Here is a 72,089-nt window from a genome sequence, read left to right as displayed (position 1 = left end):
GAGGCCATAATGCAAAATGATCCTGATAAGGTTAAGTTGGTCTTGGCTAAGCCTGCCTTTGCTAAGACTATCCCACCTGGTGACTATGTAATGCATAAGAAGTCAAAGTACACTGTGATGATGCCAGTGACAGGTGAGCCTTCCACTTCAAAAGGGAAAAGGAAAATTGAAGATGTCATTGACATTCAGGATTCCCCTAAAAGGCAAAGAGTGGGAAAGGAAGTTGAAACTAATGAACCTCAATATTCTCCATCTCAGTCTCCTATCCACATTGGAGATGAGCAAGCGGTGGCTGAACAATTATTATAGTTAGGGAGTCTTAGTGAGATTGCCTACACCTATGAAGAGACCCAAGAGGAAATGCCTAAAGAGCCATCTAGTGCTGAAATGAATTTGACTGAAGGTGAGCTAAAAGGCCAAGAATTGGACCTTACTGTTAAGCAAGCCGATGAAGAATTCTTGGCTGACAGTAACTTTGTCACAATAGGAGCTTTCATGTAATTTGTATTGAAGCAATAAATGGAGAAATTCAAGGTCAGATGTGAATAGAGGAAGAGTGAACAGCCTCTCAGAGATACAACTCAGGTGGAGGAAGACATAAAGCAAGAAATGATGGAAGAGTTTAAAACTATCACCCTTGAGAAAGGAAGAGAAATGGTAGAAAAGGCTGGTGTGTTAATTCTCCCAGAATGGGATATAGTTGATGCTCTAGTGCTTGAGCACTAAGGAAGGAAACAAAGCCTATGGAAGGAGTGACATTCACCAAGGATAATGTTGCTCTTGTCATGTGGTCATTAAAGAAGGATGAGAACAAAAGGAGGAAAAATGCATCAGATTCTAGCTTCTTAGGAGGCATGATTGTTAAGAGAGTCCAAGATACAGGGGTAGTGGAAGCTGAAAGCATAATTTTGGAAACTGAAAAGTTCAATGTGGCTGTAGTAGAGAAAGAGGCACAAGAAAGAGATAATCTCCAATTGAAGTTGGAGACTATCTTAAAGGCCTTCAATGAGGCTAAAGAAGGAATAGCCAACAGGGATAGCATCATTACTAGACTCCAGAATCAGTTGGCAGGTCAACACCATCCAAGTGATTCCTCTACACTCATGATAGCCTCCTCTCCAGCAAGACCCCCTCATACTAGTCCCATTGTAAAATACCCCCCTTCTCCTATGCCTTCAGGTTCCCAATCACCTGAAAGTGTCCAACATGAATTGGAAAGGTTGAAACAAGCTAAAGCCTTGTTTGCAAACAAATATGAAGAGAAGGTGAAAGCCACAATCTTGAAGTTTGCTGACTCAGTCAAGGCCCCCATTGTATACATAAATATGAAAAGGATTTTTGATGTTATGATCAAATTCAAAGAAGATGAGGCCACTTTAGAACCAATCCTTAATAAATGGATGCACAGAGGTAAGGAATTGGAGCTCATGTGCTCATCCAATCCAGATGCAGAGGAGAATGACACTCTAAGGTCTACCAGTGAGTTTATAAAAGAGATGAATATTCTCTCAGAGGAAAGGGTAGGTGTGAAAAGAAAAGCCCAGCTTTATAGAAAAGAATATTCGGATCATAAATTTGAATTATTTCTAGGAGGCTTTATTGGTCCAATTCAGTTGAAAGAAGAGAAGACCTGGTTGAAAGAGGTGGACCACATCATGTGCCTAAGGATCAATCAAATTATGAAAATAGATGACACCTCCCTATTTGTCCAAACAATTAAAGAAATTGAAAAGGTAAAATCTCATTACGGTTTCATAGAAACATAAATTGGACATTTAAGAGTCACTTGGAAAAGGATAGAGGACATGAAATAGAAGTTTGTTAGTTTTGCTTGGTCAAGTGATGATGTTTTTTAGGAATGGAAGGACAATTATGTGGGACAAAAAGAAGATGCTCCAAAGAAGTTAGAAGAGGTTGCAACAAAACAAAAGGTGCAAGAAGTTGTAGATGTTGAAAAGAACATGTAATTATTTCTTGGAGAGTAATTTGATTTGTAACAAACTTTCTCAAAAGGGTCCAAAGCTTGTATGCATCCATGCTTTTATAAATGGATACCAGGACAATGAAAAAGGCATCACAAGAATTTGTAAAGAAACTCTATAGAAATTTATCTGCGTTTTTTCTAAGTGTTTCACAAAAAATTATCTCAGTTTTGTAAGATTTTCCATATTGAATATAAATATATAGACCATTAACTTTGAGCCTAGAATTTGTGTTGTCTTCGGGTATGCTTTCGAATATTTTACTGGTCTCATTTGGGTAACTTAGGGTTATTTCAATTGAACAGGGATTGTAATGCAATCTTTATAGATATGTTTCTTAGCTTTCTTCTTCAGGAGGGGAATTAAATATGAGAGAAATATCTTTATCAGTAGGTTATTTGTTGGGAACTTTGAATTTGATGAGCATAGTTTAGTATAACATGGGAGGATTCTCATACATGTCAGGCATGTATGGAGTTGATAAAAGCCAAAATGATTGAGATGCATGGATATGTTTCATTCTAGAGTTGTTGTTTAAAATAGATGACTCTGTAGCCCGGATTAGGCACTGGTATCTGTTAATGTTTTCTTTTCTAAATCTCTTAAGGATCAACACTGAAAATGAGCCTAAGTTTTCCTATATTTTTTCAGTTTCTTGTTTAAGGCGATAAGATCCACTGGATTTTGGACAATAGTTACTATGGATTTTTTTTAAAAGTGTGAAAGTATTCACATAAGGTATACCCGCTTGAACATCGGATAAGTTCGAAGTGTAGAAGGTTATTAAAACCTTGCCATATGTTGCTCTAAGGTTCTTGTTCCTTGATTTCTCCATTCACATACAGAGTTATTCTTTCTCATCAAAGGGGATAAGAAGGGGATCAGAATTTGAGAACAAAAAAAGTGGTGACTCTGCCAGGGAGAGCCAAGGTGTGTCTATCTTGCAAATTGGTGCTTCAATGAACTATGAATGTTGTCTAGATATCTGTATTTAGAAATTTTCGCGATCTTTAATTAGTGTTCCCTCTTTCTCTGAAAATCTTAGTGATTTTGGTCTAAAGATTGGTAAATATTTTTGTGTGAAGCTTGTTTTCATTTTTCCCATAGTCTTTGTGGGTGGCAACTCTGTTAGTCTTAACCAGTCCTTTTGGAGATAAGTAAAATTCTGAAAAGAAAACAAGCACAATGCAAGGAGGAAAGAACACCAGATCTTTCATGAAAAAGAATCCTCGTGAGAGGTTGTAGGAGGGATTACTTGAATAGTCACGAAGAGGTCAGAAAAGGTCAGCACTACATGAGTCATCAAATGCTGCTTGGGTGCAAAAAAGCAACAATACTGGTAAGATATCTGAAAGACCTGTTTATGCAAAGTCAAATTCTTCTTCCCAAGAATTTGAACATGATGTTTTAGGTTTCCATTCTGGTTTATTTGGAAATATAGAAGATGTTCATGTTTTAAATTAAGATATATCTCATACTAGTTTTTTCTGGGAGAGATAGAAGTAGTTCAAATGTAGTCAGAAATTTTGTACCTAGAATAGTTGATGGGAATATCAACTTGATTGATATTGACGAAGTTAACATATCAGACTCTGAAGAAACCTTCCCTAATGAAGATAAAGTATCCCAGGAAATAGAGGACCTAAATAGAAGGGTTCATCATTTGATTGCATTAAGAGACCAATAGGAAGCAAATAGGGAGAAAGAAGTTAAGGCAAAATTGATGGACAGAGATAGGCTCTTGAGCTAGATTGTTGATCTTGAGTTGCTCGCCCAAGAAAAGGCAAAGAGTGATGATGAAGGTCTTGTGATTAGAGAAATTTTAGTCCCTAAGACCAGATCAGCATACAAGTCAGAAGTGCAACAAAATAGAGAAATTCTTAGTGACCCGCAGCCTTTTAGAAAAGATGTAGACAAAGGAAAGTAGAAATGCATGGAAGGTGGGTCAAGATCTAAGACTACAGTGGAAATCTCTCATATATTATTAGCACATGAAAGGGAGATGGAAAGGATGAGGAAAGAAAAAGATGATCTACAAATGGAGTTAGAGAAAGCTGAGTTAAAGGCAGCCAACCAAGAAGTTAAAAGAAAATTTGGCTACCTAAAAGCTCCCCCCAATCATCTTTCCATTAGAAGATCTAAATAAACTTGTTCCTCAGCAAGTTTCCCTCCCTCCTGTTAAAATTCAGCCAACTTTTCCTATTAATATAGCAATAGCTAGTCAAGCCCCTATTATTAACCAAAATAACCAGATCTCTCAAACTCAAATCCCCAATGTAAGAATGAACATGGGTAATAACCATGTTGTTAACCCATTCCAGAGAAGACCTATCAACTTAGAACTATATAGGCAGCTTGTTTTTGATGGAATCCTTGGGTATCCTAACCATGTTCCAACCAAGTTAAGAGATAGGCTTCATAAATTTGCTGGGAACAACACAATCAGTGCAGAAGAGTATTTGAAGTCTTTTGGTGATTTGATTAATGATAATGAGATCATAAATGAAGATGTCATAATGAAATTATTTGTTCAGTCCCTAATAGAAGATGCAAGAGACTAGTATAGGGGTCTTCGGAGGATTTTAAAAATTGCTTTCAAGAATAGTATGGTGACAAAACAAATGTGGAGCTTCATGCTCAATGAGTTCAAAAATATTAGAAAATCTGATAATGAAATGGTCACAGATTTTAATGCTAAATTTTAGAAAGCAATGCAGAGATTATTTCAGGTAATGAGATTAGATGATAACATGTGCCTGAATACTTACTACAATGCCTTTGATTCTAAAATGACATATATTTTAAGGGATAAAAATCCACATAGCCTACAAGATGCATTCAGAATTGCTATCAATGTAGAGAGAAACAAAAAGGAATCTAGAAAATTAGGCAGAAGAACTGATGGTAGGCTATGGCAGGAAACAAAACAACAACCAAACAAAGTTTCTAAGGAAGAAGATAAAATAAAAAAGTTGGTGACAGCCATGAAGGATCTCACTGCCAAGGTGAACAAAAATGACAAACCTCATTATAATTGGCAAGATAGACCTCCTAGATTGCATGATATACCTTACAACACCAATTGGAAGGATGGTAAGCCTTAGAATGATAAGCCTAAGAATTTTTAGAGCCAAGATACCCCTGATCCCTTAAAAGGAAAAAATGTTCATAACGTAGAAAATACTCCTTGGTACATAGCTTGTGATGGACCACACTCTCCTCATCAATGTGCAATAGCTCAAGCCCTTGAAGAATCCATGAGACAGGATGATGAGCCTGATATAAACATGTTTGAAACTATTATAGAAAGTGATGAGGAGTCTTTACAGAGTGAATTTAGTGAGTGTGATGTGTCAGATAGTAAAAGGTCTTTTCAAGGATAGCTAACACTTGATTGGCATCCTACTCTAAATGTGGTAACCATTGAGGATGAAGTTCATCTTAGAAGGCCTAGTGAGGAAGAAGTAAAAAATCTCACTAAGGCTGCTATAGCCAAAGTCAAACACAACTATAATCTGAGGAGTACAAAAAGGGATAGTGATCAAGGTGAACCTAGTTCTATGTTTATAAAAGAGGTATCCCAGAAGGAAGGAGCAAGTAGTGCTACTTTGCCTCAAGTTGGTCAAGAGAAGAAAGATCAAGTTAAAGAAGTACCCAAGGGTATAGATAGTGAAGCTACTAATGATACACAAGGAGCTGCCACAACAAATAAGGCAAGTCAGCCTCAGGTGGAAAGAGTTAAGGCCCATACTGAGTTGATTACTAATTCCACATTTGATATGACTTGGGCTCTTACCCAAATGAAAATTACCGTCCCATTGATAGAATTATTGAAAATAAAACAACATAGAGAAGCTGGTTTGTCTTTATTTTCTAACATATCTGATAGTAACACAGTTTTACCTACCAGTTCAATTAAAGATGAAAAGGATCAGGAGTTCCAAACCCCAGAGGTGTATGTTGGAACAACTATTAGTCAAGAACCCTCACAAGTAGATCCTTTTTATGTTACTCTATTAGTGAATAACTGGTTGATAAAGAATTGCATGATAGATTCTAGTGTAGCTACAAATATAATGCCTTATGGTGTTATGAAGGAACTAGGATTATCAGTGAATACAGTGTATGGGAAATGCTATGCTATGGATAACAGAGAAGTTCCTGTGATAGGTACAATGAAAGATGTTGAAGTTAAAATAGCAGCCTTCCTTGAGGCAACATATAAAATGGATGTCATTGTAACTGATACAAAACCCCATTATGGCATGTTGTTATCCAGGCAGTGGGTCGCAGCAATGGGTGGAAGTGTTTAGTTGGATTTATCATATGCTACCATCCCCATTAATGGAAATCCAGTAAAGTTATATAGAGAGCCACGTTCCCCTAGGGTAATTGAAAAAGTGGACCCTAGTATGCTAAATTGTATGATTGAAGAGGATCTTGATAACTTTAGACTACAACCAATTCTACCTCCATTGAAAAATACTAATAGTATTGTGACTGAATTGGAGTCTGAGCAACATGCTTTGTGGCACATGTACTTTGATGGAGCTTGTTCTAAAGAAGGATCTGGGGTAGGAGTTCTCTTTGTGTCCCCTTCAGGTATTACTTTCAAATACTCATTTTTGTTAGCTTTTCAATGTACCAACAATACTGTAGAATATGAAGCCTTGTTATTGGGGCTTGAGGTGGCAAAAAGGCATGGGATACAAATGTTAAGAGTGTTGGGAGATTTGGAGCTGGTTGTTTCTCAAGTTAGGGCTAAATATGCATCTAAGAATGAGAGACTAAAACAATATAAGCATGCAGTGTGGGATGTAATTGAATATTTTAGTGCATTCTCTATCAATTGGATAGAAAGTTCCAAGAATATCATAGCTGATTTTTTAGCAAATGTTGCATTGAAGAATGATGATGTAACACTAACAGGTATATCCATAATAGAGATAAAAGCTAGGCCCGCTATCCCTAACAATGTTTATAACTGGCAAGTGTTTGAGGATGATGAAGATATCCTTAGGTTTATACAATGCATAGATGATTATGACGGACAGAAAATTGATTGAAATGCATTGGTAGAAGTGGTTGATGACAGAGAAACAGTATTTGGAAATGACTTGGTCCTGCTAGAAACAAATGAGATACCTAAGGGATTAGTAGAACTTGAAGGTATGTTTAGCTACAATGACAAACATCTACACCAGCAGTCAACCACCAAGTTAGAAGAACTAGAGGAGGTAAACTTAAGGACTGAATCATCCCCCAAGTTGGTTTATATTTGAAATAACTCGCCTTCTCATGTCAGGATTAATCTTATTAACTTATTAAAGAAGTACAAGTAGGTTTTTTCTTGGTCTTATGAAGACCTAAAGGTGTATAGACAAGATTTGTTTCAGCATGAAGTTCCTTTGCTTCCAGATGCTAAGCCTTTCAGACAAAAGAAAAGACCTATTAATCCCCTACTAGAAACTAAGATGCATCAAGAATTGACCAAGCTGAGAGAAGGGTGGATCATAAAGCCTATAAGGCATTCTTCATGGGTCTCCAATTTGGTCCCAGTTAGAAAGAAAAATGGAGAGATAAGGCTCTATGCTGACTTCAGAAACTTGAATATTGCTTCCCTGAAAGATAATTATTCATCTCCAAATATGGAAGCTATGTTGCCAAGGGTGACTGGTTGTGATTTACTATCTATGATGGATGGATTCTTGGGATACAACCAGGTACTAGTGAAAGAATCAGAACAATTCAAAACTGCTTTCACCACCCCTTGGGGAACTTATGTTTATGTTAGAATGCCTTTTGGTTTAAAAAATGCAGGAGCTACCTTCCAGAGGGCAATGGATGTAGTGTTCAAAGAATTCATAAATATCATCATGGTAGTATGCCAAGATGATTTGACATGTTTCTCCAAAAGGGCAAATGACCACTGTGGGCATTTAGAAAAGGTTTTCAATAAGGATTTGGAATTTGGAGTATCTTTGAATCCTAAGAAGTGTCATTTTTCTATTACTGAAGGGAAGCTGCTAGGGCATATTGTCTCCAAAGAAGGAGTTAGGATAGATCCTGAAAGAATTAAAGCCATAGCAAATGTATCAAAACCCACAAGTGTTAAAGGTATTCAATCCTTCTTGGGTAAAGTGAATTTTATAAGAAGGATTATTGCAAATTTTGTAGAAATTGTCAAACCTATTGTTAGACTGTTCAAGAAGGATACCAAGTTCTGCTGGGATCAAGAAGCTTCAAAGGGTTTTGATGAGATAAAAAGGGCTATTCAGGAAGCACTAGTGTTGAAATCCTCTGATTATAGTAAGCCTTTCTCTCTGTTCTCTTTCGCATCATATCACATAGTGGTTGTTGTGCTTTTACAAAAGGATAATGAAGGATATGAGCATCCCATAGCTTTCTATAGTAAATCTTTGTAGGTTGTAGAGTTAAAGTATGAAATCATAGAAAAACAAGCATATGCTTTGGTCAAGGCTATCAAAGCTTTTAGGCCATATCTGGTAAATGCACAAATAGCTGCTTATGTTCCACATGTTGCAGTCAAAGACATTTTATCCCAATCTGAGGTCATGGGTAAAAGGTGTAGATTGATAAATAGAATTCAAGAGTTTGATTTAAAGATAAAGATTACTAAATTGGTAAGAGGCTTAGGCCTTGCAAATCTCATGATTGAATCAAATCTTCTTAATGTGGAAGTAAATAATGTTGAAGTTGCTAACACCCTGGTATTCAGAGATAGTCCATTTCTTAAGAGATGCAACATTTTTAGAAGGGATGACCCATAATCAGAAAAGAACATTAAAACTCAAGTCACAAAAATATGTTCTCAGTCAAGGTGATCTATTTTGGAGAAATAGAGATGGGGAACTGCTAATGTGTTTGGATGAATCCCAGGCTAAGAAAGTGCTGATTGAAATGTATGATGGAGTGTGTGGAGGTCATTACTCTGATAAGACAACTACTGGCAAGATAGTCCAAGCTGGGTATTACTGGCCTACTTTATTTAAAGATGCCCATGAACATGTTAGGAAATGTGACCCATGTCAGAAGTTTTCATCCAAATTGAAGTATGAAGGAGCTTTAACCCTAAATCTGGTCATAGGGGAAGCTCGTTTTGTCTAATGGGGCATTGATTTTATTGGAGAAATTGTTGAGAGATCAAGAAGAGGTCACAAGTGGATCATAGTAGCGACTGATTATTTTACCAAATGGATTCAAGCTATTCCCACAAGAAGAGCTACAAGTAAAATTGTCATTGATTTCCTAGTGGATAATGTTATAACTAGATTTGGAGTCCCTAAAAAATTAGTAATGGATAATGTCATGAGCTTTAGGTCAGAAGAGTTTGTTGAATTTTGCACTAGTCATGGAATAATCATGTCTTACTCTTCACCTTATCATCCTCAGGGAAATGGACAAGTTGAATCTAGTAATAAAAGCCTCTTGAACATTATCAAGAAAATCCTGGAAGAAAACAAGAGGTCTTGGGATCAAAAGTTGAAATTGGCTTTGTGGGCTGACAAAATTACTGTCAAGAAGGCTATTGGAGTTTCACCTTTTGAATTGGTTTATGGTACACAAGCCAGAGTGCCAGTAAATAATCTTCTTCCAGTATACACTTTCCTACAAGCTGAAGACATGGAGTTGTCTGAACCTATGGGGGACCGAATGATTCAGATAGTGGAAGTGGAAGAAATCAGAACTCTAGCTCACAAGAGAAATTTAAAGATCCAATTGCAGTCCAAATATCTTTTTGACAAAAGAACATTGCTGAGAAAATTCCAAATAAGGGATGTTGTTCTTCAATGGAATGCAAAAGGACAGGACAAGGGAAAGCATAAAAAATTTGAGTCATTATGGATTGGCCCCTCGGTGGTCTATGATCTGAATGGAAAGGACTCATATTTTTTGAAGAATATGAATGATGAAGTACAGGAATTTCCAGTGCATGGACAATTCTTGAAACATTATTTCTCCTGAAGTCCATGCATAGTAGGTCCTTGTTTGTATATACTTAGGTTTGTTTTAGTTGTTGTTTTTGGGCTTCTTTTTGGTCTGTTTCTCTAAAGTTTTTTGAGTTCTTGTGTTGATCTTGTGATCAACCATCTCTAGTCAAAGCCACTGTTATCACTGTTTAAAAAATGGGTATTCTTTTCCCATAACTGGCTAAGTTTATGAAAATTTTGAGTCTGGCATGGCCTTGTTACTTCTAATTGCTTTGGGTCCAAATAAGGGTTTAGGGTTTAAGTCTTAAATCGCTCCTATGTCTAAGAAAAACCCTTATAATTCTTTTTTCGTGTTACGTTATTCACTTGAAGGAGGGTCTGTTGGTCATGAAAAGTGTCCCCCCCCTTCTTTAATTTTTTCCTAGGCAGGTTTATCAACGCATTATCCTTCTATGTCTTTCCTAAAGTTTTAATTTCTTAATCAGGATCCTAAAAGGTGAGTAGGTTCCATTTGATCTAAAGGTGCGCATGGTTTCGTTAAGCTAATATGCTCATGAGTTACTAATCATGAAGTAGCGAAATGCATAGGTGGGCCCGACCAGATGGATTGACCATCGGGTACAAGGGTTGCATCTTGATTGTGATCCAATGGCTCATGTTGATTCGCTAGCTTGAGATGCACATGGTTTATGTTCTACGAAGCAGCGAAAACATGTGGTGGGTCCTAGAGACAAGCGGTCTTCCTTGGTTAAAGAGTGATCGGGTTGGAAAAGGATCAACAACTCGCATTGATTCATGGCCAGGAGATGCCCACATTCTACCTTTCACAAAGTAGTGAAAAGGTGGCGGGTCCTGCTAGAGGTGGCGGTAAAGGTGGTAGATCTAGTTGGCGATGACAGAGTAGTGATGGGGCGCTCAGTTGGCAGTCCATAGTGGGCCCAGGCAAGGTTGCCATAGAAAGAGTAAACAACACACAAGTTCTTGAGATCTAACGACTCGCGTGGATTCACGAAGGTAAGATGCTAGTAAGTTAGTCATCGCCAAGTGGCAAAAAGGCCGGTGGGACCAAGGGACAGGCAAGACACAAAGTTAAAAGCCGATTAGGTCTGTTTTGATCCAATGATCCTCGTGGTTTCATGGCCAAAAGCCAAACAAAGATTAATGTTCACAAAGTGGCAAAAGAGAGGTGGAAATCACATGAAGGCATCACGTGGCATGACAACTATTGCATTTCGTAGAGCTTGATAGTGATGTGTTGAATGCCATGTGCCTCTAAAGGGTAGTTGAGGGCCCGCCTAGGTGTAACCGACAGTTATGTGGGAATAGTAAAGAGAACACGTGGTGGATTCAGGGTGGAACCTAGAGGAGTTTCTAGAGCTAATGGCCCAATGCCATGTGGCATTTGTTAACCAGCAACTAAATAGAGTAAGTGATTTCCAAATAAAGGGCCCACCTAAAAGGTTTGAAGCTTGTTAAAAAGTATTCATCTCATGGTCGATCCAATGGTTCTCGTTGTTTCATGGCCCGAAGATGCCTGCGGCTTAACCTTTGTGAAATGGTGAAAACCGTTAGTCGTCAAGATGAGGCACGGTTAGTAAGTGAGATTGACGGTCCTGATTAGAGTTAAAAGTCGGGTGATTAGAGCTTGATCTAACGGCTAGCGTGGCTTCATGAAGGAAAAGTACATTAGTGTTAAAGCAAATGAAATAGCAAAAGAAGGTGGGGCCCAACATTAACAAAGAGACATCAGATGGAGGTAAAGGCGATGTAAGTTATTGTGATCCAACGGCTAGCGTTGTTTCGTGAAAGAAAGATGCAAAGGTTTTAAGCACTGCGAAATAGCGAAAGACCAAAACAAAGGAAAGACTCAAAGGAGTTATGACCCGTTGGAGCCAGTTTTGAATTCGATTTGGTGAATTCAATTCCAAAAAGAAAGTCGAAGCATGTAGAATTAATTTCTTAAAATTCAATGCCAACTTGTCCTTTTGAGTCCGCATCAACTTGATTGTTAGTATTGTTTCATTGAAGCTTGCTGTAGAGCAAATTGGTGGGGAGCTATTCTCTTTAGGCGAATAATCAGGTTTTTTGTGCTTTTCTTGATAATTTTGGTCTATTTCCAAATATTGTTGTGTGAATTATTTTATTAGAGGTCTGTGCTAGTTTATAGTGGTATAGTTTCTTGTTTGGAATGGCACCAAGAAGAGAGTTGACAGGAAAATTCAATTATTAGAACAAGAACATCTGTGATGATTTTTTAGAGCAATTAACCATGTCTACCAATACCGGGGCTAAAGCCAAAGAGCTAGTACCAAAAAACCCTCATCTGAAAATTGGGGATGGCCTATATGATAAAGGCAATTGGTTAAGGGACCCTGAAATAGGAATATCAGGTTTAGGATTGTTCAAAGTCAGTTTTGGGCAGAGACATTCCCCAGCTCCTTTGAATAGAATATGGGAACTGGATGTAGGAAAGCTTGTGGTCCCAGGTGTTTTCATGGATGTAGATCTATTGACCCTAATTGCACAAAATTATGACCCCATGGCAAGATGCATTAGGAATATAAAGGGATTAGTCTTGATTGAGATAAATGAAGATGAATTCAAGAAAGTGTTTATGTTGGCATACGCACACTCTAATGAGACATTGTATGTGATTGAAGGTTTTGTCATTGGTGGCAACCTTGCAATCCTATGGCACCAGCAAAGGCATTATACCCACATGAGCAGATCACACTCTACATCGGCACTCAGGACATCGACACCGGTACAGAAGAAAGGAAGTATACCGGCATAGAGGCCGATAGGATTATGTTTTATTATATTTTGTTTATTATTGAAAAACTTTGTAAGCCAACTTGGCAAATTGTAAAATGACTCTTATATATAAAAGAGATCATTGTAGACATCAAAAAAGGAGATATAAGCATAAGGAAACTATTAGGCATACCTATTGTGCGAAATATAGGTTAAGGGGTATATGTAAAGAATAGAGCAGGAACTGGTACTGAATCTGGCATTGAAGATGCTATTGCTAAGCAGTACAATTTATTGGATTTGTATAATCCTCATTGTTAGTTAGTGAGACTTCCCATTGAGTAGTGAGCTCTAGGTAGTTGGCCTTCCTACATGTGTAGACCCCTATTGTAAGTAATATTCTCTTATTGGCCAGTGAGTGAATATTGTGGGTCACAAATCCCACCGAGGTTTTTTCCACACTGGGTTTCCTTGTTAAAATCTTGTGTTATGGTGTGCTTTTCATGTGGATGTTCTTGATTCTATTTATTGCATTATTTCTTGCATATCGGTACACTGTTATATTATGTTCTGCATGTTTTAAGTTAAGAAATTCCTTAAACTGGCCAGATACTGATTCACCCCCCCCCCCCTCTCAGTATCTGTGGGATTCCTAACAATTGGTATTAGAGCTTGGTCCTCTATTTTCAGAAGCCTAATAGCTTGAGGAAGATGTTGACACTGGTAAAGATGGAAAATCTAATGAAGCAACTTGAAGGAGCTCTTATAGACTATGATGCAGAGAAATTGAAAAATATCAAACTATAAGATGACTTAAGGGTAGCTCAGGATATCATTCAGGCACTTCAAGAAAATTTTACTGTTGCAAGAAATAAGAGAAGAGAACTTTGTGAAAAATTGCAAAATGAGAATGATGAAAAGGAATCACTTAATGATATGATAAGAAAGTTGAAACAAGAGATCATGACAACAAAGAATGAGAACACAAGACTTAGCTATGAAAAAGACATGTTGAAGACAAACCTGATGCATACTCAGAATGACTCAAATGAATTGATGAGACAAAAGGAAGTCTTAGAAAGAGAACTAGAAACTACAAATCAACATAAAGAAAAATTCAAGAAAATCTCAGAGGAACTTGGTACCTTACTGAAGAATCAAAAACCTAAAGGTGACACTTTTGGAATTGGCTTTGAAATTGGTGAAAGCTTTGATACTGCAAATACTCAGGATCATAGCAAACCAGTAAGACAACCTAATGCTTTAACTGTAATAAGTATGGTAATAGAGAAAATGAATGTAGATCTAGGAATTATCAGAATATCAACACACCCACCGGTCAATGTTCTAAATGCAACAAAGTTGGTCACAACTCTGAAAACTGCAGAATGAATGTGAGATGTTATGTTTGTGGAAGATTTGGGCATTTATCTAATCAATGCAGAACACAAACTGACATAGGTTATGGAAAAGCTATTCAGAAGAATAATGTAACTTGTTATGCATGTAACAAGATTGGGCATATTGCTAAATTCTGTAGAAGTAAAGGAACACCAGTAGACAACAAAAGTTCTAGCTTGAAAGGTAAAGAAAAAGTTGAAGAGGTTAAGAAAGAATTCTCAAAACAATGAATTAGAAAAGCTAATCTAAATATTGGGAATACTCCTCCACCGGTAGAACAAACCAATGCTTCACCGGTAGGACAGAGTGATGCTCCACTAGCAGGAAGTTCTTCATCCAATTGAAGAAAGTTTCTTTGAGGGTTTGGGAATCTAATGACACATGTATTATTATTCCCTTGGTTAGAGATAAGAAGTTGAAAATTACTTATTACCGGCAAACAATGTTAAGTGAATACTTAACCAGAATGCAATTAATGTGGTAGATGGCGAATAGACACTATAAAATTAAGGTTTTGGCTCCATTTCAATTCACTGAGATTTCAAATTTACGAAGAGCGTGAATATTCCAAGCTAAGGCATTTCAAGCAAGAAGCAAGAACACTCCAAGAAATCATCCATCCTAAAGGCAGTAAAAGGTATTTAATCATGGCATCCACCTCTGCAATTGAATATATAGCAAACCCTACTATTGTTGAAGTGATAAAAAGGCCTAGGCCCATATTTTAGTTGGTTCCCGAGATAGTAAAGAAAGATAATACCTTAGGTGCTTTTTCTCAAATTCCTAAGGGAGTTGTTTATGCTGAAGACCCCAAAATGTACATCCATTGCAACATTGAGGAACTAGGAGATGAAGAAATTAAAACCATGTTTAAAATTGTGATATGTGATAAAAATGGCAATGTATAAGATGAACACAAAATCATTGAGACACTAGGATTTACAGAGATCCTTAGCATTCCTGAATTTACCAAGGATGTGATTAGGATAGTCTTAAGCAGGGTACATGGTGAGTTTTTCTGGTTAGATGCAGTCCACAAAATCACCAAGGAAGCTGTGAAAGCTGTCATAGGGTTACTGACCACCAGTAAAAGACTAGATAAAACCAAGAAGGTTTCCAATGACCTAGTTATAAACCTAACTGGTGTAACATTCGACAAGAGGTCCCTAAGAGTTAATGACGTAATAGACATTAATGTGAGATTCATCAGCATGATATTAGGGTATAAAGCTACTCATGCAAATAGACTCAATTCAGTTTCAAGTTTATTCATTAAGAGTGCTTATGATATGATCACAGATAATGCCAAAATTGATGTATGTGAGTGGTTAAAAGATGAATTAATTGACAACCTTGGAAAGATCAAGAAGGACAAGAAATGAACTTTCTAGTTTGGAAATCTATTAGTATGTCTGATGCTACATATAACAAAACAGGTTCTCGGTATAGGCTACAAAGAACTTGGATATGATATACCGGTAGGCAAACAATTAACAAAACTATTCAATAACATCAAAAAAGACAATGAAAGCAATATTCATGACCTTTTTCAAACATTAAAGGCCAAAATGAAGAAAAGAATAAGGTTATCACAAAAGATTGTTGACAAATACAAAGATGAAATATTCTTTGTAATCAAGAAAGATTAAATCTGGATGGAAGCAGTCATCCCTAGGACAGTCTGGGTAACTGAGATGTGCTATGAAATAGATGATCACATAGTTGAAACATATGCTAAAGCACTTTTGGAATCCCCCAGAGAACCTAAGGAAGAAATATTTGGTAGTGCAAAAACCATTGAAAGCCAAATACAATCAAAGAAAAGAGTGAAAAAGGTTGAGGCAAGTGTAAGAAAAGGTTTTAGACAAGCAAAAGCCATCTAAGAAGATGTATTGAAGAAAACCGATATAACAGAGGATGAGTTAGCAGCTCCACAACCTGAAACTCACCTATCACTGGTAGGTACTTCTTCGGAAGGTGACATGCCTGCAACTTTCAAAAGAGTTATAAGAAAAAGAGATCCCTCATCGGCAACCACACCCTCATCCAGGAGGACAAAGGTAAAAACAACAAGCAGTGAGATCTCCAGTAAGAAAGGCCACACCAAAGAAGAAACTGACACCCAAGAAGAAGAAGAGGACAAACAAAGACTTGGCCCCTCTTGATATATTGCTGAATGAAATCACAGAGGAAGGTAAATTGAAGAACATGGGGAAAATATATGACACCTTAATAGCTAATGAAAATGAGCAAGTTGAAAATAGTGTTATATTGCACATGGATATGTATAAGAAGTGTTTGATGGAAGTAGTCAATGAAATTCCAGATGAACTATTCAAAAGACTAGAAGCAAGAAGATAAGCAGTAATAGAACTAGATAAGAAAATAAAAATTGAAAAGCTACTTGTTGTATATCCGGTACTCTCCCAAAGAAATTGATGACCTAATTGATCAAGCCAACCTGACAGTATTCTCTAATGCACACTGGCACATTGCTTTAATGGTTGGAAGAGTAAATGAGGTGACTCAAGAGACTGAAAATAGATGGGACATATTCCTAGTTGAGAAAGAAAAACAAGAAGAATACAGGAACCCCAAACCCATAAAAGTTTATCAAAAAGATAGAGACAAGGGGAAAGGAAAAGTTGGTGGACCACCTAGTATCAAGGATAGAGACAACTTACCTCCACCTCCTTTTATTACTCCACCAGTAAAAATAACAACTACAGATGATCAACTGGCAGCTGAGAGTATGGATGTAGAGGATAATAATCCTAATCCAGAAGTCTTATATATTGTGGATGTTGATACTCAGAAGATCAACATAGTGGTAGACAAAGATACAACTGATAAGACTAATATGGATAGTGAGCCTCCGATAGCTGAGGAAACTGATAACACACAAGAGAAACTGGCAAAAGATAAAGAGAAAAAGGTAGAGACTCAGACACAGACTGAGACAAGACAAAAAATAGAGGAACAAACAGAGAAAAAGGCTCCGGAACAACAACAACAACAACAACAGGAACAACTACATAAGGAAACAGTGCCACCAGCAACTAGTGAAGCAGAAAAACCATTGCCTAAAGAAATGCAGACACAAACAGACCTACCAGAGGTCAATACAAGCTTGGTTACTTCCACTGGTACTCAGATTGTTGATTCATCATCAAGATACAAATCAACTAATGTGACTGAGGTACTATTAAATTCAATCAAGAAAATAACCGACTGCAACTCACAAGCTTACAAAGCAATTGATGATACCATACCAATTTTGAAGGTAATTGCTCCTAACTATAATATAGACAACAAAGACTCTTTAGGACAACTTGATACACTATTTAAATATATCATAGAAAACATTGAGAAAGTAAAGGAAGAGTCATCAAAGGATAAGGTGGAAATTGAAAAACAGAAATTTTTTGATGAGCAAATATAGAAGTGTAACAAAGATTTTGACACACTTCTACCAGAATTATGTAATTATGTATTTTGATACTTGTAAAACAAACTTTTTGACTATAGATATAGACAAGAAAGTGAACAAGGTACAGGATGAGATCAATAAACTTGCAGATAGTTTTGTCAACTCACCTGATACACTATCAGTTTTTGAGGAGAAGATAACAAATTTTGAGGAAGAACTACTTAATTTGGAAAGAGAGAAAGAAAGAATAGTAAATAAGGTAAAGCATTTGAGATCAAAGCTAAGTCCAAGATTGGACTATCTAGCATCTATACGGAAGGAAGTATCTGAGTCATTAATACAGGGAAAGAAAACACCGATAGAGCATTTGCAACATCTCACTGGTACAATGAAGAGAACAGAGACAACAATAAAGGATAGAAAAAAGTTTATGGATAGTATAAACTTGATTCTGGGAGATCTTTTTCAAATTGTAACCACCCAGTTACAAGGTTGAAACTACAAAATCTACTGACATCTTGACAACCTTTGTCATTGATGCCAAAGGGGGAGTAGCAGGATGAGAAAATTCAATATCACAGGATTCATATGCTCAGGGGGAGCACACACATTTTTGGTAACATTTTTGGACTACACATTTTTGGATCATTTTTTAAATTTCTCATGAGTGTTGCCATCAATGCCAAAGGGGGAGATTGTTGGCATATGCACACTCCAATGAGACATTGTACGTGATTGAAGGTTTTGTCATTGATGGCAACCTTGCAATCCTATGGCACCGGTAAAGGCATTATACCAGCATCAGCATTTCACACTCTACACCAACACTCAGGACACCGACACCAGCATAGAAGAAAGGAAGTATACCGGCACAGAGGCCAACAGGATTTAGTTTTATTATATTTTGTTTATTATTGAAAAAATTTGTAAGCCGACTTGGAAAATTGTAAAATGACTCATATATAAAAGAGATCATTGTAGACATCAAAAAAGGAGATATAAGCATAGGGAAAATATTAGGCAGACCTATTGTGCGAAATATAGGTTAAGTGGTATATGTAAAGAATAGAGTAGGAACTAGTACTGAATCTGGCATTGAAGATTCTATTGTAAAGCAGTACAATTTATTGGATTTATATAATCCTCATTGTAAGTCAGTGAGACTTCCCATTGAGCAGTGAGCTCTAGGCAGTTGGCCTTCCTGCATGTGCAGGCCCCTATTGTAAGTAATATTCTCTTATTGGCCAGGGAGTGAATATTGTGGGTCACAAATCCCAATGAGGTTTTTCCCACACCAGGTTTCCTCATTAAAATCTTGTGTTATGGTGTGCTTTTCATGCGGATGTTCTTGATTCTATTTATTACATTATTTCTTGCATACCGGTACACTGTTATATTATGTTCTACATGTTTTAAGTTAAGAAATTTCATAAACCAGTCAGATACTGATTCACCCCTCCCTCTTAGTATTTGTGGGATTCCTAACAGTTTAAACTCAGTGAGGCCTCCAATTTGTTAGAGCCTATTAACTTTGAGTCATTAGCCCAGGTTTACAATACACAGAGGGATCATCTTAGGAGTGGCCCATTGAAAGAATTCTTTGTTAAGATAGGGGCTTAACAGTTGTAGGCCCTAGCACAATGGAACCATTCTCCCTCAACTTATTCACTCTGAGAGCTAAGGGTATATATTGGGCATTATGTCAAATCTTTGGAGAGGATGCTGAAAAGAATATGCCAACCCATTACATGTTAATGATTGCACAAATTCTAAACCACTCCCTAGCAATAAAATTTGATTATGCCTTATACCTTGCTGATAGAATTCATAAAGGGCTAGTAGGGATCAAAAATGGTAAGGTGGATAGGCCATTTGGATGGTATTCCATGTTAAGTCACATGTTCTTGTTCAAAGGTGTTGATTACTTTGCAAAGGAAATGGACTTGATCAAGGTAAAAGATAAGGAAGAGATGCATGTTCCTCTTTGGAGCACTCTTTTATCCTAGGATAGAGAAGATGCTAGTTTTTTGAAGTTTGATAGATGCTTTGCATCTAAGATTAGAATCCTTTTATGCAGAGAAATCCCTAGAATTCCTAAGTCTGTTTTGGAATTCCTCAGACCTAAGGAGTTTGCAGAGGATATTAAGATTGTTCACAATTGGGGAGACATGTATTTATACCCTATTTCTACTATTTCCAGAGTGTATGGTTTTAGAGGTACCCCCTATTTACTACCCTATCATGTCCCATTAAAGATATTGATTGTAGAAGTATTGAGACAAATTGGAGGAGTGCAAGAGGCAGAGCTAACCAATAGAGGCAAAGGGACCATTTTCCCAACTATAACCATGGCCCACCATTTTGTAATCACTAAGGGTGGATGGAAATATTTTGAAGAATTATTTTAGCCATATAGGCTATCAATTGTAGTTTCTAGATGTGCAGACCCTGAGGACTTCTTCAATGGCATGTTCAGAAAGAGAGTAGTGTGTAGAGGTAGGCCTCACCAATTTCAGTTCCCCAAAGATTTAATTAGAAATGAATTCATCTTAGATGAGCAGGAGCTAAGGAAGGAGAAGTGGGTTGCATACAAGAAGGCACTTGATTTTATACATCAATTTGATAGTAGCTATGATCCACTTTCTAGCTTCAACCCCTTTGAGGAGAAAATCAAATTCTTGATTCTCTATTTTGAAGACCTCATGTAGACCTTAAAAGAAAAAAGGGAGGCCATAATGCAAAATGATCCTGATAAGGTTACATTGGTCTTGGCTAAGCCTGCCTTTGCTAAGACTATCCCACCTGGTGACTATGTAATGCATAAGAAGTCAAAGTACACTGTGATGATGCCAGTGATAGGTGAGCCTTCCACTTCAAAAGGGAAAAGGAAAATTGAAGATGTCATTGACATTCAGGATTCCCCTAAAAGGCAAAGAGTGGGAAAGGAAGTTGAAACTAATGAACCTCAATATTCTCCATCTCAGTCTCCTATCCACATTGGAGATGAGCAAGTAGTGGCTGAACAATTATTATAGTTAGGGAGTCTCGGTGAGATTGCCAATACCTATGAAGAGACCCAAGAGGGAATGCCTGAAGGGCCGCCTAGTGCAAAAGTGAATTTGACTGAAGGTGAGCTAAAAGGCCAAGAAATGGACCTTACTGTTAAGCAAGCCGGTGAAGAATTATTGGCTGACAGTAACTTTGTCACAACCGGAGCTTTCATGCAATTTGTATTGAAGAAAAACATGGAGAAATTAAAGGTTAGATGTGAACAGAGGAAGAGTGAACAACCTCTCAGAGATACAACTCAGGTGGATGAAGACATAAAGCAAGAAATGATGGAAGAGTTTAAAACTATCACCCCTAAGAAAGGAAGAGAAATGGTAGCAAAGGCTAGTGTGTTAATTCTCCCTGAATGGGATATAGCTGATGCTCTAGTGCTTGATGCACTAAAGAAGAAAAACAAAGCCTATGGAAGGAGTGACATTCAACTAGGATAATGTTGCTCTTTTCATGTGGTCATTAAAGAAGGATGAGAACAAAAGGAGGAAAAATACATTAGATTCTAGCTTCTCAGGAGGCATGACTGTTAAGAGAGTCCAAGATACAGGGGTAGTGGAAGCTGCAAATATAGTTTTGGAAATTGCAAAGTTCAATGTGGTAGTAGCAGAGAAAGAGGCACAAGAATAAGCTAATTTCCAATTGAAGTTGGAGACTATCTTAAAGGCCTACAATGAGGCTAAAGAAGGAATAGCCAACATGGATAGCATCATTACTAGACTCCAGAATCAGTTTGCAGGTTAGCACCATCTAGGTGAATCCTCTACACTCATGATAACCTCCTCTCCAGCAAGACCCCATTCTACTAGTCCCATTGTAGAATACCCCCCTTCTCTTATGCCTTCTAGTTCCCAATCACCTGAAAGTGTCCAACATGAGTTGGAAAGGTTGAAACAAGCTAAAGCCTTGTTTGCAAACAAATATGAAGAGAAGGTGAAAGCCACAATCTTGAAGTTTGCTGACTCAGTCAAGGCCCCCATTGTATACATAAATATGAAAAGAATTTTGGATGTTATGATCAAATTCAGAGAAGATGAGGCCACTTTGGAACCAATCCTTAATAAATGGATGCGCAAAGGTAAGGAATTGGAGCTCATGTGCTCATCCCATCTAGATGCAGAGGAGAATGACACTCTAAGGTCTACCAGTGAGTTTATAAAAGAGATGAATATTCTCTTAGAGGAAAGGGTAGTTGTGAAAAGAAAATCCCATCTTTATAGAAAATAATATTTGGATCATAAATTTGAATTGTTTCTAGGAGGCTTTATTGGTCCAATTCAGTTGAAAGAAGAGAAGACCTGGTTGAAAGAGGTGGACCACAATTTGTCCCTAAGGATCAATCAAATTATAGAAACTAATGACACCTCCCTATTTGTCCAAACAATTGAAGAAATTGAAAAGGTGAAATCTCATTATGGTTTCATAGAAACAAAAATTGGACATTTAAATCTCATTTTGCTTGGCCAAGTGATGATGTTTTTTAGGAATGGAAGGACAATTATGTGGGATAAAAAGAAGATGCTTTGAAGCAGTTAGAAGTGGTTGCGACAGAACAAAAGGTGCAAGAAGTTGTAGATGTTGAAAAGAATATGTAACCGTTTCTTGGAGAGTAATTCGGTTTGTAAAAAACTTTCTCAAAAGGGTCCGAAGCTTGTATGCATCCATTCTTATAAATGGTTACCAGGGCAATGAAAAAGGCATCACAAGAATTTGTAAAGAAACTCTGCCGAAATTTATTTGTGTTTTTTCTAAGTGTTTCACAGAAAATTATCTCAGTTTTGTAAGATTTTCTAGATTGAATATAAATATACAGACCATTAACTTTGAGCCTAGAATTTGTGTTGTCTTCTGGTATGCTTTTGAATATTTTACTGGTCTCATTTGGGTAACTTAGGGTTATTTCAATTGAACAGGGATTGTAATGCAATCTTTATAGATATGTTTCTTAGCTTTCTTCTTCAGGAGGGGAATTAAATACGAATATCTTTATTAGTAGGTTATTTGTTGGGAACTTTGAATTTCATGAACACAGTTTAGTATAATATGGGAGGATTCTCATACATGTCAGACATGTATGGAGTTGATAAAAGCCAAAGTGATTGAGATGTATGGATATGTTTCATTCTGGAGTTGTTGTTTAAAATAGATGACTCTGTAGCCCGGATAAGGCACTAGTATCTGTTAATGTTTTCTTTTCTAAATCTCTTGAGGATCAACACTGAAAATGACCCTAAGTTTTCCTATATTTTTTTAGTTTCTTGTTTAAGGTGATAAGATCCACTATTTTTTGGACAATGGTTACTGTGGATTTTGTTTAAAAGTGTGAAAGTATTCACATAAGGTATACCCACTTGAACTTTGGATAAGTTAGAAGTGTATAAGGTTATTAAAACCTTGTCATATGTTTCTCTAAGGTTCTTGTTCCTTAATTTCTCCATTCACATACAGAGTTATTATTTCTCATTAAAGGGGATAAGAAGGTGATCAGAATTTGAGAACAACAGATTGGACCATGTCATATTTTTAAGAAATGTGGGTAGAATGCTTATGAAATCCAACTTCCTCCTGATTTAGGATTGTCACCCTTTTTCAATGTGTGTGATCTTACACTTTTCAAAGGTGATAGCAATGAAGAAAACGAACCAATGTAGGTTGCAACAAGCAATGATATTGAGCAAGATTCTAGACACTAGAGTCACAAAGAGGACAAGGAACAAATATTACATCGATTATTTAGTGGCTTGGGAGGACAAACCACACTCTGAGGTAGTTTGGATGACAGATAAAAAAATTTCCAACCATGGTGCAAACCTCCAAACTTTGATCTCAAGTGGGCTTGAGATCTCTTCTCCCGGGGAGTATGGTGCAGGAGAACCTCTTCAACAAGAAAATAATGGCTCTAAGGATTAAGACTATGATCATAGTGTTTTTCTTAGTGTCTTGTGTTTATGTAAGTTTTATGTATTCAATAAAGACCCCACCATGTAAACCCATGTCACTAATTAGGCAATTTGATAAGCCAATTGGGATAATGTGGTCAATAGGGGTAGTAGAATGTTTGGTTTTGTGTTTGATAAGTTTTTTAGGATTTTTTTGGGGTGTTTGGTTGATCCAAGTGTGTGGATCCCATCCTTAGAGAGTTTGACAACTTTCTATGCAAAAATGCAACTTTTGAAAGTGCAACTTTTGAGTGCAAAAGTGCAACTTTTAAAAATGTGGTTGATGTAAGCCTCTCAACGGCTCCCACCTCTTCCAAATTTGGTTAGAAACCATTGGAGAGTTATATAAGCCTTGTGGACATTATTCCTAAGGGAGGTGATGTTGTGATTTGAAGTTGGAAACAAATAAGATTGAGTTTTCCCAGAAATTATGAGTTTGCAGAAGTTGTACAATCTTGTACAGAGTCAATTGAGTCACACCATTCATGGAGTAGATGGAGGAATGAACTAGATTTTATTTTGTGGTGTTATAGGGCTTTGATTGTTTCTGTGTAGTGAGAACCCTCCATTTTTTTGACTGTAGCCCGGAAAGTAAGGGTTTGGCTAGGGTTTTAGCCAAAAATGGTCATATCTTGCATTCTAGTCAACTAGAAGTTTCTTCCTCTGGTGGAGTACATGATTGGCCTATATATTTTATGATTTTCATGGGTTTTTGCAAGGGATACTTGGTTGTGAGGAGAAAGAAGCAAAACTAGGTAGGTATCTCCATGTGACTACCTTAAGCAAATTTAGGATAGTCATCATAAAATCTGATAGTGGTGGATTTCAGGTGTGAAACCCTAGAATTAGAGATTAATCACCATTTCCCATATGCCCATAAAGTTGTTTTTGTATTTGGGATACTACTAATGGGGGTTGCTTTGTAAATTAGGCCTAATCTCCCTAATTAGGTCTCTAGGCTTCTAAGGGGTTCAAACCCTTAGGTTGCAAATCTTTCCAACCCATTTTGGGGATGAGTGTAACTCCCAAAGGGGTATCTGGAATAGTGATTAGTTTGTTAGAGTGTATGGAATATTTTGGAGTTAAGGCCAATTCTCTCGCTAAATAGGGCTACTAGCCTAGGGGGTAGTTTTCCAAAGGACATATAAGGATTTGAAGACAAAACCCTAAACCAATGCTTGGAATAGTCCTTTGTAGTCATGGGTAGACAAATTACAAAGCCCCTAAGAGAAAGAGTCACCAGTGAGGCATGTTAGAGAAGTTGAAGCCATTTACTCATCTTGAGTAGGTGTTAGGCTTGAGAAGTGGAGAGTAGTTCAAAACCTTAAGATGTGGAGTCCTTCCTTGTAGGGTCATTTTTTCATTTGAAGGGTTAGAACCTAACCTTTTGGACTTGTCCTTAGGTGTAAGAAGGTGTCTACATCACCTGCACTTGCAGAAATGCCAACAATGTAGAGTGCACTACTCATCACAAAAGGAGCCTCACTAACTACATATAAATCCACACTATAATCCGGAGAAGTGTTGAACTGCAAAAGATAGCATCTCCTATGCCTGAGTACAGTTTTGGTTAAGCTCAATACCGGAGGACTAAATCCTCTTACATAAACCCAATTCGATCTCCAATGATCAACCAACTCCTCTGCCTGAATGATATTACATTATTAACCATGATGATCTACAATGAGATCTTACATCTATATATACAAACCCTTGACCATAAACAATTAGGTCAGCCACTAGACAATAAATCGAATACATAATTACAAACCATGTTGGCCTTAGACCAAACAAAAACTATCAACACATAAGACATCCTAGAAATACGTCAATAGGTCCTATCCACATGTTACATTAAAGTCATTCCATAACCTAGATCAACTGAGACCAAGTATAGGTCCATATGCTTCAGCAATGATCTCTATCTGCCAAGTCTTGAACATGATCACCAATAGCATCCTGAAACTCTATCAAAAGCTACACTAACATTACTTATGAAATTCATCAAAGATCTCCATCAAAAGCTCAGCTGGTGAAACCCTTGCCAGAACCAAAAATTAATCTTCTAAGTAAGAAAGATAGCAACCGATCTCCAAACCAAAACCAACTGACCAAATATGAATAATAAGTATCATGAACAAGTTGATTCCATCACTAGATAATACCAAAGCCTACCGGATCATACCGGATCCAAGTTAACCACAAGCCACTTAACCTATCGAGACCAGAATGGTGTCGGTAAAGCATCCAAATAGTTAGTATTGGTATCAATGACAAAACATCAATGCAACACATAATAAATTCCACCAAATGGCCAACAATATCCCCCTTTGGTATTGATGGCAACACTAGATGTGAAAAAAATATAAGTACCAAGAAATGACAAACAAGTCTCCCCCTGTGGAAGACAACCAACAAATTCCCACATATAGATCTGAATTTTTCTTTATCAATATCTCTCCCACTTATTTTTCTTTTTCACATCAATATCACTCCCCCTTTGAGATCAATGCCAAAAATCTGATAGAAATATCAAAGTAAAAACATAAGCCTTTGAATCAAAAAGCTGACTACTCCCCCTGAGCAGTAGCATCCCACTTTAGTGCCGAAATGAATAGTATCTATAATAATGCACACCAGACTAATGCCAAACCACATCAATCAAGTCTCTACTAGAGGGGTAAACACTCCCAATCTATCTCTTAGGTACTCAAACGATTCCTTGGACAAAGGTTTTGTAAAAATATATGCAATCTTCTCTTTAGTATTCACATAAACCAGTCTAACTTCATTTTCTTTTTCCACCTTCTCCTTCAAAAAGTTATACTTGATAGATATGTGCTTTATTTTAGAATGAAATACTGAATTCTTTGATATATGAATAGCAACAGAGTTATCACAATGAATAACTATCGGTGAATCACAATCCACCTTTATATCCTTCAACATTTGCTTCATCCATAAAACTTGTGTATAGTTAGTAGCAACAACATCATACTCATCTTCAACAGTAGATAAAGAAGTACATGATTGTATCTTTCTAATCCATGAAACCAACTTCTTTCCAAGAAAGAAAGCTCCACCAAAAGTACTTTTTCCGTCATCAACATGACCAACCCAATCAACATCTGTATATGCACATAAAGTAAAGTTATCATTCTTAGGGTACCATAAGCCATATTATGATGTACCTTGCAAGTATCTAAAAATCCTTTTGACCACCATCTCATGATTTTCTCAAGGATGACTCTAAAATCGTGAAACAATACAAATAACATTCATAATGTCAGGCCTAGTCTGAGTCAAATAAAGTAGACCTCCAATCATAGATTTGTATCTTGTAGGATTTACTAGTGTAGAAACATCTCTTCTTGTCAATTTCTCAATTGTAACCATAGGATTACTTACCGGTTTAGAATCTCCCATACCAAATTTCTTCAACATTTCCTTAGCATATTTAGTTTGAGAGATAAAAATACCTTTGTCAGTCTGAGTAATCTCAAAACCTATGAAAATTTTCATCTCACCAATCATAGACATCTCAAATTCTTTCTTCATATTCTTAGAAAATTCTATGCACAACTTATCTTCAACTCCAAAAATAATTCCATCAACAAATACTTCAATAATCAGTATATCATCATCAGTGATCTTATAATATAGAATATTGTCAGCACTGCCCTTAGTAAAACCAAGCTCCAAAAGAAATTTATCCAACCTTGCATACCAAGGTCTAGGTGCTTGTTTCAATCCATATAAATCTTTCCATAACCTACAAACCATATCGGTATCATCTGATAGTGAAAAACCACCAGGTTGCTCAATATAAACTTCCTCATCAAGATCCCCATTCAAAAATGCACATTGAACATCCATCTGATAAATTTTGTAGTTTTTATAAGCAACATAGGCAAGAAATAATCTCATAGCTTCAATCATAGCTACAAGTGCAAAAGTCTCTCCATAATCAATTCCTTTCTTCTGAGAATATCCTTTATAAACTAGTCTAGCCTTATTCCTTCTAACTTTACCATCCTCATTCAATTTCTTCCTAAAAACCCATTTAGTTTCATTAACAATTTTATTTTTAGGTCGGGGAACCAAGATCCATGTGTTATTTTTCTCAATCTAATCTAATTCTTTTTTCATAGCTTTCAACCAATATTCATCTTTACATGCCTCTATTACTGATACCAGTTCAACTTTTGAAATTAAACATACCTCATTAGTTGCCAGACTTCTTCTTGTCATCACTCTATTTCTCTTATCCCCAATGATTTGATCTTCTAAATGATTCAATCTCACATACCTAGGAGTCTTCTGACTTTCTGTTCTGATTCCATGTTCTTGAGTTACTATAGAATTATCTGATGTTGCTGGAGTAACTAGTTCAACTCTCTATTTTAGTAAAGGTGCTACCAGTTCAGATATAATCATTTCCATTGCCAGTTTCTTCTCATAAACTCTGATTTCACTTTTGTTCAGCTCATCTACTTTGATATTAGTGCTCTCCACAATTCTTTGCAATCTCTTGTTATGACATCTATATGCTTTTCTTTCATAAGAATAACCAAGAAATATGCATTCATCACATCTACAATCAAATTTCCCAATAATATCATCTCCCCTTATATAACATTTACTACCAGAAATTCTGAAATACTTAATTGTAGGTGTATTGCCAAACAATAATTTATAAGATGTCTTACCAATTTCTTCTTTGATATGTACTCTGTTGAATGTATAAACCATTGTACTAACTGCTTCTCTCCAATAGATATGAGGTATACTAGCAGCATCCAAGATAGTTATGTTCTTCCTTTCCATGACTCCATTCTACTGAGGTGTCCGCGGAGCAGAAAATTGTCTTCTTATAACATGCTTGTCACAAAAGTTATTAAACTCGCCGGATGTGAATTCTCCACCATGATCTTCTCTCAAACATTTAATCTTCAATCCTCTCTTAGTTTCCACTTTATCCTTAAAGATTTTAAACTTTTCAAATGCTTCAAACTTTTCCCTCCAAAAAGTAACCCACATCATTCTAGAATAATCATCAATGATTAGCATGAAATATCTATTACCATGAAAAGTTTTAACACCAAAAGGGCCACACAAATCAATATGAATAAGATCAAGAACATCATTTGATTTATCTTGTATACTTCTAAAGGAGGTTCTGACATGTTTATGCATTTGACATTCTTTACATACCGGATTATTGGGCTTCATAATCTTAGGTATATCCCTAACTGCCTTAGTTGAACTGATCTTCACATGACATAACCTTTTATGTCATAGCCAACTCTCATAAATCTGTGTAATCAAACATGTCTTCTCATGAGAGTTCAAATGAAATATATTACCTTTTGTCTGTGTCACAGTTTCTATCTCCAAACCATATTTGATAATGATTTTGCATTTCCCATCCTTGAATTGTAATTGAAATCCCTTATCTACCAATTGTCCTACACTCAAAAGATTATGCCTCAAACCTTCAACATAATAAACATTGTCAGTATTTTTCATACCATCCAATGATATGATTCCTTTTCCTTTGATCATACATGCTTTGTCATCTCCAAATCTAACTAGACCATGATCAAATTCTTGCAAAGAAAGAAAATTCCCTTTATCTCCAATCATATGATGTGAAATACCATTGTCAATTACCCATTCATCCTTGTCTTCAATTTTAGTAGCAAGTGCCTTCTCTTTAGGTACATTCCCTTACAATGCCAGATCATCTTCCTTGATAGCCAAGAACACCCATTCCTTCCCATATCCAGATCCATTAGCAGAGTCTTCTACTAGTTCATCATCTGAATCAATAATGACTTCCTCATCCGATATGTAGAATGATTTGTCTTTGTTTTTCTTGTGTTTATACTTGTTCTGATATAAAAGGCTAGGTTTAAATGATCTTCTAACTCTTTCCTCAAATCTTGAATTTCTTTCAAGACATCTAGATGAAAAATGACCAATCTTATTACATGTAAAACATTTAAAAGATTCTTTTCCTTCATACTTACTTCCTACATTTCCTTTAGGTACTCTTCTAGAAAATAATGCTTCAAGTTTCTCAAACTCGTCATCTTTTCTTTTCATATCTTCCAACTCCTTTGCATATAAAGCTTTCCAGTCTTGCTTACCAGTTGTAGATATAGATGCATGAAGAGAAAGTTTGGTTTTTGCAACTCCAAAAGGTCCAAATTCTTCAAGCTCAAAAGAAGATAGTTTCCCAACCAAAGTATCTCTGTTGACAAATGTACTAGCCATTATTCTCAACTCATTAATGGAAGTAGCCTTCATTTTGTAAGTTGGTGGTAGGGCTCTCAGGATTCTAGAAACAATTTCATCTTCACTCAAAGTTCCACCACAATATTGAATTCCCATAACAATCTCATTAAACGTTTCCATGAATGCAGTAATCCTTTCATATTCTTCCATCTTCAGGTTTTCATATCTCACCTAGTAACCATCAAGTTTAGCAATCTTCATTGTAGGGTCACCTTCATTAAGAGTCTCTAACTTATCCAATATAGCCTTTCTAGATGATTTGCTGGTTAATCCCATTATTTGTTGATCGGAAAGTGCACACAAGAGGGCATTTATTGCTCTATAATCCTTCTCAAGCTCCTTGTCCAGGTTTTCCAGAGGAGGATTACCAGATCTTAGATTATAGGGTGTGACATAATTCTATGTGATCTCCCAAATGTCCTTGCCAAGATATCTCAAATGAGTCTCCATCTGAATCTTCCATACTATGTAATTTGTTCCATCAAACCTCAGAATATCCCTTTGAAAGATAGCTCTAGAAGAACTGGATGAACTTGAACTGTTAGTTGCCATAGGATCTTCCTCAAGAGGTTAAGATTTCTACAGAAATGACCAAAGCTTTGATACCAATTGTTAGATAGTTCAAATAACCAGAAGACAACTGAGAGGGGGAGGGGTGAATCACTTGTCACAGATTAGAGGAACCATTAGCAATTTAAACTTTAATATCGGAACCCAAAACATTAATACCAGAATAGAAGTTACACCAATTAAGCATAAACAATTATCACTTAATAAAAGCCATCCACATAACACCAAGATTTGTACATGGAAAACAAGGTAAAGGGAAAAACCATGGTGGGAAGCCTACCCACAATCAGATAATACTTCTACAGTAAGTATGTGAATTATAACTGAGGGGCCTGCACTTGCAAGAAGGCCAACATCCTAGAGCACACTACTCATGAAAAAAGGAGCCTCACTGACTACATATAAATCCAGACTACAATCCGGAGAAGTGTTGAACTGCAAATGATAGCATCTCCTATAAGTACAGTTTTGGTTAAGCTCAATATCAGAGGACAAAATCCTCTTACATAAACCCAATTTGATCTCCAATGATTGACCGACTCCTCTTCCTGAATGATATTACATTATTAACCATGATAATCTACAATGAGATCTTACAACTGTATATACAAACCCTCAACCATAAACAATCAGGTCGGCCACCCGACAATTAACCAAATACATAATTACAAACCATTTCAGCCTTAGACCAAACAAATAATATCAACACATAAGACATCCTAGAAATACATCAATAGGTCCTATCCACACATTACATTAAATTTGGTCCATAACCTAGATCAACCGGGACCAAGTATAGGTCCATATGCTTCAACAATGATCTTCATCTGCCAAGTCTCAAACATGATCACTAACAACATCTTGAAACTCCATCAGAAGCTGTACCAACAATACTTATGCAATTCAACAAGATCTCCATCAAAATCTGAGCCCGTGAAACCCTTGCCAGAACCAGAAATCAATCTTCTAAGCAAACAAGATAGCATCTAATCTCCAGACCAAATCCAACTGACCAATTATGAGTAATGAGTATCATGACCAAGCTGATTCCATCACTAGATAATACCGAAGCCTACCAGATCATGCCACATCCAAGTAAACCAGAAGGCACTTAACCTATCAAGACCAAAAGGGTCTCAGTAAAGTATCCAAATAGCTAGTGTTGGCATCAATGACCAAACATCAATGCAACACATAATCAATTCCACCAAATGGCCAACAATCTCCCCCTTTGGCATTGATGGCAACACTATCTATGAAAAACATCTAAGTACCAAGAAATGCCAAACAAGTCTCCAAAATGCACAAAATAAGGCACAACCAAAAATCACAAAACCACTAGAGGTCGCCATCAAAACACAGGGCTAAGGTAGTAGGAAACATATAGGGAAGAGTGACATCACATGCTATCAACAAGGGTTATCTTGACAATCTCTAGAACCCACTAATTCCTATCAACAAGGGTTATCTTGGCACTCTCTCTAGACCCTAATGCCCAAGTGACAACCATGCAGAACTAGCTCAACCTTTCATGAAGAAAAGGGTGTATAGTCATGCCAATAAGACCTTCCACTCTTATCCTAAGCCTATATTAGCATTATAGGCGATGAGTGGGGCTCCAAACATTTTCTTATCTTGTTTGATGTGAAAGCTACACAAAACCCCTAAATCAATTTATTTAGATTAGTTATTGATTACAGAAAACTTCCAATGATATCTCCTAGTAGTCTCTCTCTAGACCTCAACACCCACTTGGAAGCCACTGCCCCTATCATGTTCCTAAAAACTAAGGTAAAAGCATAAATTCAAAGAATCATATGATACATCGATCCAAAGGTTCCATATCTAAAACATGAATCATAATCATAACTGAATCCATAATGCCAATATCCAATAGCCTTGTACAATAATTTCAATCATGAAACCAAAATAATCTCAGCTATGGTAAATCCAAAATGTGATCCCAACATTCACTATGAGATATAACAATCTCTACCAGATACCATAATATAATTAGAAATAAAAATCTCAAATCCAAAAGAATTGAAAGATGGAAAACATCATAGTGAATCACATAAATCTTGAAATCACGCCTCTCATTCGACACATACTCAAAAAATCAACTAGGAAAGTCAAGACAAAAGATAAATGCTTTTGCAGAAAACTATGGCACTTTTATTCATTATATTGGCACCTCTACATAACCTTCTAGCACTTCTACTATGCAAAGTAGTGCATATGACACATGAAATGAAACATATAGAACATGAAATAACACATTTAATACATACAATGGAAAAAATACCACTCAAAATGTAGCTTTTGTTAACTAGTTTAGTGCAAACAACAAACAGTCTGGTGCATTTATTAACCAAAATGACACCTGTGGTGGATAGATTAGTGAATGCGACCCCCATTTTGGTGCATACATCATAGAAAGCAAAATATAAGTCAGAAAGAAATGAATATTGTCAATTGTCTAAGGAACAACTTGGAAATAAATTTTCACTCCGAACATACATATAAAAAAGTCATAATCAACAAAATGAAAACTTAGCATACATACAATAGAAAATCAAGATTAGAAATTAACTAAGACTTAATACATCTTCCATACAAAGAAAATCAAATTGCATTTCTAGCCAAGAAAACTATTGAAAGTTTAAGGCGTATAACTCTTAATGCAAATACAATAAAACAAAATATATAAGCCCCCATCTTAAAAACAACATGGCAAAATAAACCCAAAAGATTCCATAATACCAATAAATCGAAAGAATGAAAAGAAAAATACAGCATTTTCATATTGCACAAAAAATATCTTTCCTTGCATACATAGTATACAATCTTTTCTATTTGCAAGAATAATGTATACAAAATTTTTCCTTTAACATAAAATGCATAAAGAAGGCCAGATCAGAACCACCAACTTGGACATTGAAGATATGGACAAAGAAGGTTGAAGAAGAGAATGCACAACAAATATGAAGAAGACAAACAACTCTCAATCCAACAAACTCCTCCCACACACATTGTTGGTATTCTTGGCATTAAGTTATCATTGATGTCAACCAGTTTGGCAAGGTCGCCGGTAAGTAAGAAGTGGTGACCGGTATGATGGCAATACACATGAGAGTGAGTAGACCGAAGGAAGGCTACCGGTACACATGAAGTGTGTCATCTACTGGTAGAGAAGGCTTACCAGTAAGGTATAAATTGGGATAAAGGTTATTTATTTGTTATCAAGGCATAATAATCGGTGAGTTGAACAGAGAGGATGTTTGATGGTCCTACTGATAAGGTGATCTAAACTTGTAGTCTACCTTGGTTGGCAAAGAATGTCAAACTGAGATAGGAATCCAAGTAGAAGTGGATGTCAACAAGCATGATAACTGGATGCCAAGTGGAGGGATTGCATAGGTCGGTGGAGTGTGCATCGATGTAACAAATCTGCAAGTAGGTCATCTTTAATGAGGAACCAGGAAGTCACGAAAGATGCCAGAGGATTGTGGCTCAAGGAAGGCAAGTTAGAAAAGCAAGTGAATTGATCCTACAAGAAGATTTGATCTTTGTACCCGGTTTTTGAAGGAAACAACAAAGCCTTTAATGGTGAATGATAAAGAAAAGTAGCAAAGAATGGTGTAGACCTCCAGATTTAGAAAATGCAAATTGGAATGTGAAGCTTTGCTGGTGATTGATTGATGTCATGAAGATCTTATCCCTGAAAAAATAGATCAAATCAAATTAGATTTGGATTGAGTTGGAGAAGGAAAAACCTAACATGATAGTGATTGAATGCATTCTTGGCAAGAATCCACAATTATAAATACATGAGCTTGAAACAGAAAAGGACGATGCTTGAGGAGAAGAAGAATAGTGAAGAGAGATTGAGTGTAGAGAAGAATCCTTTCACTTAGAATTTATTCTAAGAAATTTGCAGAGTGAGTTAACAAGAAAACTGGTGAGAATGTCTAACTGACAGGGATTGAAAACTGGTATAACTATAGCAGGTCTAAAAGTTGAGCAAACTGGTGAGGTGTGTTTGAGAAAGGTGGCATCAAAGTGTGAGACAGTGAGTTGTGAGGCTATCAGAGAGAGAGAGAGAAGAGAGGCCAAGAATTGGAGAGAGTGATTTCATAACCGGTAGTGTGAGATCTAGTAAAGAAGAAAAGACTGTCAACTGACTATAACCTATTTGATCAAGAGTTGCAGAACTCATTTGAAACAAGAAGTTATAACTATATCAAAATTGTATTTCAAGATACATCACCAAGTTGGATCTTAGTGTAGGGGTTGGCACTCCTTCGGTTGCTGCCCTAAATCTTTTTAATTTAGTGTTTCACTTGTGAGGCTGGATTGGAGCAGTAGTCTCCAGCAATATTTCTCATCGAGGTTTTTCCCATATTGGGTTTTCCTCATACATTTGGTGTTGTGGGTTACGTTTGTGTGTTTGCCTTGTTTGATTTCCTCATTTTCTTTACTGGTTTTATTGTTTAGTGTTCAGGTTAACAACTAGTATTCTAAGGTTGCTTTAAAAGGGAAAATAGTTTAGGTACCACTGATTCACCCCCCTCTCAGTGATACATTGTGTTCAACAATTGGTATCAGAGCATAGGTTCCGCGTTGTCTAAAAATATTGGGTAGATTCTAGACTTAGAACACAATGTCAAGAAATGAGTCTTCTTCCTCAAAAGCCCCCATGTTTGATGGATCCAACTATGCCTTTTGGAGTAGAAGAATGGAGACCTATATCTCCTCCCTTGGTTTTGATGTGTGGATGATTGTCAAGAATGGGTATGCTATCCCTAGTGTTCCTCCCACTGATCCTGATGCCAAAAAGGAGTATGAGAATAATGCAAAGGCCAAACATGATATTTTGATCGGGCTGTCTAATAATGATTTTGTCAAGGTCGTGCATTGTGCATCTGCCAAGGAGACTTGGAATAAAATATAGAGGTTATTTGAAGGAGATGTAAAATTCAAAGAGGCCAAGCTGTAAGCACTAAGGGCCAACTTGAAGGCATTAAGATGAAGGATGATGAAAATATTGGAGACTATCTTCACAGATTTGATGAAACTATGAATACCCTCAAAGGACTTCGGGAAGAAATTGTAGATGTGATCCTTGTCAAGAAGGTACTTAGGTCCCTTACACATAAGTATGATACAAAGGTTTTTTCCATAGAAGAAGCCAAGGATCTGAAGATCTTTACAATGGATGAGATATTTGGCTCACTATCAGCCTATGAGATGAGAACAAATGGTGATGCTTCCTTAAGGAAAGAAGCAACATTCAACACCACCCAGAAGGGCAACGAAGTAACTGCTCATAAAGGATCCAGTGAAGACTCTGATGTAGAGGTAGAAAAATTTGTCAGAAATCTCAAAAGAGGATCCGACAAGTATAAAGGAAAGCTACCACTCAAATGTTTCAACTGTGGTATAGTTGGACACTTTGCTGCAAAATGTCCTTATAATGAAATTGGTGGAGATGAGTCAAGAGGGTTTAGCAGATCTACTAGCAAAGATAAAGAAAGAAATGGCTACCAGCAAGGAAGAAGAGGCTACTAGAAGAAGAACAACCTCTATACTATTAAGGATGACACCACAGATGAAAAAAGTGCATCAGAAGATGACTACCATGAGAATGACAGAAAAGTTAATCTCTTTATGGCACTTTATGAATTGGTTGGTGAAGATGAGGAAGAAAAGGATACTAAGGCTGAAGTGGATTTAGAAGGAGAGCTTATAAATGCTCTTAAGGAGTTGAGTAAAACAAGAAGAGAACTCAAGAAGGTCAAGCTTGTTGCAGTAGATGAACAAGGTCTCTTGAAGAAATCCCTAGATGAGTCCAATCAAGTTATATATGACTTGAAACTACAGTTAGAAGAAGCCAAGAGGATATGTGAAGTTACATCCTCTGACCTAATGAATAAGGAAAAGGAGCATCAAGATCTAGAAGCAAAAATAGTGAAGCTCCGAAAGGTGCTTGAAGAAAGTAAGGAAGAAATAAAAGTAAGAAGCAAATATGGATGTTGAGAAAATAGAAGCAATCCAAAGATACTTGTGGCTAAGGCTTTGAAGAAGGTCAAAGTTCAAACATCAAAGACACATCTTGTAAACAGATACAATTCACCTCTTCAAATGAAGGTGAAGAGAAGAAGACATTCACTATAAGCAAGGATACTGGTAAAAAGACATATGCAGATATTGTTGGAAATCACCACACAAACTGGTATACACAAGCAATAAACTAGATGCCACACTCATTGTACTGACATGCAGATCCAAGGAGAAATACAAGAGTTGACCGTGAAGGATTCACCAGAGTCAACAGAATGAAAGGAAGCCCCCGGTGATGTAGTCCTTTGCAGGACCAAGGCAACCTAACCGGTATGTTTCAAACTTTCATGGTTATTGTTACCGATGTAACAAATTTGTGCATAGAATAGCTGACTATAGATTAACTAATAAGCCCTCTATGAGTTATGAATGTAGAAATCCTTTTAATGTACTCTGGGATATGAATGTTGTCTATTATCAGTGAAATGGATATGTGTTGGCATTTTTGTTGTTTATGTTGTGATTGTCATTGATGGACACACACTTGTATTGGGATTCCCTTTATGTGTATGAGCTTGTGCTCAACTAGTATTTGTTCCAACCAGTATGTTGTATACTAGTCTTTAGACTAGTGGTGATTTTGCAGAATGTGTTTCTTGGTCTGAAGCGACATGTCAACCCCAAGCATTTCGTAGATCCCAGGTAGCACAAGGGAGCAAAGTGGCACAACACATTCTTACCGGTCTTCAATTTTGTCAAACTGGCAACCAGTATTTTGTATGAACCGGTAATACTCCGTGATGAGTTACCAATCCACCGATTGTTTGACAGTTCTTATTGTGTCATGTTATTGAGTACGTCTAGATGCATTGAACCTAGGAAATTGTAATGTAATCCTATTGGACTGACATGAAATCAGATTCCTTTAAAAGGACATCATGTCTAGGGTTTTAAGTTGTTGCTAAAAGGGTTAATGTCATGCTAGGGTTTAAGGTGGAAGTTGAGAATGATCTTATCTGAGAAGATCAAGTTGTAACTCTGAGAGAGAGAGAGAGAGAAGACTGAAGTAATGCTAGAATGCATTATCTGTGAGCAATACTAGATCTAACCAAGTAGTTTGTGCTATTAGATAGCTCAAACACTTGTTGATTACTCACATCTTTGACAAGTCTATAACCCTTAACCGGGTAGGCCTCAAAGCCTTTGTAAAATCCTCTAACAAGGTGGTTCACACATGTGAATCTAAAATCCTCTAACAAGGTAGTCTTTAATCAGACTTATCTCCTAATAGAGATTGAGATTCCTAATAGGATCTATTCTGGTGAAGAACATTGTAAGACCTTAACTAGTTTGACCGTAACTGGTCTGGTTTCTATTATGCAGATAGTGAGTTGTGAGTTCCATCTCACCATGGTTTTTCCCAGTTGGGTTTCCATGTCAAATATCTTGTGTTATGGTAGTATTTCTTTTGTGGGTGAATGCTTTATTCGCATTTTGGTTTGCATGTGTGGTAACCGGTTTGACTGTTAGACTGCTTTGCCAGTTTATCTTTAGACTGTGTAAGTGTTTTAGTGCATTGATTTTTGGCATACTAATTCACCCCCCCCCCTCTTAGTATTCATCAATTGGTATCAGAGCCTACCTTTCTATAAGTTTAACCATTTGGAAAGAGATATGGGGGAATACACCATGAGGGAACTTACTCAATGGCTCACTAAGTCTGAGCAAGCCTATGATGATCTTATGGTCAAATACAAGGCATCTCAAGCAAAAAGGAGAGAACATGTAGAAAAGCTGATGGAACTATCTGAAAGTAGTTCTAAAGATGAAGCTAACATTGAAGCCATGATTGCTAAAGTAAATAAGCTGAATGATTCAAACTCCAATCCGAGAAAGGAGTTGGAAGGACTGACTATTTGGTCTAGTCAAGAGCTTGAGAACCGAAGAAAAGCTAAAGATCAGATAAAGGACAGAGATCATGAGATCTCCAAGTTGAAACAAGAGATTAGTGCACTGACTGCTCGCCTTCATGAGGGCAGAATGGAAAAGGAAGACATGCAAGGAGAACTGAACATTGCCATCTCTGAAAATGCAAGTCTAATGGAAACAAACACTACTATTTCCAAAGAACTCTTTGAGTCAAAGGAAATACTGGCTAAGTTTGGCAAAAGTACTGTCAAACTAGAGCAAAAGCTTGAGTCATCTAGATCGGCAAAGAATACCAATGGTCTTGGTTTCTCTAGACATGAGGAAGGAGAATCCTCAAGAACAAATGTTGAAGCATCAAAGAAGCAACCGACATTCAAAGGAAAAGGTAAGCAAAAATTCAAACCTATTTGCTTTAACCGTCTTAAAGAAGGACACACTGCCAATGTATGTAGGAGCAAAGCCTACGATAATTTTTTATGTTTTATCAACAATGTACCTAGATCCAATAAGTTCAATGGTCATTGTTATGCATGCAACAAGTTTGGGCATAGAGCACTTGAATGTAGGTCTGTGATGGATAACACTGGAAGATATCCTCAGAGGACCTAAGGAACTGGTCCTAAACCTTTTGTGAACCGGAACCACAATCGGTTTAATGTCTTCAATTATTAGTCAAGAAGTGGTGGCCATCAAGCAGCAACCAGATGGAGAGAAAGTTGTATGATCTGTCATGGTCATGGTCACACTGCTGCAACATGCAGAAGGAAGAATGGAAACATGTACAATGGACCTTGGAGAGCACCTGGACTTGTTTGCTATCACTACAACAAACCGGGTCACATTGCAAGATTCTGTAGAAGCAGAAAAAGTATATTTGATGATATACCAGTTACTCAGGAAGGAGAAATTGATGTTGAAAAAGTTCAAGGTGACATGAAGAAAACATGGAGGAAGAAACCAACAATGTTGGAAGACGAACCAGTTTCTGCACCTAGTATGGAAATATTGGAACCGACAAACTAAGCCTCAAAGGCTTAGGGGGAGAAAATGGCGAAATGCTTTCGAACCCTTGATTTACACCGGTAAAAGACCTTAACCAGTATGTGATACCTGTCGCTGGGTAGAAGACCAGAAATGGTAAAAAGGCAAATTAGGGTTTACGCCCTAATAGAGGAGCATTAATGGCGGTAAGTGAGAGACATGTATAAAAGCATTTTTCAAATCATTTGTCACTATCTGATTTCGACCGAAGAGAAGTTTTTAAGTGGAGAGCGAAGAAAAAGCAATTTGAGCTTAGATTTCAAAAAATTGACAAACCTTGAAAGAGATTCAAATCTAGTTTGCAAGTGGTAGTGGAGAACACAAAGCAGTGATTTGGCAACCGATGAAGAGTGGAGTAAAGTAGAATCAGGAAGCCCTAAATTTGCATTTGAAAGGTATTTTTTGTGTTCTTGAGATACTCTACAATGGCTTCTACATCTCATACCAGTTCGAGTACATCCATAGAGTCAGAAAGTTTTATTTAGAGGAAGTGCAAATATAATGCCTTATCACAAGTTCTAGCTGGAGTCATAGTTGAAGAGGGAATTTCTGATTATATTGATTGTGAAATAGAAGACCTAGGGTCTTTAGCCATTCACACTTAGTTTAGGTCTATTTTGCGGCAAGGACAAAAAGATAAAACCAGAGTTTAGTTTCTTAGAGAAGAAGAAATTCCACAACGCAGTATATTTTCTAGAAGATTTCACGGAGGATCACATCAGAATTATTTTGAGCAGAGTCCATGGTGACAAGATGTACCTAGAGAGGACGCATGATATTACACCTCAGGCAATTCATGTAGTCACCAGTTTTTATAACACAGGGGAAGTGCCAACCCTGAGAAAAGTGAGCAAAACCGAAATAGTCAAGCTCACCGATTCAACCAGTGATTCACGGGGTATGATAGTCAATCCTATCAAGGATGATCTAGTGAAATATGCCTGCATGGTGATAGGCTACAGAACATTTTCAGCTAGCAGGATTAATTTTGTATCTGCTATAGCGGTAAATGTCGCTTACCGGATGATAAAAGAGGATGCATCTTTTGACTTATGCACTGGTATGCAGAGGCAACTCCTGTTGAATCTTAAGGCAATCAAACAGGATAATTCACTGAGGTTTAAGTTTGGAAAACTACTGGTAGGGTTGTTCTTCTATTTCCAAGGCTACTTTCCTGGTGTAGGAGATGTCCAGTGGTCCCCTGACCAACCGGTAACCAAATAGATAAAGGAAAGCATTCAATCCATTGGAACTGGCTAGCCTGAAGAACTAAACAAATATTTTGATGAGTTCAAAAGAAAGATGAGTTAGAGGGTAAGAATCTCAGGTGATATAGTGAAGAAATACGAAGATGACATCTGTTTCACTATTCAGGTGGACAAATGTTTAATGGAGGCTGTTGAGCCTAGAATGGAGGAAGTAGAACCAATGGGCTATGAGGTTATGTATGACATGCTGGAAGGGTATGCCTCAACCCTTATTGCCTCACCTCTTGATCCAAAGGCTAAGAGGACCGGAACCTTCTTGGAGAGGATTGCACCAGTTGAAGAACCATCGGTGAAGAAAGGAAAAGAACCGATAGCTAAGAAAGCCAAAGCAATGCCTGCAACATCGACACCGGCTACCACTGCAACTCCAAGAGTGACCAAGTGGTCACTGGAAAAGAAGAAACCGGAGGTAACACTGGCAGAAGTCTTCGAAAGAAAGAGGAAGACTAAGACAAATGAACTAGACTCCGAAGAAATCGAGTCTGATGAAAAGCCAAAGAAGGCAAGATAGACAAAGAAGGTGAAGAAGAATGAATCGGTAGCATCTGCACCGGTAAATATTGATATCTCCTCATACAAACCTTTGACACATTGTCAAAGAACAGTAAAAAATTAGGAGAAAATTACTTCATGATTTAGTAGACTATTATGATGAATTTAATAGTGAGGAGAAAGATGAAGTACTATAGGAAATCATTCTTTATTTGTGTAAAAATGACCGGTCACCATCAAAGATTAAATCTCAGACACCAGATTCATTATTTAAAGCATTAGATAATAAATGATGCATTTCCATTGAAAAAGAACAGGAGATTAGGGAGAAAGTCTTTGCACGGTACTTTCTTGAATTCTCAAATTCAAAATTATTTGATGCCCTGGATCAAAATAAAGGTCTCTTCTTCACAAGGAGAAGAAGACTCTAGTTGTTGGAGGGGAGAATTGATGATGTTGAAAAAGATACCCATCACCATATGGCTCATGCTATCAACCCTCACAAAGCATGAATGGCCAACCTCCAAGTGGAAAAAGAACTGGTTATTTCCAAACTAGATGAGGTTTTTGATGAGGAAGGAAACCTGGTGGAAGAACCAATCGACACTATTGATGTCGATGCCTTGGAAGTAGAAGATGTCACTCAGGACATACCTTCTGAGGGAACTGAACAGGGGCAATAAGCCAAACAGGGTGGTGAATAGGCTGAGGACACACATCAAGTGACAAAGGAATAGGAAGAGAAGAAGAAGAGGGATGAAGATGAGAAAAAGAAGAAAGAGGAATAGAAGAGAAAAGAGGAAGAGGAGAAATGAAAAGATGAAGAAAAGAAGAAGCAAGAAGATGATAGGAAAAATAAAGAAGAAGAGGATAAGGAAGAAAAGAGAAAGAAGGAAGAAGAAGAGAAGAAGAAGAAGGAAGAAGAAGAAAAGAAGAAGAAGGAAGCGGAAGAGAAGAAAAAGAAGGAAGAAGAACAAAAGAAGAAGAAGGAAGAAGAAGAAAAGAAGAAGAAGGAAGCAGAAGAGAAGAAGAAGAAGGAAGAGGAAGAACAAAAAAAGAAGAAAGAGGAAGAACAAAAGAAGAAGGAAAAGGAAGCACAGAAGAAGAAGGAAGAGGAAGCAAATAAGAAGGTAGAAGCAGAGCATAAGCAAAAAGAAGAGGAAGACAAGAAGAAGATGGAAGAGGAAGAGAAGGAAAAGAGAGAAGAGAAAGAGAAAGAAGAGAAGGAGAAGAAAAAGAAGGAAGAAGCAGACAAGATAGCTGAAGCAATGAGGAGCACACAGATGGAGACTCCTAAGGCAACTGAGAGCCAAGCCAAACTGGCTACTATCTCGAGTCCTATTGATCTCCAATCTGTAAGTGAGTCTAAGCTTATGTAGAGCATCAAGGTTGCCCAAGAGTGCCTTGAAGTCATTCGTAGGAAAAGGGAACATGATATTATTCAGGCAGTTGTAGACACCCTTACCGGTTTAATCCTCAGTACTAATCTTCTTGACACTGAATCATCACTAGCACAACTCAAACTTCTATGCAATGTAGTGGATGATCAGGTGCAGAGTCTGGAAGAAGCAGCAGAGGCCAATGTAAAAAAAGAGCACCAAAAGGCTCTTAATGTTGCTCTAGTGAAAAAGATGAATGAGCTTAGGACTGAACTACTGAAAGATCAAAAGGACATAAGGAATGCCTTAGATGAGGGAAACTTGCTACTCAGCAAAATTTGTCAACCTCATCTATTCTGTGACGATGTGCTAGCCAAGAAGCAAAAGCTTCAAATGGACTTATAGTCCTACTTGGGCACATTTAAGACATCTTATGATTCCTTTGCAGCATATGGGCAAACCGTTCACCAGTTCCAAATCCAGTCAGCCAAGATGGAGCAAGAGATCAGTACACAGTCTAGGGATTTGTAGGAGCTTCAAATGGTATTACTTCCACGACTGCAAATTCTTCAGAAGTGTTATCTGAACCTGGATGCCCTGACAGTCACATAGGAATTGAGCACAGTAGATGCCATGGAAGAATAGGTATCCCAGATGCAAACAGAGAAGGAAGTGGCAACCTCCCTACTTGAGTCCTGGTCTCTATCCATGAAACAATTTTTACAGGACTATAAATCAGATTTTGACAAGTATTATTCATTATTGTCATAAAATTATATATATATATATATATATATATGGAAACAGGGTTATTCAGCGGTACTTTGTCATTATTGGCAAAGGGGGAGAAGTATATCTAGTTTTTGGTTATAAAATTTTGATCTTCTGACACAGGGGGAGAAATATCTGGTTTTGACATTTTGATATATGCTTTGATATATGCTATATGCTTTGATGTCTCAATAATTATGCTCTGTATGCAAAATTGCTATACACTATGTTAATTAAGGGATAGTGTATATGGTTAGGGGAAGCAATTTTGTTAATGGCAAGTTTTTGTTGTAAAACACTTAGATGTCAAAATTTTTTATTTTCCTAAGTGTTTCCATCAATGCCAAAGGGGGAGATTGTTGGCATTTTTGTTGTTTATGTTGTGATTGTCATTGATGGACACACACTTGTATTGAGATCCCCTTTATGTGTATGAGCTTCTGCTCAACCGGTATTTGTTCCAACCGGTATGTTGTATACTAGTCTTTAGACTAGTGGTGATTTTGCAGAATGTGTTTCTCAGTCTGAAGTGGCATGTCGACGCCAAGTGGTTCGTAGATCCCAAGTGGCACGAGGGAGCAAAGCAAAACAACACATTCTTACCAGTCTTCATTTTTGTCAAACCGGCAACTGGTATTTTGTATGAACCGCTAATACTCTGTGATGAGTTACCAATCCACCGATTGTTTGACAGTGTCGACACATTGACGGTGCTTTTTGTGTCATGTTACTGAGTACGTCTAGATGCATTGAACCTAGGAGATTGTAATGTAATCCTATTGGACTGACATGAAATCAGATTCCTTTAAAAGGACATCATGTCTAGGGTTTTAAGTTGTTGCTGAATGGGTTAATGTCGTGCTAGGGTTTAAGGTGGAAGTTGAGAATGATCTTATCAGAGAAGATCAAGTTGTAACTGTGTGAGAGAGAGAGAAGATTGAAGTAATGTTGAAATGCATTATCTGTGAGCAATATTGGATCTAACCAAGCAGTTTGTGCTATTAGATAGATCAAACACTTATTGATTACTCACATCTTTGACAAGTCTATAACCCTTAACTGGGTAGGCCTCAAAGCCTTTGTAAAATCCTCTAACAAGGTGGTTCACACATGTGAATCTAAAATCCTCTAACAAGGTAGTCTTTAATCAGACTTATCTCCTAACAGAGATTGAGATTCCTAACAGGATCTATTCTGATGAAGAACATTGTAAGACCTTAACCGGTCTGGTTTCTATTCTGCAGATAGTGACTTGTGAGTTTCATCTCACCATGGTTTTTCCCAGTTGGGTTTCCATGTCAAATATCTTGTGTTATGGTAGTATTTCTTTTGTGGGTGAATGCTTTATTCGCATTTTGGTTTGCATGTGTGGTAACCAGTTTGACTGTTAGATTACTTTTCTGGTTTATTTTTAGACTATGTAAGTGTTTTAGTGCATTGATTTTTGGCATACGAATTCACCCCCCCCTCTAAGAATTCATCAATATGGTCATAGGAGTTTTGAATGTAGGAATAATAAACTGGTGCCCTACAATAATTTTAAGGATTTTTCTTTAAATAAAAATGTGAAATGCTATAACTATCAAAAGTTTGGATATATAGAAAGGTTTTGTAAAAACAAGGAGATAAAGCAGAAGAAGATAAATCCCGATCAAGAACCGGTACTTGAACTAGAGTACAAAATAGCAGCTAACAAGAAGAAGGAAACCAAACCAGTATGGGCTAAGAAAGAAAAGAACAAGGCAGAATCAAGTCTAATAGTGCAGACTACTTTACACGTTGAAAGGAAAAATCTATGGGTTGTAGATAGTGGTTGTTCCAAACATATGATTGGTGAAAAAAAGAAATTTATTAAACTTGATGACTGGAATGGTGGTTCAGTAAGATTCAGAGACAACTCATGCATCAAAATAAAGGGAAAAAGGTACTCTAAATATTGATGGAAAATTGAAGGCACGTGATGTATATTATGTGGAAGGTTTAAAGCACAATATGCTGAGTGTGAGTCAGATATGTGACAAAGGTTATAATTTCACCTTTGACTCAACTGGTTTCCAGATAAAGAAAGATAGTACCAGTCAGGTTGTGGCAAAACGAAAGAGAACAGAAGGAAATGCTTACAATTTGAAGGAATGCTATGAGTCCCAATGCATAATAGGATAGGTTGATGAAAGCTGGTTGTGGCACCAAAGATTAGGCCACATAAAATTTGATAACTTAGTTGCAGTAAGTAGAAAGGGGTGTGTAATGAATATTCCATCCATCATCAAACTAGTAAGCACATTTTGTGATAAATGTGTGAAAGGGAAGCAGACTAAGGTGAGCTTCAGGACAAAAGAGCACAATTGGGACTCATTAAAATTGAGTCAATTTTTGAGCCCCAATTCAAATTTTTGCTTTGCATTTCCAAATGAGTCAGTTTGAATGGCCTAGTTAGAGAGAGGGTAAAATGGAATCAGTTGTTTTTCAAGGGGTAAGGCTTGGAAAATTATTGTACACTGTTTATTTGGCCTATGCAGTGATGTGCAACTTTCAGAATCCATTTTGGATAAGTTTACCAGGTACCCATTTCGAAGGGTGAGCTGAAAGTGCATTTTAGGCACAAATGCAGATTTTATTGAGTAGCCTACTTCGGGTGCTTATATATTTTGATCTATTGATCGTCATGAATAAATTCAAAATGGATTGAATTATATGCATAAAATTGTGCCTCCGTGCAAAATTTTAAGTCTTCATGAATCCATTTGCTCAGTTTACCAAGCTCAAACTGTTTGCAGTTTGTGTGGTTTACACAAGTGTAAAAATGCCCTGGTGAATGTCATATCAAAATGTTTATTTCAGGCTATTGTTGATATAAAAATAAATCTATGTTTCAAGTTTCAAGCCTCTACCAATCTGTTTAGTCAGTTTTCAAAAGGGTTCTTAGGGCACCTTTTTCAATCTTCCGTACTTTTGTTGTCGTATCAGTTAAAGTAGCCATTTCCATGGGCGCCCCATTTGCACCCAGTCAAACTTTTGCTTGAACTGAGAATTCAAAGATTTAATATGTACTTCAAAGTACCCGTGTTTCAAATTTGAGGGTCTATGGAGGTCGTTTGGTGTTTTTGAGAAAGGCATCATGTGTTGCCAGAACATTGACTTCATCGGGTCCGCAGTGTTCACAAAGCCAGTTGGGCATTTTCATAAATTAATATCTCTTCACTCGAGACTTGTCTTGGAAAACCATTTGGTAGAGTTCATCTTTGCATATCAAAGTACATTCATGTTAGATGGTGAGGTCCAGAAAGGTGTTTTGACAGGTTTGAAAATTACGTCTTTGCGATTAAATGCAAAAATGTGGCATAAGTGCTTGAAAGTTGCAAAATTCAATTTAATGATCCGAAAATGGTGTTGATCGATTCCAGAGGTATGTTTAAGGTTCCTAAGGTATTTCAAAGGTTAGTTGCATGAAAACAAAAAATGTTTTAGTCAAACCCACTTTGGGGCCCGACCTGGCTCGTGCCTGTGCATTAATTTTATGGTAAAATGGTCTTAATTCATGGTGATGCATATCAATACCAGTGAATGTACTTGGCAACTTGGCTTAGTGAGAGGCGATACTTGTTGTCTCTGGATTGATGGATTAGAACCTTCAGCACTGTGGAGATGGAGCATACATAGTTGTTGTCACACCCTCATTAATGGATCCATTTGCTGGAGTTAAATGAGAATCCTCCCTCCATGTGTGAGCAGCTCCAACCAAATGCAAATGGGCATGTGAAATGCCAATTTTAAATCCTCCCCTTGCAGATGGCATGGAGTTTGAGAGGAGACAAAGAATTTTTTGATAAAATGCAGCAGACAAAGGAGGGCATTAATGAATTTCAGCAAATTAAACAAACAACAAAATGCCATTGGCCATTGTAAAGCCCAAATTCTACAACCTTTGTGAGGTCTCCTTGCGTGCTGTGAGATGGGGAAAAGCATTAAACAAATAGCAAATGCATATTGGCATATGCATTGCCTCCTCCCCATTATGCTTCTGTTAGCAAAGCTCCTCCCACATGGCAGATTCAACAGTCTTCTCCTCCCACCTGAAGTTTGTGAAATAGTTACTAGCAATCACAGGAAATGCCATGGTAAATGATGTTTTAAAACTTAAATCAAATACAAAGACGTTGAAGATCGATGGAGTGGAGTTTGAGATTTTGTATCAGCTCCCAAGCTTGTGCATTGGCCAGTGTAAAGGAAATGATCTTCTGTGTGGCATGATAAGAGAGCAGCATTAAAAATGTTTCAAGCAAATAAACTATAGTAGTATTCTCCCTCACATGCCCTCCCAAATCATTATGCCAGCAGTTCACGTGGAGATTGGAGAAGGGTTTATAATGCAAAGTAAAACTAGCACTCATGCTCCCCTACATATAAATTGGAAAAGGCATTGAAGCCTCAGCAGCAAATACAAGATGTATGATCTCCCTCTTCCCTGCGCATAATATGAAGGGGCAAGTTTAAAACATCAAGTTTCCAATGAAAATTGCAATAATGGCAGCCCTACGTGGTAAATAGATTGGAGTGGTGATGTAGAAGACTGTAGGAAAGGAGGCTTTGAAAGTTTCAAGCAAAATGAAATGGCAGCCATTAAAGCTCTATAGAAAGCTTCAAAAACACATTTCCAAGCATGAAGCTTTTGTCCCACATTCGCTGGGCAAAGGAATTTTTTGATATTTAAATACAAATCTCCACCAACATATAATGTCAAAGCCTTAAGGCTTTTGACGGACGGTGCCCATTGAGCACCCAAGTGGACACCATGTGCGTGGGCATGGAGCCCAAGGCGACTGGAGGAGGCTGACATATGGTGATAGGTGGACCCCATGCAGGCATGGATCCTGAGGCATGCAAGTGAGTTTTGCAAGAAACAGACAGCTTTACTAGTGAGCATGTTACAAAAAGATCGACGGTGTGCATGGATTCGCGTAGAGATGATGCACGGCAAATACCCTTCGCGAAATAGCGAAAACCATGTGCACGGAAATCAAGGTAAAGATCATGCATCTTGGAGATGATCCAACGGCTTGCATGATTTCAAAGCCCGAAGTTGCTCACCCGTTAGGCATTGTGAAATGGCGAAAGCTAGGTGGTGGGCCCAAGTGGAAAGACAGCTCGCGGGTCTTGTCTAGTGGCGATGAGGTGGCGTACAAGCAAGCAGCCAAGTGCTGGTGACGTGGCTGACAAGTGGCAAAAGATGAGGTGTCATGCTAGGTGGCACCTGGTGGATCCCATTGACCAATCAAAGGTCACCACATGGCAAGGCGTCAAGCCAAAAAGGAGACCAAAAATCAAAATTAAAATGAGTTTAAATACATAGTGCAAACTATATTAAAAAATGAAAAATTTAAATGATTGTGCACACATGAGTGATTAATTCACCCAGGGCTCCATTTTTACTCAAAATGGCAAGTATTATATATTGCCAAAAAGCTCTCGAGATAAGGAATGTAGTTATGTAGTTAATTTTAACAGATATGGGATATTTCGAGAGAATTTTCCATGAGAATGAAGAAGATATTTTTGTAGTTAGGGACAAAGGAGACACTTGGCAATTTCGGTTCCAGACCTAATCTTTTCCCTCTTCCTTCTTATTCCAAATTTCTTCTTAGTTGTAAGGGTTCCATAAATTTGGAGAAATGCTCTATATTTGATGGCTTCCATTTTCTGAATATCTTGACCCAAGTTTCTAAATGCTTTTGTTTGGTTTCAAGGTATAGAGGATTTCAGTGCAGTATTCAAGATGTGTCTTCTAGTTCCAGACTTTTCTTGTGTAAGGTATGAGTAAATTTTGCATGATATTGTCTCTATGCATATATTTCATTGTTATGAATTGAATCCTCAAGGAGGTTTATAATTTGTCATCTCAAGGAGATTGTATGATTGTTTGTAGGAATTCGTCAATGAAGAGTTTAAATTCTATAATCAGTCATAAACAATGGAATATGTCCCAGATCTGATAATTTTGTGAATGGATTGAGTAATGCATTGGTATAAGGTATTAATGTAGAGATATTTTGTAAGGAAAACAAATTTACAACTATGATTGACATTTTGTAGTTCTGTGTGTGACTCTGTTGCCCAATGAACAAGGCACTGGTCTTTGATAGATTTGGGGATGGTTTCAGATATACAAATTAAAAGAAAATCTATTTCCCTTTGTGTTTAGGGGTTGTGTTCTTTCATTCCAAGCTCTTTTTCATTTGTGGTTTTTACAGATTTAGCCAATCTGTAATGTGTTTCTAGATTTGGTGAGTTTGTGGAATGATTTATCTGCTTCATTGATGTTGTCATGGCGAGTAAATGAGTTAATTTCATGCATCAAAAAGGGTGTCCCCCCCTAGGTTTAGCAGAACCTAAAGTGTAGGAGGATCATTAGGATCCTATGTTATGTTGTCCAAGCCTTGAAGTGTTTCATTGATTGAGATTGGCTATCTCATAGATAGATTTGCAGGTGTTCTTGGGTTATCACTTTTGGTGATTAACAAAAATGGTGACTCTGCTAGGGAAGTGTTGTAATAATTCATGTTGAATCGAATCCCATGAGTCTAGCCAAAATTCATTTGGGGAAGAGTCTTAGAAGTTCACAAATTTGAAAGTTATTTTCAGATTTGAAAGTGTATACCTTGAGAACTATTGTTGCTATGAAAATTTGGAAAATATTATGTGACTCTGCTGTGTGTGGTGACACCCAGAAATCTGAAAGTGTTTCAGAGTGAAGATCAATGGTTAATTTTTATTCCTCTTTAGGGAGGTGGCAACTCTGTAAGAATGAACTTGAGATTTGGAGGAGTTCTTCAAATTTCTAGTCAAAAGTGAAGTGAACAGCAGGAACAATTTTTCTCCAGGTATTCCTCAAAGTATTAATGAGACAATTCATGTTTCTTATGAGGTGAAAAAGTCACCGTTAAAAGGAAAAGAAATTTACAATATGCATACTTCATATTTTTGAAATAAATTTTAGTTAAATGATCAAAGAAGTATGTAGTTCTGAAGTTAATGACTGCAAGGTTTTAAAAGAATTTATAAAATAGTAAGATGCAAGATAATGGTTCAGTGAATGCTATAAAACTGATGGATCCAGATGTAGTTCCTAGATCCAAGAATCCTTTGTCAAATCTGAAAGAGATCAATAGAGAAATTATGATATGTCTTCAAATGATCCAAGAGAGATTTGTCTGGTTATTAAAAAGGAAAGCAGGGACAAGAAAAAAAGAAGAATCATCATATGTTTTTTATGGAAGATTTTTAGTTGCATCAAATGAGCTTTCAGCTAATGCTAGACCCCATGAGTCTATTTTGATTGAGTTATTCTTAGAGCTTTATGAGCCTGACTCAGTTAATTGGTCTACTGCCTTTAGAGAAGAATGTGTTGAATGTATTAAAGAATGGATAGATATGATTGAAAGAATTCAATCTAAAAATTTACACAAGATTAAAAATAATGAAGGAGATGAGCCCCTGAGTGGATGTACCTCCTATGATGCTGAATGTGATTATTCTCAGTATGATAGTTTAGATGTTTATTCAGAGTGAGAAGAAATTTGTGAGAGTAGTAATTGTTCAACTAATCATGAGCCCATTGAGGTTTCAGATGCTAATGATGTAGATCACCTTGTTGTTGATTTCAATCCACAAAATGTTGGCAAACAAAGTTGTGAAACTATGTTGCAACATGTAGCAACACATTATGAGCAGTGTGATAAAGGATATGATGCAGATGCAAGTTGTTGTGATGATGAAATAAATGTGCATAGAGACATGAGCACTGCAGATCCAATACCTTTATCAGTTGGGGACAATGTTTACAGCTCAGAGGCTGAAGCCAGAGAAGATGAAAATGAAAAGGAAGGTTCACTATGTAGTGAGCAAATTTCAGAACTCTTAGCTGCTGATTTTCAAAGATATGGATTCAAAAATGTGCCCAATCTTTCATACCCATTCAGTATATGTTTTGATACTGATGATGTTTTTGAGGGTGTAAAAAATGATACATATGATGTTGATTTTCTTCCTATGTTTGATAGACAAAATGATAATGCATATATGGTTGATAGGTATGGTGATGTAGATTCATGTGTTGATATGAACTCTGGCTTTGATATGCATTATGTGGGTCTACCTTTTAAAATACATGACAAATTTGAGGTGCTTTTCTTAGATTTGCAAGGAGGAAATAAACCATTGGCAAGTAAAACTCATGTATTTTCATGTGTGCCAAATGTTGATAGTTTTTGTGATCAGCAAGTTGAAGTGCAGTCATGTTATGAGGAATTTTTCCTCTCTAGTTTGCAGGATATTATTGTGAAAGAGTGTTTAATATTTCAGCAAACTAGCAATAAGGATATGTCTAATATTCCCAACTTTGAGAGGGAGTCGGATTACTTCTCATTTCAATAGAGAATTAATGGTAAAAAATATGACACTCTTTGGTCACCTAGTGACCAATCCTCTCAGCATGTGTTTGATTTTTAGAGATATCCTGACTATGAACATGCTGCTGATTATGTTTTATGTGATCAGTTGATTAGAAGTGGAAGTGTTTTTGATCAGGTAGATTGGAATGATGATCTCAACTTACCTCCGGTTTGTGGAAAAGAGAATCATGTCTTCGACAGAGGTAAAAGTTGATTTCAGTTTTGATGGCTCTGGGCCATTTATAAGTTGTATATTTTGTACAATTGCTTTGCTTCAGTTGTGTGGATTTCAATAAAGTGCCCTGTTGTTTGGGTAGAATAAGGAAGCCCTATTTTTGAGAAGAGAAGAGAAGTGATTCATTTTTTAGTGGTCTGCTTAACCATAGATTCTATGTTCTTGTGTTGATCTTGCAATCAACCATCCCCAGTTAGAGCCATTGTTGGGACACATTAAAATTGAGTCAAGTTTTGAGGCCCAATTCAAATTTTTGCTTTGCATTTCCAAATGAGTTAGTTTGAATGGCCTAGTTAGAGAGAGGGTAAAATGGAGTCAGTTGTTTTTCAAGGGGTAAGGCTTGGAAAATTATTGTACACCTTTCATTTGGCCTATGCAGTGATGTGCAACTTTCAGAATCCAGTTTGGATAAGTTTACCAGGTACCCATTTCGAAGGGTGAGCTGAAAGTGCATTTTAGGCACAAATGCAGATTTTATTGAGTAGCCTACTTTGGGTGTTTATATATTTTGACCTATTGATCATCATGAATAAATTCAAAATGGATTTAATTCTATGCATAAAAGTGTGCCTCCGTACAAACTTTTAAGTCTTCATGAATCTGTTTGCTCAGTTTACCAAGCTCGAACTGTTTGTAGCTTGTGTGGTTAACACAAGTGTAAAAATGCCCTGGTGAATGTCATATCAAAATGTTTATTTCAGGCTATTGTTGATATAAAAATCAAGCTATGTTTCAAGTTTCAAGCCTCTACCAATCCGTTTAGTCAGTTTTCAAAAGGGTTCTTTGGGCATCTTTTTCAATCTTTCGTACTTTTGTTGTCATATCAGTTAAAGTAGCCATTTTCATGAGCGCGCCATTTGCACCTAGTCAGACTTTTGGTCGAATTGAGAATTCAAAGATTTAATATGTACTTCAAGGTACATGTGCTTCAAATTTGAGGGTCTGTGGAGGTCATTTGGTATTTTTGAGAAACGTATCATGTGTTGCCAGAACATTGACTTCATCGGGTCCGTAGTGTCGACAAAGCCAGTTGGGCATTTTTGGAAATTAATATCTCTTCAGTCAGGACTCGTATTGAAAAACCGTTTAGTAGAGTTCATCCTTGCATATCAAAGTACACGCCTGTTAGATGGTGAGGTCCAGAAAGGTGTTTTGATAGGTTTGAAAATTACGTCTTTGCGATTAAATGCGAAAATGTGGCGTAAGTGCCTAAAAGTTGCAAAATTCAATTTAATGATCCGAAAATGGTGCTGATCGATTCCAGAGGTATGTTTAAGGTTCCTAAGGTATTTCAGAGGTTAGTTGCATGAAAACAAAAAATGTTTTAGTCAGACCCACTTTGGGGCCCGACCTGGCTCGTGCCTGTGCATTAATTTTATGGTAAAATGGTCTTAATTCATGGTGATGCATATCAATACCAGTGAATGTACTTGGCAACTTGGCTTAGTGAGAGGCGATACTTGTTGTCTCTAGATTGATGGATTAGAACCTTCAGCACTGTGGAGATGGAGCATACATAGTTGTTGTCACACCCTCATTAATGGATCCATTTGATGGAGTTAAATGAGAATCCTCCCTCCATGTGTGAGCAACTCCAACCAAATGCAAATGGGCATGTGAAATGCCAATTTTAAATCCTCCCCTTGCAGATGGCATGGAGTTTGAGAGGAGACAAAGAAGTTTTTGATAAAATGCAGCAGACAAAGGAGGGCATTAATGAATTTTAGCAAATTAAGCAAACATCAAAATGCCATTGGCCATTGTAAAGCCCAAATTCTACAACCTTTGCCAGGTCTCCCTGCGTGGTGTGAGATGGGGAAAAGCATTAAACAAATAGCAAATGTGTATTGGCACATGCATTTCCTCCTCCCCATTGTGCTTCTGTCAGCAAACCTCCTCCCACTTGGCAGATTCAATAGTCTTCTCCTCCCACATGAAGTTTGTGAAATAGTTACCAGTAATCAAAGAAAATGCCATGGTAAATGATGTTTTAAAACTTAAATCAAATACAAAGGTGTTGGAGATGGATGGAATGGAGTTTGAGATTTTGTATCAGCTCCCAAGCTTGTGCATTGGCCAGTGTAAGGGAAATGATCTTCTGTGTGGCATGATAAGAGAGCAGCATTAAAAATGTTTCAAGCAAATAAACTGCAGTAGTATTCTCCCTCACATGCCTTCCCAAATCATTATCCCAGCAGTTCACGTGGAGATTGGAGAAGGGTTTAATAATGCAAAGTAAAACCAGCACTCATCCTCCCTTGCGTATAAATTGGAAAAGACATTGAAGCCTCAGCAACAAATAGAAGATGTATGATCTCCCTCTTCCCTGCACATAATATGAAGGGGCAAGTTTAAAACATCAAGTTTCCAATGAAAATTGCAAAAATGGCATCCCTGTGTGGTAAATAGATTGGAGTGGTGGTGTAGAAGACTGTAGGAAAGGAGGCTTTGAAATTTTCAAGCAAAATGAAATGACAGCCATTAAAGCTCTACAGAAAGCTTCAAAAACACATTTCCAGGCATGAAGCTCTTGTCCCACATTCGCTGGGCAAAGGAATTTTTTGATATTTAAATACAAATCTCCACCAATGTATAATGTCAAAGTCTCAAGGCTTTTGACAGATGGTGCCCATTGTGCACCCAAGTGGACACCATGCACGTGGGCATGGATACCAAGGCAACTGGAGGAGGCTGGCATATGGTGACAGGTGGACCCCACGTAGGCATGGATCCCGAGGCACGCAGGCGAGTTTTGCAAGAAGCAGATAGCTTAACCAATGATCATGTTGCAAAAATATAGATGGTGCATGTGGATTCACAAAGAGAAGATGCACGCCAAATACCCTTCGCGAAATAGTGAAAACCATGTGCACGGAAATCGAGGTAAAGATCGCGTATCTTGGAGATGATCCAACGGCTCACATGATTTCGAAGCTTGAAGTTGCTCACCCGTTAGCCATTGAGAAATGGTGAAAGCCAGGTGGTAGGCCCAGGTGGAAAGACAGCTCGCGGGTCTTGTCCAGTGGCGATGAGGTGGCATACAAGCAAGCAGCCAAGTGGCGGTGACATGGCCGACAGGTGGCGCTCGGTGGATCCCATTGACCAATTAGAGGTTGCCATATGGCAGGGAATCAAGCCAAAAAGGAGACCAAAAATCAAATTAAAATGAGTTTAAATCCATAGTGCAAACTATATTAAAAAATGAAAATTTAAATGATTGTGCACACATGAGTGATTAATTCACCCAGGGCTCCATTTTTACTCAAAATGGCTAGTATTATATATTGCCAAAAAGCTCTTGAGATAAGGAATGTAGTTTTGCAGTTAATTTTAACAGATATAGGATATTTTGAGAGAAGTTTCCACAAGAATGAAGAAGATATTTTTGCAGTTAGGGACAAAGGAGACACTTGGCAATTTCAGTTCCAGACCTAATCTTTTCCCTCTTCCTTCTTATTCCAAATTTATTCTTAGTTGTAAGGGTTCCATAAATTTGGAGAAATGCTCCAGATTTGATGGCTTCCATTTTCTGAATATCTTGACCCAAGTTTGTAAATGCTTTTGTTTGGTTTCAGGGTATAGAGGATTTCAGTGCAGTATTCAAGATGTGTCTTCTAGTTACAGACTTTGCTTGTGTAAGGCATGAGTAAATTTCCCATGATATTGTCTCTATACATATATTTCATTGTTATGAATTGAATCCTCCAGGAGGTTTATAATTTGTCATCTCAGGGAGATTGTATGATTGTTTGTAGGAATTCTTCTATGAAGAGTTTAAATTCTATAATCATTGATAAATAATGGAATGTGTCCCAAATCTGATAATTTTGTGAATGGATTGAGTAATGCATTGGTATAAGGTATTAATGCAGGGATATTTTGTAAGGAAAACAAATTTGCAACTATGATTGACATTTTGTAGTTTTGTGTGTGACTCTTTTGCCAAATGAACAAGGCACTGGTCTTTGATAGATTTGGGGATGGTTTCAAATATAAAAATTAAAAGAAAATCTATTTCCCTTTGTGTTTAGGTGTTGTGTGATTTCATTCCAAGCTCTTTTTCATTTGTGGTTTTTACAGATTTATCCAATCTGTAATGTGTTTCTAGATTTGGTGAGTTTGTGGAATGATTTATCTTCTTCATTGATGTTGTCATAGTAAGTAAATGAGTTAATTTCATGCATCAAAAAGGGTGTCCCCCCCTAGGTTTAGCAGAACTTGAAGTGCAGGAGGATCATTAGGATCCTATGTTTTGTTGTCCAAGCCCTGAAGTGTTTCATTGAGTGAGATTGGCTATCTCATAGATAGATTTGCAGGTGTTCTTGGATTATCACTTTTGGTGAACAACAAGCACAACACCTCAAGACCACTTGAGATTGTGGATACAAATCTGTGTGGTCCAACTAGGAAAAGAGCCCTTGCCGGTGAAAGATATTTTATGCTCTTTATTGATGATTATTTAAGAATGACGTGGGTCACTTTGCTGCAAGATAAGTCACAAGATTTTGACAGATTCAAGATCTTTAGGAAGATGGTGCTGAAGGAAAGTGGGTGCAAGCTAAAATGCCTAAGATCAGACCAGGGTGGAGAGTTCACATCAAATGAATTTGAAGATTATTGTGAAAAATATGGAACTCGACGGAAATACTTAGCCCCTAGGACACCACCAAAAAATGGTGTGGTAGAGAGGAAAAACAAGACAGTCAAGGAGATGGCCAGAACCATGTTAAATGAGGCCAGTTTGCCAGACACATATTGGAAGGAAGTTGTTCATACTATTGCATATACCTTTAATCGAGTTCATCTAAGGACAAACAACAAAATGACACCTTATAAGTTGTGGTATGACCGAAAGCCATCAGTCAAATACTTGAAAGTATTTGGAAGTAAGTGTTTTATCAAAAGAGATATGGATGGTCTAGGTAGTTTTGACTCTAGGAGTGATGAAGGAATCTTCCTTGGTTATTCATATAATAGCAAGGCCTACAAATGCTACAACAAAGGACTAATAAGAGTCATTGAGAGTGTGCATGTACAAGTTGATGAGGATATGCACAAAGGAAATCAACCATAGGTAAACTAGTATGATGATTCTGGTGATGAAGGTGAGGAAGCTCAGCCAAACAATGAACCAAAAGAAGCATCCAAGAAGGCTCCCAACCGGTATGTGTAGTTGAATCAACTAGAAGAGAAAATTCTAGTAAATAAGAGTGATGGTGTGCAGACTAGAAGAAGACTTGCCTAGAATGATGAACAAGTCAATTTCTGCCTCATGACTGAAGTAGAACCTAAAACATTCAATGAGGCCAGCAAATGACAAGAATGGATGAATACCATGGAAGAAGAACTGCAATATATTAAGAAGAACAAGACTTGGGAATTAGTCCCTAGACTAGAAGACAAGAACATCATTGACACTAAATGGGTCTACCAAAATAAGATGAATGAAGAAGGTAAAATTATTAGGCATAAAGCTAGACTATTGTGCAAAGGATACTCTCAGGTAGAGGGAATTGACTTTGAAGAAACATTTGCACTGGTAGCTAGATTATAAGCAATTAGAATGTTTCTATCCTTTTCTGCTTACAACGGGTATAAAGTATATAAGATGGATGTAAAGTATGCCTTCCTAAATGGAAATTTGGAAGAATAAGTGCACATTGAGCAACTAGAAGGGTTTCTGCTACATGATTATGAAACATTTGTGTGTCAATTGAAGAAGGCCCTGTATGGCTTAAAGCAAGCTCCTAGAGCATGGTATTCAAGCTTAGATCAATACCTAAAGTAGAAAGGATTCAAAAAGGGAGGTTATGACAATAATTTATATATAAACAAAGATGGAAACCATATGATCATTGTGGTTGTGTATGTAGATGAGATTATTTTTGGAGGCAACAAAGACACCCTTTGTAAAGAATTTGCTGATCAGATGCACTCAAAATTTTAGATTTCAATGATTTGTGAATTGACATACTTCCTTGGTTTGCAGATATTATAGCAAGATAATGGAATATCTATCTCACAAACCAAGTATGCAAAGGATATGTTGAAGAAATTTCAACTGGAGGATTGTAAACTAGTAAGTACCCCCATGGTGACCGAGAGCAAATTAAGAAAGAATGATGAACCATCTATGGTGGATCAAACATTGTATAGATCCATGATAGGTAGTCTATTGTACCTAAATACTTCTAGATTGGATATAGTATAGTCAATGTGCATGGTGGTCATATTTCAGGCTACACCTAAGCAATCACATATGAATGTTGTAAGCAAAATCTTCAAGGACCTCTGAGGAACACTCAATTATGGATTGTGGTACCCTACACAAGAAGAATTCATCTTGGAAGAATACATTGATGTTGATTGGGTAGGTTGCATTGATGACCAAAAGAGCACAAGTGGTGGTGCATTCTTCCTAGGTGACCAGTTGGTCTGATAGCATAGAAAGAAGCAAGATTTAGTCTCTCTATCAACTGCTGAAGCATAATACATTGGTACTACTACATGCTACTCTCAAGTGCTTTGGATGAAGCAAACCATCAAAGACATATAGGTGGACATACTGATCCTATTATCATCTAGTGTGATAATTCGAGTGCAATCAACATAGCAAAGAATCCAGTGATGCATTCCAGAACAAAGCACATTGCCATCAAGTATCATTTTCTTAGAGAGAAGGTTGATGGACATAAAGTAAGGATAGATTATGTCCCTACTAGAGAACAAGTAGCAGACATTTTCACAAACCATTACCAGTAAGCACCTTTGAGTACCTACGACACAAGTTAGGATTTATGTCATATTCCTTATGCACTTAAGAAAGAAAGGCTTGATATGGTTTAGGAGGAGTTCATAACAACATCTATAACTCATGAACCACATATTAGTATGGGTTGAAATCACTGGTAGCAGCCAAAGGGAGAGTGGAAAGTACCCTTTATCATTGTGTCAAAGGGGAAGAAATCTACCGGTATGAAGTGTCTTGCTGTAAGTTGACATCAATACAAAAGGGGGAGATTGTTGGCATTATTGGGATTAAGTTGTCATTAATGTCAACCGGTTTGGCAAGGTCACCGGTAAGTAAGAAGTGGTGGCCGGTATGATGGCAATACACATGAGAGTGAGTAGACAAAAGGAAGGCTATAGGTACACATGAAGTGTGTCATATACTAGTAGAGAAGGATTACCAGTAAGGCATAAATCGGGATAAAGTTTGTTTGTTTGTTATCAAGACATAATAACCAGTGAGTTGAATAGAGAGAATGTTTGATGGTCCTACTGGTAAGGTGATCTAGACCGGTACTCTACCTTGGTCGACAAAGAATGGCAAATTGACATAGGAATCCAAGCAGAATTGGATGTCGAAAAGCATGACTGTTAGATGCCAAGTGGAGGGATTGCATAGGTCAGTGGAGTGTGCATCAACATAACAAATCTGCAAGTAGGTCATCTTTAATGAGGAACCCGCAAGTCATAGAGGATGTCAGAGGATTGCGGCTCGAGGAAGGAAAGTTGGAAAAGCAACTGAACTAATCCTACAAGAAGATTTGATTGTCGTACCCATTTGGTGAAGGAAACAAAAAAGCCATTAATGGTGAATGAAAGAGGAAAGAAGCAAAGCATGGTTCATACCTCCAGATTTAGAAAATGCACATTATAATTTGAAGCTTTGCGGTGATTTATCAGTGTAATGGAAATCTTATCCCTAGGAAAGAAGATCAACTCAAATTAGACTCAAATAAAGTTGGAGAAGGAAAAACCTAACATGACAGTGATTGAATGCATTATTGGTGGGAATTCATGATTATAAATACATGAGATCAAAATAGAAAAGTATGATGCTTAAGTGCTGAAAAGAATCATCTCACTTAGAATTTATTCTAAGAAAGTTGCAGAGTGAGTGGTGCAGGGCACCTAGCACTCCAAAAATGGAAGATTTATTTTCTTTTAAGTTTGTGTGTTATATTTTTGATGTAATAATGGAGCAACCATTTAGGACTCAGTCGAACCATGGTTGTGTTGTCCAAGTTTTGGTTTGAGTCAATTATGCTTAGGATGCTGACAGCCTGAGAAGTGAGATGCTTAGGTAGTTCACAGGTAGAATACTCCAGATGAATATATGCATGTATTAGGGGTCAATTGAGTTTTTTTTAGGTCTTCTAGGGTCTTTGAGGTTCTTCAAGAGTCTTAGAATGCAAAATTGTATCTTGGAGCAAAAAGTTGTCAAAAGTTGTTGAGCAACATTTTGCAATTTCTTGCAAAAGTTGCATTTTTTGTTATAGGTGTTAGGAAGTTGGTTGAACCAACTGAAACAAGTGGATATAAGACAAATTTCACCTCATCATATAGGTTGAAGGATTGGAAATGCAAGAGAAATTTTTTGGTTTGTGAAGCAACCTTGTTTCCACTGGTTGTTTATAGCTTTATTCTTGTTTTCCTTGTTTGTACAGTCTAGTACGGACTAGATGGTGTAAAATTATTGCATCTTTGAGTGTTCATTGTATTTGCTTTCAATAAGGTTGATTTGCAGGTTTGATTGTTCTAGGTTGTAGATATTTCTTCCATTCTTTGCAACTAGGAGAAAAACCCTTGCAAGTAGGGTTTAAGAGAAAGAAATGGCTCTAACCTAGGCATTCTTGGATAGCACCTATTTAAATCACTAAGAATTATAGGTTAGGGTCTTTATATAGCTTAATAATAATGTGTGTGGTGTTGTAGGTCCAGGAGGAGGAGAAACAATGAAGCCCTAGGCTCACCGCTGGGAGTAGGTGAGTTAGGATAGAAAGAAAAGTGGGACTTGTGAGCACATGGGGATTGGTGTAGGTCCAAGTGGCACATGAATGGATTTGGGTGCCGGTAGAGACCTAGAAGAGTTAAGAAGCCAAGGTGATGGATTTGGTAAGTCTTAAACCTAAAAATACATTCAAGACACCTTGTTGATGCATAGGGTAACCATAGGAAGTGGTTGTGTTAAGATCCTTGCAAGAGTGGTTGGAGCCCAAGAGAGGAGTGTGTGAGTAACTGAGGTGGAAACCTCAAGTGGTGGAGTTGATTGTCTAGAAATAATTAGCTATACCTAGGAGAAAAGTCAAGAAGGTCTAGACCTTGGAGGTCTCATTATCCTAACCCTTGCCAAGTGCCATAGGAAGGACTTGAGTAATTTAAGGGTTGAGTAGGACAAGACACTCAAGAAGGTGAACAAACAAAGCTCCAAGACTCTCTGCATCAGAGAGTTAACAAGCAAACCAATGAGAAGGTCTAACCGGCGGTGATTGAATACTGATATAACTATTGCAGGTCCAATAGTTGAGAAATAGTGAGGTGTGTTTGAGTAAGGTGGCATCCAAGTGTGACACAGTGAGTTGTGAGGCTGTCAGAGAGAGAAAGAGAAGAGAGGCCAAGAATTAGAGAGAGTGATTTCATAACCGGTAGTGTGAGATCCCGTAAAGAAGAGAAGACGATTAACCGACTATAACCTATTTGATCAAGAGTTGCATATGTTGGTATTTTGGTTATGTTCATATGGTTTTGTCATTGATGTCAACACCTATTAACACTTATCAACTCTGGCACTTTGGAGGATTGGCAATGTTCATTGTGAAGCAAGTGACTTTATGCACAATCACTGGTATCTGGTTCACGGATAGGATATATTGTTCACCGACACTTGGAATGACATAGAAAACACTTGGTTATGTTGAAGACATCATTTGGACACTTTGTCTTGGAGATTTGTTCATTGATATATTCATATTTGCATATTTGTTGTTACCAACAAATAGGTCCAAAATAAGCATCGACGGGCTTATCTATTCCAGATCAGCACGACACTCTTTGGAGATGATTTTTTGTTATTATAAATGCATTAAGCCGACATGTTGAATCGGATATTGCATCGGTTATTGATTTACTTGTAATTGATTTTATTGTAATATCTTTTAGAGCTGACCTACTAAAATTGGTCTTAGGTTATGGTATATATGTAATATCTTATTTGTAAGATCGATATGTGATTGGGAAAAGGAATTGTAAGAAGGTATATGCGAGAATAAGCAGAGCTATACATGCAGACATCATTTGAAGGTCAAGTAATGTTTTTGTGAAGGCATAGCAGAACTACAATTGGTGCATCATTATTGGATTTAACCATCCAATTGTAGTCAGTGTGACTCCTATTTGTGTTTGAGTAGTGAGCTCTAGGCATTTGGCCTTTCTACATGTGCAGACCCCATTTGTATACACATACTATCTGCAGTAGTATCCTTGATTGTGGGTAAGGTTTCCCACCATGGTTTTTCCTCTTACAGGGTTTCCACGTACAAATATTGGTATTATGTGTTGTAGATGTTATTGTCTTTCTGTTTCATGCATTAACCTTTACTGATAGTGTAATTAACTGATAAACTGTCTACCGACATAAAGTTTGGTTTATCGATATTCAACATTAAGGTTGGTTAAGTTGTTTTGGTTTGAATTTATTTGACAACTGATTCTCCCCACCCCTTCTCAGTTGTCTCTAGGACCTAACAATTGGTATCAGAGCTTTGTCCTCTTTTTGCAGAAGTTTAATAGCTTGAGGAGATCCAATGTCTACTAACTATTTCAGGAAGGACATTCCTAAACTTGATGGAACCAACTATGGCATATGGAATATCAGAATGGAGACACATCTAAATTGCATTAGAAAGGACATCTAGGATGTTACAAAGAATGGCTATATTTCTCCTACTCCAAGTTAGCCTAATCCACCTACCTTAGGAAAAGATGAGGAAAATGATTGCAAAGCAAGAGAAGCACTTTTGAGCACATTATCAGATCAACAAATCATGGGATTATCAGATAGGTCTACTGCTAAATCTATTTGGGATCATTTAAAAACCTTGAATGAAAGATATTCCATAGTCAAAATTGCAAAACTTGAAAGCTTCTGGGTCAGGTATGAAAATCTGAAAATGGAAGAAGATGAAAGGATTTCTTCTTTTATGGAAAGAGTTAGTGAAATGGTTTTGGGTATTAAATGTTGTGGAGGAACGTTAAGTGAAGATGAAATTGTTTCAAAAGTTTTAAGAGGATTGCCACTGGTATATAAAGTGAAAGTTACTACTATAAATGAGTTAAGAACAATGCCTAATACATCAGTAACTAGGGACACACTAATTTGAAAACTTTCAACTTTTAAAATTGAGGAATTTGGTCTTGTTGCTACTATAAAGACAGATTTAGCTTTTAAGGCATCAACATCATTTGCACCATCATTTGACAAATCTGATTGAAAATCCTTTTATACAAGAGAACTTGAAGAAAGCAGGAGATAAAATGAAGAACTTGAAGAACTTGAAGCACTATTTGCAAGGAAAATGCCTAAAGGTCCAGTTGGAAGTAAGTATGAAGGTAAAGCACCCTTTAAATGTTTTAACTATAATAAGATTGGTCATATGGCTTCAAGATGCCCTGATAGACATGCTAGACTAAGAGAAGAAGCTAGAAGAACATACAAGCCTAATGTTGAATATCAAAGATATAGATTTAAGAAGAATAAAGATAAATCTTGTTATGTTGCTGATGACGGAGTCACTACTAATTCTGATGAGGATCCGGCAGACAATGGATGGCTTTTTGTTGCTATAATAGAAGATCAACCGACACCTACTGTTCAATTGGTAGAGCAGACCCTGGCAGATAAAGTTGAAGTTAAGGATGAATGGATAATTGATTTGGGATGTTCACATCATATGACTTGTGATAAAGGTAAATTCTTGAACTTTTAGGAGTATAATGGAGGTCTGGTAAGATTTGGAGATGATAAAGCTTGTTTGATCAAAGGAAAAGGTACTATATCTCTTGATGGTAAGCATAATACTAACAATGTTTACTATGTTGAAGGTTTGAAGCATAATATTTTGAGTGCTGGTCAATTAGTTGAAAAGGGATTTTAGTTACAATTCAAGAATGGTAAATACAAAATCATGAACAAAACTAGTTTGCAGATTGCAACCAGTAATTAGACTAGAGGTAATATCTTTCACTTGAATAACAATGAAAAGACATGCTTGATTGCACATATTGATGAAAGTTGCCTATGGCATAAGAAACTCTGCCATGTAAATTTTGATTGCATGGTAAAAATGAGTACTTCTAAGGTAGTTAGAGACTTACCTAAGATTGTTAAACCTCACAATCTGGTATGTAAGGAATGTCAATTTGGAAAACAAGTTAGAGCATCTTTTAAAAGTATTCCAAAAAAACCCAATAATGCTCTTGACTTAATTCACACTAATTTATGTGGTCCAGCTAGAACTAAAATCTTACAAGGTGATAGATATTTCATGCTAATCATTGATGACTATTATAGAATGTGTTGGGTTAATTTTTTCAGAGAAAAATCAGAAGCACTTCAGAATTTCAAACTATTCAAGGTAATGGTAGAAAATGAAACCGGTAAGAAAATCAAATGTCTGAGATTAGATCAACAAGGTGAATTCACATCTAAGGAATTTAATATATTTTGTGAAGTGAATGGAATCAGAAGACAGTTATCACCACCCCGGACACCACAACAAAATGGATTTGTAGAAAGGAAAAACATAACTATCTTGGATGCAGCTAGAAGTATGTTATCAGAAGTAAATCTAACACATGTATATTGGAGAGAGGCAGTAAGCACAATGGTCTATACATTAAACAAAGTTCACATCAAAGGTGAAACCGGTAAGACCCCTCATGAACTATGGTTTGGCATTACTCCTACTCTTAAATATTTCAAAATATTTGGAAGTAAATGCTATATTAGGAGAGATGAGTATATTGGAAAATTTGATCCTAGAAGTGATGAAGGAATATTTCTTGGTTATTCATCTAAGAGAAAAGCATATAGATGTTTTAACAAGAGACTACAAAAAATTTTTGAGAGTACAAATGTGTAGATTGATGAACATTTTAGAGGAACTTCAAGGTATATAGACTCTGAATTGGCAACAGAAATACTGACAAATGAACCTACATTGAATCCACCGATACAGAATGAAGATCCAGTTACACCAGTATCATCTGAAAATTCCACTGTAACTGAGGAATAACAACAAATGAAGACACCCCGGTATGTAAGATTGAACCACTCAGAAAATCAAATAATTGGGAACAAGTATCAAGGAGTTATGACAAGAGGAAGACTGGAAAATGAAGAGGTATGTCTTATTTCTCAAATGAACCATCATCAATTAATGAGGCATGTGAAGATAAACACTGGATTAAAGCTATGGAAGAGGAACTAGAACAAATTGAGAAGAATAACACATGGACATTAGTTCCCAGGGCTAAAGACAAAAATGTGATTGGGACAAAATGGTTATTTAGAAACAAACATAATGAAGATGGTAAGGTAATAAGAAATAAAGCAAGATTAGTGTGTAAGGGATATTCTCAGAAAAAAGGAATTGATTATAATGAAACCTTTGCACTAGTAGCTAGAATTGAGGCAGTCAGATTATTCTTGGCTATTGAAACACACAAGAACTACAAAGTATATGAAATGAATATTAAATGTGCATTTTTGAATGGAGATCTTGAAGAAGTTTACATTGAGAAAACTAATGGATTTTCCTTGACAGATAACAAAGATATGGTTTGCAGGTTAAGGAAAGATTTGTATGGGTTGAAGCAAGCTCCAAGAGCTTGGTATGCTAGATTGGATTTTCTAAGGGTACTGTTGACATCAACTTATACTATAAAGTGACTAATGATGACATCTTGGTTATAGAAGTATTTGTTGATGATATAATCTTTGGAGGAGAAGATGGATTATGTAAAAACTTTTCTATTGAAATGCAGCAAGAATTTGAAATGTCTATGATTGGATAGATAAAATTCTTCGTAGGATTGTAGATTTCACAGACTGATAAAGGTATATTCTTGAGTCAATCCAGGTACTTGAAGGAGTTACTAAATAAATTTGGGATGAATAACTCTAAGCCAATAAGCACACCTATGACTACAAACAACAAATTATCACTAAGGGATGAATCTACACCTGTTAATCCGACTAGGTACAAATCTATGATAGGAAGCCTACTATATTTGACACAAAAAAGACATGATATTATGAATGCAATATGTATTGTTTCAAGATTTCAGAGTAATCCTAGAGAAAATCATGAATCAATAGTAAAAAGGATTTTCTGGTACTTACAAGGCACTACAAATCTTGGTTTATGGTATCCTAGAGATGAAAACTTCGAATTATGTGCATACACATATGCAAATTGGGTAGGAGACGTGGATGACAAAAAAAGCACCACCGGTGGAGCATTTTTTATTAGAAACAGATTAATTTATTGGTTGAGTAAGAAACAAAGTTGCACATCTTTATCAACAACAAAATCATAATATGTTGAAGCAGCAACTAACTGTACACAGGTACTATGGCTTAAGCAAATGTTGAAGGACATAAAGGTAAAATGCAAGGAACCTATAACTATCTATTGTGATAACACTGCAACAATTGATATATCTAATAATCCAGTACTACATTCTAAAACTAAACATGTTTCTATCAAACTGAATTTTCTGAAAGAGAATGTTGAACCAAAAGAAGTAAAACTGGTTTATGTGAATACTAAAGAATAGATTGTAGATATTTTCACTAAGCCTTTGCCTAAGGAGACTTTTGAATATCTCAGAGATCATCTTGGGGTCATGTCCCCACTAGTAGAGACTTAGATAATTGATGTTTGTCATCAACTGACAAAATTAACAGAGAAATCTTTTACTCCTGCTTTGATGAGGAGAGCTACTTCTCAGGGGGAGTAGCTGGTATACTAAATTGGTTGGTATTTTGTACTTGAACCTGGCTTTTGTATTGGCTCTGGCATTTGATGTCAAAGGGGGAGAGATTGATATGGAAAAACACAAGGAAAAATATCAGGGGGAGAGATTGTTACATTGGGAGAGATTTATTACTCTTTGTATTTGAATTTTGATTTCTGGTTGTGATCTCTTTTGGGAGATTGTTGGTTTTTGGTATTTGGAATTTCTGTTCTAGCACTTTGATGGTTTTTCCATCTTGTGTTGCCATCAATGACAAAGGAGGAGATTGTTGGTATTTTGTTTATGTTAATATGGTTTTGTCATTGATGTCAACACCTATTAACACTTATCAACTCTGGCACTTTGGAGGATTGGCAATGTTCACTAGCAAGCAAGTGACTTTATGCACAGTCACCGCTATCTGGTTCACCGACAAGATATATTGTTCATTGGCATTTAAAATTACATAGAAAACACTTGGTTATGTTGAAGACGTCATTTGGACACTTTGTCTTGGAGATTTGTTCATTGATATATTCCTATTTGCATATTTGTTGTTACCGACAAATAGGTCCAAAATAAGCACTGACAAGCTTATATATTCCAGATCAGCACGACATGCTTTGGAGATGATTTTCTTGTTATTATAAATGCATTAAGCCAACATGTTGAATCAGATATTGTATCAGTTATTGATTTACTTGTAATTGATTTTATTGTAATATCTTTTAGAGCCGACCTACTAAAATTGGTCTTAGGTTATGGTATATTTGTAAGATCTTATTTGTAAGATCGATATGTGATTGGGAAAAGGAATTGTAAGAAGGTATATGTGAGAATAAGTAGATCTATACACACACACATCATTTGAAGGTGAAGCAAGGTTTTTGTGAAGGCATATCAGAACTACACCGGTACTGAATCTAGCATATGAAGATGTTATTTTGAGTAGTACATCATTATTGGATTTAACCATCCAATTGTAGTCAGTGTGACTCTTATTTGTGTTTGAGCAATGAGCTCTAGGTGCTTGGTCTTTCTGCATGTGCAGACCCCATTTGTATACACATACTATCTGCAGTAGTATCATCTGATTGTGGGTAAGGTTTCCCACTGTGGTTTTTCCCCTTACAGGGTTTCCACGTACAAATATTGGTGTGATGTGTTGTGGATGTTATTGTCTTTCTGTTTCATGCATTAATCTTTATTAGTACTGTAATTAACTGATAAACTGTCTACTGGCATAAAGTTTGGTTTACCGGTATTAAGCATTAAGGTTGGTTAAGTTGTTTTGGTTTGAATTTATTTGACAACTGATTCACCCCCCCTCTCAGTTGTCTCCGGGACCTAACAACATAACTCATTTGCAACAAGAAGCTATAACTGTATCAAAATTGTATTTCAATATACATCACCAAGTTCGAGCTTGGTGCAGGGGTTGGTGCTCCTTGGGTTGGTGCCCTAAATAAGAAAAGGTTGGTTCTCCTTGGGTTGGTGCCCTAAATCTTTGTAATTTAGTGTTTCACTTGTGAGGCTGGATTGGAGTAGTAGTCTCCAACAACATTTCTCATCGAGGTTTTCCCCATATTGGGTTTTCCTCGTATATCTATTGTTGTGGGTTGCATCTATGTGTTTTTCTTCTTTGATTTCCTTATTTGATTTACTGGTTTGATTGTTTAGTGCTTAGGTTAACAACCAGTATTCTAAGGTTGCTCTAAAAGGGAAAAGAAATTAGGTACCACTGATTCATCCCCCTCTTAGTGGTACATTGTGTTCAAAACACACTACAACAATCCAAATAAGAAACCAACTCCAATCTTCAAGCATACGCAAAATCCATCTCCTCCCAAAACAAAAATCAAAATCCAAAAAGATGATTCCAAGCCAAAACTTCACAACAATACCATTCTTCCATTTTCAAAAATTACAATAGTCATACTTCATCACAACCAAAATTAAAATAATTAAAAAAATAATATTACCAACCATTTTCAAAAACTGAAAGAAAATAAGTTAAATAATATTATTCTCCAATTGCAGCTCCCAAAGACCAATAGTAAGAAAGGGTAAATAAGTAAACAATTTAAAAAATAGATATAAAATGTTAAACAATAAAATAAAACAATAAATAAATAACCAAATAAATCAAATGCACAAATACCATAAACGCTCAACTAAATATAATCCCATAAAATAAACATTAATTTATTATAAGCTCTTAATAATTAAATATATGTTTATTTAAATATTCAAACCAACCATAATAATTAATTTAACTTAAATAAAATACATATAATAATTAATCAATCAATTAATTAATAAATTACCACATTGTTGGCTCCCCAAATGGGGTTTACCTTGCAAGAGGGCAGAAACAAAGTTGATTCTTCAGATTATATATGGAGAAGCCAACTCCAACTATCAATATCTTCAAGAACCTAAACCAACTATGACAAGGATTCTGAAAATCCTTCTACACTTTGGGCTCTACAAGACTCAGGAGGGTGATGATAGTTCTGATACTTAATATAAGTATAGATCCAATGGCCAACAAGATGAGAGGGGGGTGAATCATACAAACATAATCATCCATAAAAACATCAGATTCAACCTCGGTAACATATATTAGTCATATAATCAAAAACTATCAAACATGCAAACTCGAAAGCATATGAACAATATAAACCTCATAACACTAGATTTAACGTGGAAACCCAAATAGGGAAAAACCACTGTGGGTTTTTGGACCCACTAAGAAATATACTCTTCTAGAGTATGCTCGGTTAAAAGAAAATCCTATTAAAGATTACAAACACATTGCTAGATGTGACCCAGTTAACGGATTTCCCTTAGACCTGTTAGGATCTTCACTTTGTTAGAAGTGACCTTGTCAAAGGATTTCAAACACTCAATCAGAATGTCAACTTGTTAGAGGATTTACATATAAGACTTTTAAGTCCACTCGGTTAAGAAATTTCCTATCACTTTCACAAAATAACAGTAATACAATCTATCTGCAACTTCACATCTGAAATGCTAAAGCAGATTCCTATTTGTTCAATACAATCTAGACATAGAACTAATCTTTTCTATCTGCTGGGCATCAATACTTTGTTATTCTAACAGGTCTTCAAGCTTTTGTGCTTGGTAATCACTATGTAGCATCCTTGTGCATACAATTTCCTGCATTCATTGTTTATCAATAGTTCCTTATTTATAAACAATCTTCTAACCGCTTAATCTCCTTGATCACGTTTCCCATGATCAATCATAGCCATCAGATCTTCAATCTTGTCTAGGTTCATTGTATCTTTCGATCTGAAAATGTTTTACCCCACATTGGAACTTGCACAATCACCTTGGAACTCGTGTTAGGGTAATGTAATTCAATCTGAGTTGTAGATCTTCTTGCCGACTTTCCATTGCCTTAGATTCATTTAACAAACTTCTTTTACGGCTTGCCAATTATTGATCCACTCCAGCTCATCAGCATCTTTCATTAAATATCACATGTAAACATTTAATGCATTCTTTTATAGCTCGGTTACAACTCGGTGAATACTAAACTTCACTCGGTAGACATTCTATCTTCATTAACTGGTAGCGATAACCTTAGGGTTTACTGACTAGGTTCCTTAGGGTTTACCGACTAGGTTCTTTACTTGATAACATAGTATAGTATTAACCTTTACATTTTACAACATATGTATGATGTTAAAACAATCTAAAACATCAAGATCTCATCATTGTCTGACTCGGTAGAGTTGCCCGTTGAATAACTTATCCCCTTATTCATCATATTCTTTCCTGTGTCTTTACCGACTTCTTTATAATCTTCATATTATATTTCTTAAGATATGGCAACATCATACTGAATTAGAAAATCAATTTCTTGACATCAATGACAAAACATCTTTAATCAGTTATGTCCATAATCATCAACAATCTTCTCAATATCCTTGTAATATTGCCAACAATCTCCCCCTTTGGCATTGATGGCAAAACCAATTGATTTGACCTTTAAAAAATTTGGATTGCTGTGATTCTTAAATGCTGAAATGCTTTCCCCTATACATCAAACTTCTATTCTATTTTCAGTCTTTATTTCAATCTTTAGTCTTCTCTCAGTCTTCTCAGGTCTTCTCCCCTTTTGGTAGATCTTCTCCTTCTTTATGTCAAAAAGAATAGAACTAAAACATAATTTCTTTCTGTAAGAAGTTATTTCCTACTGTTGTGTATCAATTGAGTCTCGGTCAGAGCATTTGTTTACAATTCCTGTTCCCTGTATCATTTTCTATATTATCCTAGTATTATTTCTAGTACACTTTCAGAAAAACATTCTAAAGTGTATCACTCCAGCATCAACTCCCCAAAAGATATTCAATAGAGTCATCGAAGTGATGCTTTCATTGAACTTGGTCAGTGAGTAAAAGATAGGGGTAGGACCCCTAACTTACTTCTGAGATATTCAAAAATGTCCTTTGGTAGTGTCTTGGTGAAAATATCAGCTATGTGCTCCTTTATGTTGACATATTCCAACACCACTTTCTTCTCTTGAGCTTCTTCTCTAAGATAATAATATCTGATAGAGATGTGGTTTGTCTTAGAGTGCATAACAAGGTTCTTTTGAAATATTAATAGCACTAGTATTGTCAGAGAATATAGTTACTGGCTCGGTAACTTTCTCATTTATACCTTCCAATAGTTGTTTCATCCATGCACTGTTGGTACAATTTAGTGCTACTGCAACATATTCAGCTTCAGCTATTGACTGAGAAACACATCCTTGTTTCTTGCTAAGCCAACTCACTAGTCTTTCTCCTAAGAAGAAAGCTCCTCCACTTGTGCTTTTTCTGTCATCAGCGTTGCTTGCCCATTCAGCATCAGTATAAACTTTTAGATCAAAATCATTTCCTTTCTGATATACTAAGCCATAATCTTCAGTGCCTTTCAAGTATCTGAAAATTCTTTTGATTGTTGTCATGTGTATTTCCTTAGGATCTACAGAGAATCTTGCAACAATACCTACTGCATGTGCTATATCTAGCCTGCTGTGAACAACATATTGTATTTTTCCAATCTTGGATCAGTAGAGTGTCTCATCAACAGATGCAGATTCATCATTCTTTGATAGTTAATAGTTGGTAGTCATGGGAGTACTTACTGGCTTTGAATCCTCCATTCCAAATTTCTTCAAGATTTCCTTTATGTATTTGGATTGAGTGATGAAAATCTCATTTTTCATTTGCAGTATCTATAAGCCTATAAAAT

Source organism: Cryptomeria japonica, chromosome 1 (assembly GCF_030272615.1).
Source record: "Cryptomeria japonica chromosome 1, Sugi_1.0, whole genome shotgun sequence".
Taxonomy (NCBI): Eukaryota; Viridiplantae; Streptophyta; class Pinopsida; order Cupressales; family Cupressaceae; genus Cryptomeria; species Cryptomeria japonica.
Note: the sequence above shows the minus strand (reverse complement) of the source record.